General features: G+C 34.6%; 4 protein-coding genes across 13 annotated transcripts; 2 read left to right on the forward strand and 2 right to left on the reverse strand.

Moving 5' to 3' along the window:
* The first annotated feature begins 1,344 nt into the window (after nucleotides 1–1,344).
* Nucleotides 1,345–12,116, forward strand: LOC129802426 (voltage-dependent calcium channel subunit alpha-2/delta-3). 8 transcript variants are annotated; one of them, XM_055848217.1, is made up of 18 exons: nucleotides 1,355–1,703; nucleotides 1,774–1,855; nucleotides 1,932–2,036; nucleotides 2,106–2,403; nucleotides 2,469–3,442; nucleotides 5,842–5,925; nucleotides 6,125–6,181; nucleotides 6,937–7,017; nucleotides 7,077–7,256; nucleotides 7,323–7,394; nucleotides 7,456–7,804; nucleotides 9,426–9,476; nucleotides 9,591–9,671; nucleotides 9,752–9,839; nucleotides 9,992–10,030; nucleotides 10,229–10,339; nucleotides 10,398–10,914; nucleotides 10,978–12,116. In XM_055848217.1, the coding sequence occupies exons 1-18, from the start codon at nucleotides 1,603–1,605 to the stop codon at nucleotides 11,581–11,583; spliced, it is 3,876 nt and encodes a 1,291-aa protein (XP_055704192.1). In that variant the 5' UTR covers nucleotides 1,355–1,602; the 3' UTR covers nucleotides 11,584–12,116. The 8 variants fall into 8 exon arrangements, with proteins under 8 accessions (XP_055704199.1, XP_055704198.1, XP_055704192.1 ...); XM_055848218.1 differs by lacking the exon at nucleotides 9,591–9,671; XM_055848219.1 differs by lacking the exons at nucleotides 9,591–9,671; nucleotides 9,992–10,030.
* Nucleotides 11,849–16,873, reverse strand: LOC129802435 (zinc finger protein 600-like). The gene is made up of 4 exons (XM_055848239.1): nucleotides 16,546–16,873; nucleotides 16,369–16,478; nucleotides 14,410–16,301; nucleotides 11,849–12,229 (listed from the first exon to the last, which is right to left on the reverse strand). The coding sequence occupies exons 1-4, from the start codon at nucleotides 16,695–16,697 to the stop codon at nucleotides 12,131–12,133; spliced, it is 2,253 nt and encodes a 750-aa protein (XP_055704214.1). The 5' UTR covers nucleotides 16,698–16,873; the 3' UTR covers nucleotides 11,849–12,130.
* Nucleotides 16,874–17,258: 385 nt separating this feature from the next.
* Nucleotides 17,259–24,383, forward strand: LOC129802442 (uncharacterized). The gene is made up of 5 exons (XM_055848249.1): nucleotides 17,259–17,516; nucleotides 17,590–18,064; nucleotides 18,184–18,395; nucleotides 23,129–23,294; nucleotides 23,454–24,383. The coding sequence occupies exons 2-5, from the start codon at nucleotides 17,677–17,679 to the stop codon at nucleotides 24,125–24,127; spliced, it is 1,440 nt and encodes a 479-aa protein (XP_055704224.1). The 5' UTR covers nucleotides 17,259–17,516; nucleotides 17,590–17,676; the 3' UTR covers nucleotides 24,128–24,383.
* Nucleotides 24,384–42,762: 18,379 nt separating this feature from the next.
* Nucleotides 42,763–71,523, reverse strand: LOC129802445 (uncharacterized). Of its 3 annotated transcripts, none has more exons than XM_055848253.1 (4): nucleotides 70,951–71,523; nucleotides 55,810–55,909; nucleotides 55,548–55,721; nucleotides 42,763–44,167 (listed from the first exon to the last, which is right to left on the reverse strand). In XM_055848253.1, the coding sequence occupies exons 1-4, from the start codon at nucleotides 70,960–70,962 to the stop codon at nucleotides 43,188–43,190; spliced, it is 1,266 nt and encodes a 421-aa protein (XP_055704228.1). In that variant the 5' UTR covers nucleotides 70,963–71,523; the 3' UTR covers nucleotides 42,763–43,187. The 3 variants fall into 3 exon arrangements, with proteins under 3 accessions (XP_055704228.1, XP_055704227.1, XP_055704229.1); XM_055848252.1 differs by lacking the exon at nucleotides 70,951–71,523 and adding an exon at nucleotides 58,171–59,602; XM_055848254.1 differs by lacking the exon at nucleotides 70,951–71,523 and having other exon boundaries at nucleotides 55,810–55,921.
* Between the last annotated feature and the right edge of the window lie 566 nt (nucleotides 71,524–72,089).

Raw genomic sequence — 72,089 nt, forward strand, 5'->3', positions numbered from 1 at the left:
TTTCGGCCACCTTCATTCTCATAGTTCCTTGCCCTTCGGGAATTCTTCCAATATCTTTTTCATGTCATCTCGTTTGTCGAAGCTACATTTTTTGTTATTCTTTTGCATTGTATAATCTCCAGAGTATGTAAAAACTAAAAATTCATGGAAATTCGAGGAACAAAAAAGGTGGCCGGAATTGCAAGCTGGCCGGAATTTAGCACACTTACCCTAAATCAATTTATAATTTGTAGGTGGGTGCCTGCCTGAGACGCGGTGGAATATTATATCTTTTATTATTTAAATAATTTTGTCTATAAAAACTATAAAACAGTGAGTTATTTTAATAAATTCTGAAATAGTGAGTATATTAAGCACTATACAAAATTTTTAGATAATGTTCTGAATTTGGAAATATAATACCTTAAAGTTAAAACATAAAAAAGTTTCTCAAACACACCAACTATACCCTATTTCATAAGCCTGAACACAAGCAAAAATGTGAAAAGCGGAAAAATTCTGTCAGTAAAAAAATTAGAATTGGTCCGTAAGTCCTAAATCTTTACGGAAATGGTTCTAATTTTCAAAAATGACATAGTTGCAGGTAAAATTGGGTAAAATATATTTCTCTTTATTTCTCCTTACTGAAATCTGTATGACAATTTCGGATTTCGGAGCTTTTATAGTTTTAAACTGATTAGGGGAAAGTGCTCTCCCGTCGAAAGTTCATGCTTTCAAATAATGTGATTTTTTTTTGTTTTTCATGGAGATTTTCACTAAATTATCATGGAATTATCAACAATTGATGATAAGCCAACTATTTAATAGAAATGTGTAAGTCTCTTAGGAAATATAAAAAAAATCACATTATATGGCATGAACACTGATTTGAGAAATACGAAAAAGTTGAAATAACATTCCGAAAATGTTAATTTGACGTGTTAATTTTACGTAATTTTAGGTGTATTATGGGTTAAAGTTACCCTTTTTTCATATTGATTTTACCCTCAAAATGTGTAAAATTAACATTAAAAAATGTTGATATATTTTTAAACTCGAAAAGTGTTTAAGTTATGACGAAAAAAGTTAATCGTAGCCTCTTTTTTTCTCAGTGAACGTTCAATGGGAAAGCACTTTCCCCTAGTAGTCGGATTTGATTTTTTTTCTAGCCAAATGTGAGTTTTTAATGTTCATTTGTGTAATTCCATTAAGAAAATGAGGAAACAGTATAAAGGCAGTTGGGCCCCTTTGAATTCAAACACTACCGAGCATATTCTAAAAACATTCTAGCACTTGCGTGGAAAATCCAGCAACAGGGAAAATTCTTGGGGATGGGGTTGAATGTTGGAAATGTCAGAATTTTCCAGAAGTGACAATCTACTGGGGAGAAAATTTATAGTGCAGTGTTGTTGAAGGAAAAACCCAAAAAAAAGTGATTCATACATTGCACACAGCAAAGTAACTCCAACACGAAACTCTTCACCATTGTACCTTTTATCGAATTGTGTGTGAAAATATTGAGGAAAATGGTGATAAACGTTGGAAAAACCGTGTGCAAATATAAGTGATGACCTGACCAAAGGGTGGAACTTTTGAGAGATAGTAGTGGAAAAAATCTTCATTATGAGCGTATTCAAAGTGCTTCTCTGTTGCCTCATTCTGATTCCCAGTACAGTCATTCCATCGAGAGAACCACGAGCTGATGAAAATATCAAATATGGATTGTAAGGAAAATTCTTGCCATTTTTTTTTCACCCAATTGTCAACCATTGACTTTCCCATAAATCTTATCAGGGTTCACGCATGGGCTGAGAAGTTGGGTATTGAACTCTGGCATGTTGGTGATTTTATAACACGGAGAAAACTAGTACAAGATGTGAGTTTTCAATCAATCTCTATAAGTTTTAGTTAATGTGCTAGTTTATAAAAATATTCACATAACTTTTCTGCAGAGTTTCAAACAAGCTCAAGTTATTCCACGGTCTGGACAAAAAATTGCTGAGGAAATGTCCAAGGAGATACTTTATTTGATGGAATCAAGGATTAGTGCAGTAAAGGTATAAAAACTTGTTGTAAATTATTTTAGATCTTTCTACTTAATAAAATGTGGAAAATTTGTTATATAGCGTATTATGGATGCTGCGGAAAACATGGCTGTATCTTACGAGCACAAAGAAGCTGATCCTGAATTTCGATATTACAATGCAAAGGAGATGATTGAACCAGTTGTGAAAGTTAATAAAACGGACGACTCTACAGAAGATGATGAAAACGAGGAACCGAAATTATTTGATGAAAATGGTGAACCGATAAAAATTATTAAACCGAAGGAGATTGTTTTAACGCCTGATCCTCATTTCTTCAACATCCGTATTAATACGACACATAGTTCTGTTCACGTACCCACAAACGTCTATGACCGATGTAAGAATTAAGATTAACAAATAAGTTTTTTTTAAGTAACTTTTAACATATTGCAATATTTGCAGCTGTTGAAGTGATCTCGGCCATTGAATGGTCAGAGAAGTTGGATAATATCTTCAGGGACAACTACGACAAAGATCCAACGCTTTCATGGCAATTTTTTGGTAGTTCAACAGGATTTATGAGACAATTTCCAGCATCAAAATGGCAAGAAGATCCTGTGGATTTGTATGACTGTCGTTTGAGATCTTGGTATATTGAAGCAGCCAATAGTCCTAAGGATATTGTAATCCTTGTGGATATATCTGGCTCAATGACGGGACAACGGAATGATATAGCAAAGCATGTGGTCAACAATATTCTCGATACACTTGGTACAAATGACTTTGTTAATATCTTCAAATTTGCCATCAGTGTCGAAGAGATCGTACCATGTTTCCGGGATATGCTGGTCCAGGCCAATATGGAAAACATTCGTCAACTGAAAATGGCAATGGAGGATTTTCAGACAGAAGAGATCGCCAATGTAACAGCTGCCCTAATAAGGGCCTTTGAGCTGCTAGAAGAATACAGAAATGATAAAGTCGGTGCCCGTTGCAATCAAGCCATTATGCTAATTTCTGATGGAGTCCCGTATAAGTATCAGGACATTTTCGAGTACTACAATTGGCCTTACATACCAGTCCGAATCTTCACATACCTCATTGGACGAGAGGTTGCAGATGTCAAGGAAATCAAATGGATGGCATGTGAAAATCGTGGATACTATGTGCATCTAAGTACTATGGCTGAAGTGAGGGAACAAGTTCTTAACTATATACCCGTTATGGCCAGACCTCTTGTGCTCAACAAGACCTATCATCCGATCATCTGGACGCAAGTTTATGCCGATGAAGTGGATCCAAAGATGACAGATTGGCAGTGGGAGATAAAGGAACGTGAAGAACAAAAGGAACGCTTTATGAGCCAACGGAAGAACTACAAAAATTTTCATTTACCCGAAGAACAGGAACGTCGATATCAACTAAAATTGAAAAAGGTAAGTTTTAAATCAAACTCTTTGACGATCATCGTCAAGGAGTAGATAACTGTGCCGCTCACGATTCACTGGATCTCTTCCAAAAACCGTGCCGATCTGCCAATTTCATGTCAATCTGTCGATATCATACCGATCTGCTAATCTCATACCGATCTGACAATTTCTATCCAAATTGTGCCAATCTGTCGGTTTCTTAGCAAAATATTGTCGATTTGCGAGTTTTTAGTTCCAGATTGGCATTATTTTACCGATCGCCGCTCACGGTTCACTATGTGAGAAGCATTATTTCACCCCTTGATCATCGTAAATGCCTGTTACTGTAACTTTGTATTCGTAATATTCGATACTACACTGAGAAAAATCCGAAAAAATTAAAATAACATTCCGGAAATGTTTATTTTACCCTGCAGTATTGATACGAAATCTGTGTAAATATTATGCTTTTTAGGTGTATTATGGGTTAAAGTTATCCTTTTTCATGTTAATTTAACCCTTAAAAAGGTGTAAAATTAACATTAAAAAATGTTGATATATGTTTACACCTAAAAAGTGTTAAATTTATGAGAAAAAAAAGTTAATCACACCCCCGTTTTTCTCAGTGTAGAAATCGTTTTCTAAAAATTTACTATGGTGCGATAGGGTAATTTGGAACTGGGCGAATCGGACTTAAAGAATTTTGAGATTTTTTAACAGTTTCAGATAGTCGGCAAAAAATAAAACAGTACCATGAAAAAGTTACGTAGATGTAAGTGACTTTGTCCCTTCTGTTCGAAAGCTCTTCTTTAATTCTAGAAAATGAGGATGATCCTCATCGATCGATTATGATAGATTTGATCAGGAAAGACCATCCTTGGAGTTCTAGAATTAATGAAAAGCTTACGAACAGTCGAGGGCAAAGTCACCTCTGAAAGGCAAAGTCACTCCCATCTACGGTGTAAGCCCTACATTCAAGTATACTTCTTCATCGTATTCTTATTTTACCCATCTAAAGCAGCTAGGAAATCTTAAAATTACAATTTATGTCAGATTCCAAATTATTCCCTTACCCTACTTTAAAATTCAAACAACTACTTTAAAATAAATAAAATCGAAACCCAATACCGTACGTATTTTTTTCTTTCTTAAACATCTCATACAGTGAAAATTGTACGTACGTATCAGACACAAATCTACAAGACCAAGACTTTCATTTTAATTGCTACTGCAAAAATTTTAAATCTTCTTTGTATTTAAATCGTAAATGAAAATGCAATCCAATGGCAAAACTCTTTGAAAGATCCTAAAATGGATAACGGACTATTGCATGCAAACCTAAGTTTTCAAAAATAAGTTAGACAAAATTGATATTTTCTGCAACAAGAATATTTTGGAAAAAAATTATTTAAAACTTAAATATTGTTTTTTTTTATATTTTAGAATACTTTAAAATTTCTTAGAACTTTGTACTTTTATGAAGGTTCATAAAATCCAACTATTATAAAAACTTGAACCGTCGTTCTCTGTTATTCTTGGAAGATATCGATTTTTAAAAACTTATGGCTTGTCACATATTACCCCGGATTTTTCAAGATTCTTTCCCTTTCGAAAAGAATCGTTTAATAAAAATTCTGATCTCAATTGTAAGAGCACAAAAAGACTCAGACACTGTTCCTCGAAAATACTAATACTGTTAAATGTAATTGTAAAGATTTATCCCAAAGTGTTATACACTTAGGGCAAAAATAGACTCAGACTGACCCTCGATTTAGCCTGTAAATTTGTCAGTAAAGGTTTATCGTAAACTGTCATACACTTAGGACTTAGGAACATCCAGATAGAGTTCCTTTTTATAAATTTCCATTACCTAATCCTTTAATGCCAAATTTTACAAACTGAATATTCTCGAGGATCAGCCTGAGTCTATTTGGGTCCTTGGGGTTTAGGATCATCGACTAGAGATCTTTTGAATAAATTTTCCTTTACGTAATCCTCTACTACAAAATTTTACAGGTTATTTTTGAGAAGCAGTCTTAGTCTGTTTAGGTCATAAGGAACGAATCTATCGTGGTCTTCAGACTAAAGGGTTAGCCTAGTTCCTGAAGGTCTTGAAATCATAAATACCAATTAATTTTCTTCGCTTTTTAGAACCTAATAGGCCATTTAAATTTAATAATCCAATCAAGTCAAAATTTTCAAAAAAAAATCTTGACTGATGAGAAATTAGACAAGTTAAGCCAAATGGCTAGGCCTTAGATCTGAAGCCCGTATAAGATTACAAAGTATTTTTATGTCCTTAATACGATTCAGTCTTTGTAGTTAAATACTCAATCTAAAGCAGTTACAAAGCTGTACTTTACAACTTGTTAATTCCATAGTTTCTATCGGATTCTTTCATATTAATTGATATTTTTCTCTTTCAGAATCAAGATCAAACAACAGATACAGAAAAATATCACTTCATGACAACGGTTTCAATGCCAGTATTCGATAGACGAGAAAATGCCGTGAGTATAAATGAAAAATTAACCTAAGAAGATGGTCAATTTTCATTTTCAGCCAAAATCCCATGGAATTTCTCAAATATTGAGAAATTAATTCGGTATTCAATAACTAATCTGTAATTTTTTTTGTGGGGCGGGTAAACTTTTGCGCTAATCTGTGAAAGTCCATAAGTTTTATTAAAATCACAATTTCACACTACAGAATATTACGGAAGACATTCTAGTTAACGAGGCATATTGGGTCACGATAACACGTGAGGTATTTTATTAAATTTCTACCAGAAGAAAAACAATACTTTTTCCTTTTTGTTAATTAAGAATTTAATAATTTTTGAGAGTCAGAGGCGGTTTTAGTATTTTTGTTTATTATATTTTGATTTTTGTTCAATAAATAAAATAAAATTTTTGTTTTTAATTTTGTTCTGTATTACAACTTTTTACATTATGCAGACATTTGATTACAATCAAACTAATTAGATATATATATATTTTTTAAATTAGTGAAACCGCCATATTGCCATCCTTGTTAAAAATTGGAGGTGTACAAAGTCGAATTACCTTAGATAGTCTCATAGCGACTAGCCATTTATGCGACTTTAAATTTAATCCAACTAGAAGTGATTTTTATGGTAAAAACATTTTTTACAAAGTAGTGATTTATTTTTAGTGTAATTACACTAGATCTTTAGTATCTATTTTTACATACTAAACAAACGCTTTCTTCCAGGTAGTAGCTAAAAATAAACATTTACTAAAACATAGTTTTCGTACCTTTATCGTTACTTTTTAACCTTGACATATTTTTGGGAAATTAAATTATAATTGGATTTATTTTTTATTGACATAGAATAAACTAAAATAGATACGAAAGTGTCCAAATTTTAATTTACTAGAGATTATAGGTAGCGTAAAGTTACGTAAATTGAAAACTTTTCAAATTTATTAAAAATACGCTAAAGATAGAGTAAAATTGGTAAAATATATTTTAATAAAAAATGCTAAACATATTTCCAGACAAAAATCGCCAATCTGCTAGGAGTCGCTGGCACAGATGTACCAATAAAGGATATAAAACGATTAATGATGCCTTTTATGGTGAGACATTAAACTTTAACTGAGTTATAAAATCGATAACTAATTGATTACAATTCAAGCTTGGTGTCAACGGTTATGCTTTCATTGTGACCAATAATGGATATGTGCTCATCCATCCTGATTTGAGACCAGTATTTCAGGACATCCTCAAACCAGCCTACAACGCAGTGGATATGATTGAGGTAGAACTCATGGATGATGATAGAGATCCAAGAGATTTCAATGAAAATCTTATAGAGGTACAGGCTTTTAAAAAACTAAAATCTAAAATTTCACATTTTTAATCTAAAACTTTTGTTTTTCAGATGAGAGATTCTATTATAAATCAGTCAAATGGATCCAAATGGATGCTTGTGAAATACCATTTGGATACCATGGTAAATATTTATTTCCTTAAATCAATATTATTATTTATTAATTTTTTATATCTATATACAGAAACGAGTCTCTCGACTTAAGCGCTTGTACTTCTGGACACCCTTGAAAGAAACTCCCTTTACACTTGTGGTGACGTATCCAGAAAGTTACGGTGTCAACCGAATTCAACCTCGAACAGAGGATGAAATTCACCGGTTATTGGCGCAAGGGCACAATTTGACTGATTTCTTCAATGGCAATCATTGGAGCATTCATCCGGACTGGATTTATTGCAAAAGCAAGCACCATACCTACGGCAGTCCGGAGAATGAGTTGAAGGATGTGCTGAAGAATATGAGTAAGCCAGGGTGGAAATGGCCTACAAATAGAACGCCTCCGCCCCCTGAGCATGCTGTTAGCTTCAAATCCTGTAAGTTTCCAAGGGTCATCAAACTATCTCTAATTTTATTTAGAAAATGAAAAATTCCAAAGTTTGTCAAGAGTTTGCAAAAACGGTTTACGATCTCATTTAAATTAATATCCCTGAAAATTTGTATAAACGTTTTAATGAGTAATTATACGGAGAGCCGATAGTGTACTCCATTGTCACTGTCTTCTTAAATATTTTAAATTGGGAGTACACAAATTAATCTGTAAAAGAGGTGTGGCCAAAATTATTCCGATTTTAAACTTGATAAAATAATCAATAGTTTGAGATACCTTACAGTCCCGGTCGAAATTCTGAAAGCCAAAATCTAGAAATCCATGACCTGGACGCCCATATCCCAAAAGGGAAAATCCAGAATTGGCCGAAATCCGAAATTGACCGAAATCCCGAATTGGCTTAAATACTGAATAGTCAAATCCCCAAAAATCCCAAAGGGACTAAAATACCAAAAACCAAAATTTCGAAACCCGAATTCTGAATTGGTCGAAATACCGAATAGTTAAAATTCCGAATGAGTCAAAATCCCGAAAGGGATAAAATACTATAAGCCAAAATCCCGAAAGCCGAAATTCCGAACGCCAAAATCCCGAAAGGGTCAAAATCCCAAAAGAGCACGGAAAATCATAGGGTCAAAATCCCGAATTTTTCGAAATTCCGAATGGGACTAAATACCGAAAGAACTTAAATACAAAAAGCCAAAACCTCTGAAATCCCGAACACTAAAATCCCGAAAGGGCCAAAATCCCGAAAGCCAAAACACCTAACGCCAAAATTCCGAATTGGTCGAATTACAGAAATGGGCCGTAATCCAGAATGCCATAATTTTGAATTATTCGAAATCCCGAAAAGGATAAAACACTAAAAGCCAAAATCCCGAAAGGGCAAAAATCGCAAAAGAACCAAAATCCCAAATTGTCCGAAATCCCGAATGCACCTAAATACCGAATTGTCAAAATTCCGAATGAACTTAAATATAAAAAGCCGAAATTCCGAAGGGGCCAAAATCCCAAAAGAGCCAAAATCCCGAAACGTCCGAAATTCCGAATGGACCTAAATACCGAAAGAACTTAAATACAAAAAGCCGAAACCCCTGAAATCCCGAAAGCTAAAATCCCGAAAGGGCCAAAACCCCAAAAGTCATAATCCTAAATTGGCCGAAATCTGGAATGGGCCGAAATACCGGAAATCCATAATCCCGAAAGAGTTAAAATACCGAAAGCCGAAATTCCGAAAACCGAAATACCGAATTGGTAAGAGTATCATAGCTACTCCCGCGATTGCCCAGATACTTGTTGAAGGTAAAAGGAGCTTTTCTATTCCTTGAGAAATTAATCCGCAGATTTAGGATTGTGACCATTAGGGATTTTGACTTTTGAAATTGGGGCTGCCATCAATTTCAAACCAAATTCTCGGGATCGCTTAATATCGATTGGTGCCCCTGTAAATACGAATAAGCGATATTTTAAATAAAGCACTTTAGTACTTTAAATGTCATACGACATTTGACAAACTTTTAATATTGATTTATCAATAATGCAATCATTGCATTTCTCTCAATAAAATATTGTACGTTGTGATGAAGTTCTCACTTGCAACTCCACAGCTAACAGTTCAGGACGTTCAGCGTCAAAATCAGAAAAGGATCAATACTACTGTGAGTAATTGAATCGCAGCAGTTCTCTATTAAGAGTCTCTTAATGCACTCTATATAAATATTTCTCACCTTATTTTACATGCACTTAACAAAATATTTGCATCACAATTCAAGATATTCTTGCACAATTCTATGCACAGTTAGCTGAGGAATTGCACATGACACAACAGGTGTCCGTTCATGACATTAATTATTGTAATTTACTAAAATTATCAATTATAAATCCTTTTTTATTTTTTATTTCTAAGAAAGTAACAATGAATTTTTATTTGCAGGTGACCGAAATTTGATGCAATCACTCGTTTATGATGCTAAAGTCACAAGTTGGTGGAATGCAACTCATAATCTCAAGGATGATAAGGGGTGAGTTGGACATTTTTAAGAATTCAAAGATGATATAGGACCGTTGTCAAATGCACTAAAAAAATTGTAGTTTTTCCACTAAATGCACAATTCTATGCACATTTTCATTTAATACGTCTGAAATTAAATAAATTGCACTCATTGTGGAATAGTCCAAGTCCCATTGCTGTACTAATGGGACTTTTGCCAAGGTAATTGATAATGAGTCTTTACGGTTTTACAATCATAGCGATGGAAAGGTAAAATAATAACATGTTGCAAGTAACTCTGAGTTGGAGAGTTTATGTGGGACCGCTGCTCTCTACAACATATACTAAAATTAAGATATACACTACCCGTTTTCCAGCAGCATTTTAAATAAATGTCCCTGTTTTTTTTGTATCGTTCAGGAATGAGTTTAAACAACGTTTCGGCATAACCGTAGCTTTTATGGCTACTCACAGTGGTTTGACGCGATGGCAAGAGTTCTACAGTAATTCCGTTGAGGAAATACGATCAGAGTAAGGGCGAGAAAATCTATTCAGCTTGATACATTGATTAAATCTTTATGTCTTTCAGTCAAAGCTTTAGTGAGAATAACAAGAAAGCTGTTGATGAAATTTGGTACAAACGAGCTGTTGAACAACATTTTGTTGAACCAACAAGCTTTACATATTCTGTACCGTTTGATGCTGCAGAAACAATTGAAAACACAAAAGATGTATTAGTAACCGCAAGTCATGCAATTTTCCATACGGACGGTGGAAAATCAGCACCAGCAGCGGTTGTCGGTTTCCAATTTCAACATTCGGCTCTCAAGACGCTCTTTCGCAACATCACAGCAAATTGTGGTGATGCCAGTTGCTCAAAAACTTGCGCTTCCGATGGTATCAATTGCTACATCCTCGACAACAATGGCTACATCATTGTGAGTCCTGACATTGCGGATACTGGAAGATTTTTTGGAGAGGTCAAGGGATCAATTATGCAACGTCTGGTTGATGAGAATATTTACAAGCAAGCAATGATTTATGATTACCAATCCGTATGCTTTGCTCTGAAAGAATCAACCAATGTTGCGGGAATACTACAAACAGTAAGTCGTATTTTTTACAAAGAATCGAAGATTTTTTTTAACGGAATTTTCTATTTATTTTAGCCACTTAGGTTTATCTTGAAGTTTCTTCAAGTTTTCGGACGCATTATCATATTCTTCATGGCCGAGATTTTATTTCTTCCCGTTGATGCTAACTATGTCGGGTATACATATGCCATGGATGACATGTTTTATCCCGAACCCACGGAACCATACTACAATGTGCCCACTACCAAACGACCAGAATTTGATCGTCGTGTACTGATCAACAAGACCCGACCACAACCTTGTGATCAGATCATTACGCTGTATCAACTCAACATGGAGAAGGAGAAGACGGTGTTTAAGAAACCGGCCAGCGGATGTGAGCGTCCTTTTGTCGTCACACCCATTTCCTATAGTAACCTCATTCTCCTCGTTGTGGACACATTATGCCCAATAAGTGATCCCGAAATCATCCTAACGAATCTTCCGATGGAGTTCAACTACAATTCCTCTCTAGCCTGCCACAAGATTCGCTTCAATGATCTCCCGCGCAAGAGACCATCAAGCTGTATCAATACCCATGACAAAGAGAGCACCATTGAACTCTGTGGCCAATCAACACGCATTAGTGTCTCACTAAGTCTCCTGTTTCTCGTCGTTGCAAAAATCCTGTCACTCCACTAACCGTTGAACTAGTGGCTTGTAGTAGAAAGAAAACTCGAAGAATTTTGTCCAACACACAAGGCGCCTTCTAGTTTAAACTTAAATTCATTCAGCAACACGTAAAAGTAAATCCGAAAATTCTTGTACAACTGTGATAAATGATTCGTATTTGAGAGGAGAGAAAAAAAAATTCATAAATAGGGACGAATGACATTCTCGTAAATTTGGGCTACAACATCTCCAGCAAAGATCCTTTGCAAATAGAAAAAAAAGAAACAGAAATCCATTTTATGCATAAACATTTAGAGCTTTCTTATATATTATATAAATTCAAACATCTTTGTCATTTTCATGAGAAAACCCAAAAAAAAATGTCTGTGTAAAATAAATATTGTATAAATACAGTTCAATAAAAATTCACAGTATATAATTAAAAATTAATTAAAATTTACCAAAAATGAAACAAAGAATTGTACGATCTTTTTTTGTTCTTTTTTTCAAAACTCACTAAACTGAAAGATCACATGAATAAAAGATTATGTCATGTTACAGAATTTTTCTACATTATCTATTCTAATGAATCATCTGTATCGTCGTCCTCTACAGGTTCTTCCTTAACAATTGCGCTATTACTTCTGGTTACAGTGTGACTCTTCTCTGGACCATTCTGAATAAAACAGATTGGAATTAAAATTTAAAAAAAATCTAAGATTCTACCTTGTGAGCATAACAATAGTGATTTCATATATTTTTATGAACTATCTACACTCCCAAGAAACAATTTTTTCTAAATATAGTCTTGTAGAATTCCCTAAGTAAGGCATTATAGAACCAAAAATCTTTTTATTTGCTTATAACGCTCTTGGTCCCATAACTGAAGTAAAGCGGTGCACTATTAAGGATCTCAAGAGCTTCTATAGGAATTTCAATATAAAATTCTCACTTTAAGTCTTTTAAAAGTGCAATAAAAGACGTGTCTAATACTTGGTTCTATAAGACAGCTATTTTGCTTCTTGGGCTTGCTGTTATACAGGGAGTTTCGCTTTGAAAGAATTTTCCGGGACCGAAAAAAAGCTCACGAATTAACTCCAATGATATAGTAAATTGAGGAGCTCAGAGCAAAAAACGCTATTTTAATAGGGAAATGCATACGACTTAGAGTTTTTTTGCTCTGAGCGCCTGAATTGCATATTTGCAGGAGATATCTTTGGGATAAGTTATGAAAACTCCGTGGTGTATGCAAGACATTAGTATTGCAATAGTATTGCAATAGTAGGCATCTTATATCAATTTCTTTCAATCCGTTTTTTCTCAAGCCGGAACTCCCAGTCAATGGAGGCTCAGAATTATGCACATTTTTGGGACCGGAAAAAACGTGCATAAACGAATTATGCATCGAGAAAATTTGCATACAAACACTACTTTTTGTCTAGAGTTCTTCAATAAATCGTAAAAATATTCAAAAATTTTATCTTAATAAAAGAAATTAAAGTTTTATTCTGAAAAATAAGCATACTGTTTTCAAGTTTCCCGCGTTACAAAATAGTATACTTTAAGGCGTATTTTAAATATGATTTAACACTAAACCTACCAAGGCCCGGTCAAATTGACCGGTTTAAAATTAACACATTAAGCGGTACAATGCCACTGTCAAACTTTATGAATTTCTTAAAATATGTATATACAGCAGAACCCTGTTATAGGCCATCACTGTATAGTCCACAATTTATCGACAGTTGATTTCGAAAGACCAATTTTAAGTTAGGTTATGTTTATAGTAGTAGATAATAGTAGAGTAGTTGTGATAATTGTGATCCATAATGAAGAGAGCGAGGACAAGTACCACAATCGCAAAGAAAGTGGAAGCCGTCGAGCAATTTCAATACTAAAAGTCGTTGATAATTTTAAAAAATGACGTGTGATCCAAGTGTCAAATCTGGAACCAAATATGGGCTATAGCGAGGCTCTACTGTAATATATTTTTCAGTGTTTAAAATTTCATATTTTGCTCTTTTTCAAGACAAATTTGTTGAGTATCCTACTCTACCGCGGTTTGTTATTTAATCGAAAAACGACCAAAAACGGTCGGTAGGTTTAGTTTTAAATAATTGACTTACAATTGGAAAACAATAAAAAAAAAACAGTAAATTGAGAAATGCTGATATGACAAGTGTCGTTTCAAACGACATACACTTACTCCCAGCATTATGCACCTGACGGGATTATGCACATACAAATATGCGTGTTTCCCTAACATTAATGTAAGTATATTAAGTAAGTGTATGTCGTTTGAAACGACACTTGTCGTATCAGCATTTCTCAATTTACTGTTTTTTTTTACATTAATGTAATTAATTAATTTACATTAATTAAAAAACATTAATGTTAGGGAAACACGCATATTTGTATGTGCATAATCCCGACAGGTGCATAATGCTGGGAGTAAGTGTATGTCGTTTGAAACGACACTTGTCATATCAGCATTTCTCAATTTACTGTTTTTTTTTTACTATTTTCTATCTAATCCAATTATGATTTATCATTTCAATTGAAAACCAGAAAATAACAAAAATACAGACAAAAAAAGAAGCCATGCAAACTTCGAAATATTCATTTTTTTACGGTTTTAAAACTAGAAACATTATTACCGTAATTATATAAGTTTTGGAAAAATATCAGTTAGACTGTTAGACAAAATCGTTTCGATTTCGACGCGATCTTTTGATACCCTACAACTATCTTCAATTTCGTTTCGCATCACTTTCTTTTTATGTAAAATTAATGCAAGAAAAATCAAGGTACGGCTCCCAAGGTAGATTTTCGTATTTTGAAAATTTCGTAATTTACCTTTTTCTCGAGTTTTTTGTGACACGACTTCTTCAGATGTTTCTTGAGGTATCTCTGTTTCTGGAAATTTTTCCCACATCCTGAACAAGCAAACAAATCCGGTGTATGGCGTAGTCTCTTATGCTGCAGCATATCCTTCCGTTTCACAAAAGTCTCATCACAGTGGTCACACTTTGTAAAGTTTATATGCTCAACCATATGCTCCTGTAGTTCATCCTGGCTCCCAAGTATTTTATCGCATTTCCGACACTTTATATTTCTCATCCGTTCATGGTATCGCTGATGGAGAACGTATTTGTCTTTTCGACCAAATGACATATTGCATCCTTCTTCTGAACAGGTGTAGGGCTTGTCCGTTGAATGGATTGTCTGGATATGACGTCTGAGATTTTTCATTGATTGAAAGCCAACTTCGCAAATTGTACACTTGAAGTCCTTCTGGTTCGTATGGACTTTTGTATGGTTCTCCAAACGTACAGCATCATCGAAACTTCTACCACACAATTGACAGGGAAAAGCTTTCTGAGATTGATGAACTTTCGAATGACTGACCAACTGGAAGTATCGATCAAAGCTCATAGCACAGATTGTGCAATTGAATGTTTTCTGCTTAGTATGGGTCTTCATGTGGTGACTGAATGTTTGCTGATTGCTAAATTCATTTTTGCATAGTGAGCAGGTGAAGCGAAATTGTTCCAACAGATCCTTGGCACTCATCTCTATATCGTGGGCTTCTTCCATATGATCCCGCAGTAGATCGAGTAACAGGAAGCTTTTGTAGCAATAGACGCAGTCATAGATGGAATCTTCATTTGGTTCTTCCGCCTCAGACTCCTCAATCATCTGAATATCTTCTGGTTCATCATCCTCTGACATGTAAGGTGAATCTGGGGGCATTATGGAGGAGACCCCTTTAACTACTTCCCTGGGTGGTTCATTGGAATCCAATTTCTTAGTTTCGGTGCTTGAGCTCTGATGGAATGTATCTGGAAGTACTGCCTTTTGGGTCTTTTTTGGAGTATCTTTGTCCAAAACGATCTCTCCACGACCAGCATGGGCTTTCAGATGCGCTGTCAATTTGTCCCTACGCGGAAAGGTTGATCCGCAGTGATCGCACTGATATGGCTTCTCACCTGTATGCAAGATCATGTGACGCTTCAGATTCTTAGCTGCCTGGAAGTGCTTATTGCAAATAAGACAGACATGATCAGTCGTCCCAAAGTGAACACGCATATGATGGTCCAGTTTGAACTGATCGTCATAACTCTTCCCACACTTTGTACAAGCAAAAGGCTTAGCATCTTTATGCATTTTCATGTGTTTAGCAAGTTTATCTCTACGATTGAAGCATTTTTCGCAAAAACTGCAGGGAAAATCCTTCCTATGGGTTCCTTCGTGCTGCCGCAGGGAAGACACTTGACTAAATGTCTTCCCACACAAATTGCATTTATGCAAAATCTCATCAACAGCAAGAGGCATAACACCATGACTCTGCAGATGTTCTCGCAGTAATTCAGGACTGAGAAAACTCTTGTAGCAGTGTTGACAGTCGAATACCTTTGCTCTCTTCGTCTCCTCCTGCTCCTCCTGAACATCTGCAGTATGAGTAAAATAGTGATCTCTCAATTCATCAGTCGTTTCGCAGACTTTCTTGCATATTGTACAAGTGTTGATTTCATGCGATTTAGCATGTATGGTTCTGTGGAAACGAAGCTGTTCCTTATCCTTGAATATCTCTCCACATGAAGGACATTCAAATTCATGCAATTGTCTCTGCTGTACACCTGACTCCACTTTAATCTTTTGTCCATCATGCGACCTTTTGTGATTCATCAAGGTGTCTTTCCTATTGAAAGTTTTGCTGCATATATCACAAGCAAAAGGTCTTTCCCCTATCAATAAAACATTTTAGAAAAACATAAAAAATTAAGAAGGAACTTAATATTACAATCCTTTTACCTGTGTGTATTAATTCATGACGCTTCAGGTGTTTCTGCTGAGTAAAAATCATCCCACAAGTTGAGCAAGGAAATGATTTTGGTGCTGATACCTTCTTGGACTTTGCCTTCCTACAAAAAATCAACAATATTTGCAATTATTAAGCAATAAAATTATAAATTGATTTTAAAATTATACTTTGGAGGCTTTTGTGATGCGTTTTTCTTATTTTTCGCTTTTTCTGTGCTGTTATCATCACAATCTTCATATTCCACATTGCACAAGATAAACTCTGGTGGGATATCCACATGTATAATCTCAGGTTTATCCTTAGGATTCTTAGTACTCATTCTTATTTTTGTATTGCAAAGTTCTTGGGAGAGAGAGCACCATCAAAACACTTATTTTGACTTTTTGAGTGTCAATTTCTCGTCCCCTGAGCTCTTTAAGCTCAGTACATACTGCCTGAATGTCTTCAAAATACAACAGAACATCTGTTTTAAGTATCATGCTCTACAATTCCCTAAAATTATAAAAGAATAATAAAATTAAATAAATGTATCCTTTCGTAGTGGAATAACTATTTGAACATCCAATATCCAATATGGACACCCCACAGCTCCTTTTGATTCTATTTTACGGCTCGAATGACCAAAAATGATCTTTTTTTACAACTATACACTATAAACACTGGTATTACTTTCAATTTTCACTGATAATGTTGAGAGATTTTGAAAAAGGACTAAAATTCTCGACAGAGAAGGTATTCTTTGCAAAAACTTGCAAGAACCAAGTGCAAATGCATCTCTCTTCCTTCAAACAAATTGCTTGAATGCGACTTGTTTGTATTTTGTTTTAACTCGACTCGTGTGTATCGTACTTTATGTTATAAGCGCCTCTATCGGAATATATACAAAGCAAAACTGACATATTTTGTGTTTTTCTTGTTCACCTTCGCCTGCATGATTTTTTCTCTTGTTTGTACACCAATTTTTCCTGCCAATTTTAATTTCAATTTAAGTTCGTGACTCTCAAATTTTATCCATTGACAATTAATCTTTTTGTGATATACCCACATGCTTGGCCGTACGTGCATTAACCAAAAATCACGGGTATAATGTTTGTGAAACCTGTTGCGCACTGAAGTTTTTGTGGCTGTGACCTATTAGGTAAATTCTAGATAATTCACTGATAAGGGCTGTGTTTTGGCTTTGTTGCGTGATACACCTTCATATCTTTCAGCTGTATGATAACGGTCAAGTTGTGCTGATTATTTTTGCAAAACCGTCAGTCGATTAGTATTGAGTGAGTGCTTGGCGAAGTTGCACGATGGTGAATACATCGCTGGTGCCCGTGAGCGATGGTCGGATTGTCCGGGAGAATTTTGTGAGCAACGCACATACCCGGATAAATTTATTCGATGTGCCAGTCACAGCCCTTCGTACTAGAACGCGAGATCACTTGGCACTCCTGCTGGACCCAATAAAGTATTTACCCTCCGAGGAGGGTCACCAACGTGATTGGCGCGGTCTAGCCGATTTTTTAGGTTTCCGCAATCAACACACGGCCTTTCTGGCCACACAGCGAAGTGCCACAGTGAAACTTCTGGAGATGCTGGGCAAACAAGTGGGCGAAGTGATCAGCCTGGCAGAATTACAGCGAATTCTGGGCATCATTGATCGATGGGACGTTATAGACGACACCAATCAGTCATTCCGTAAGTGTAGAAAGCGCCCCTCTTATCACTCGTTCAGCCAAATACCGCCTAATACCCACCCAGCTATCGCAATTCTCGTGACAATAAACCAATAATCCTCTCTCCTCTTACTACTTCAGTGGAGGATGCGGAAATATTTTTGAGTGCCAAACCAATGTTTGTGGAATTGCCAGAAAAGAATGACACCGATTTGGATGATGACATTAATATTCTCACCAATGATGATGCACCAGGACTTCCGCAGAAATATGATGCATTTGTCCTCTTTGCTGACGAGGATATTGAATATGCCACAGAATTAATTGAACGACTTGAGGACAGTGGTTTTAAGGTGAGTACAAAGTTTCTCTTTATCACTCTCTCCCCGAAATACTTTGTTGGTGGTCTACGCCAAAAATATCCTTATCTCGAGGGTTTAACTGAGGATTCAATTTAGATTTTGCTGGTATCAGTCAGTCTTAGTATTTCACAATTACGAAAAAGAAAATATTCTTCCTGAAATAATGATAGAGGACTGATAAATTCTTGTTTGATATAATTATTTTATTAACCCTAAACTGAACTTTGATTTTGAAATAAAAGTTTTAATAATATCCAAATAATCTTACGTACGTTGCTACTTTTTACGATAAGGAATCCAAAGTGATAAATCTAATCCTTAGTTTTATGAGTCAAAAAAAAAAGAATCGCGAATAATTGAATTTTATTGCTAATAGTCCAAGAGAGAGGAAGAGAAATCTTGAAAGTTTGTACATCTACAAGAATAAAACAGTAAAGAAAAAATTAAAACATGAAAAGCGATTAAAATATTATATGTGACGGCAAATATTTTCTAGCAAAAAAGATTTTATAAAAAAAAACTTTAATTAATTAAAACAAAAACCTAAAAATACAAAGATAAGAAAAACAGTGATAAAGTATTTATTTATTTATTCTATATATTTAATTTAATAAGTTTAATTGTTTTGAAAAAATCCAAAAATCGAATATATACAGATACGACAACAGTTGATTCAAACGACGATATGCTTAATATCTAATTTTTATTAATTAAAATTTAACAATTAAAATTCGAAAATCGATAAAATACAGATACACCAACTGCAGACGCAACCGTCGAAAAAAATCAAAACGCATTTGTAAATTTATTATTGTGATATTTCGCAAATGGATAACTCCTAAGTGAGAAGCAAAACCGAGTGTTTGTTATTCTAAAAATCTTACTTATTTTTATAGTTTATTCAACCTTATTTTCATTATTCGAATTCATATTCTTAATGCTTAAGGGGTTATATCTAGCTGACCGTTTACAATCAATGATTTTTTGTGACTCGGCTAATGAACCAATCAATATAAATTTTTCAGATGTGATTACATATAACTTGAGGACCACAGCAATACTCTTTATTTCAATTTTGAATACAAATTACAATTTGACTGTGCAGAACTGCACGGTCTGAGAGTAGATTTTCATTTAAGGCTCTCCGCGGCTAGCGCTCGAATAATTTTATTTATCCGATTACCTTGAAAATTTGAAGGTAGTTACTTGAATATATTCTCCATAGAAGTACACACGATTATTAAAATATATATAATTGATTTTTTCAACTTTCGCAGCAACTTTAAAACGCATTTTGGTCTAAAATATAGACTTTTTGTTTATAAAACACGTAACTATCAATCTTAATAATCATTTGTACGTCTCTGGAGAATCTATCTAAGGAACTACCCAGAAAATTCCAAGTCAGTTTGATAAAATTTACTTGAGTTTTGCTGTGGTTACAAACAATTTTCTGTAAAAATTTGGCAATGTTGTCATTCAGCGTACTTTAAAAAATCGTCGTTTTGGGCACTTGAACGTTCTTTTCAAAAATATATCATGTCTTATATCAATCTTAACATATATCTATATCATTTAAGCACAAAACTATAAAAGTCAACGAAAAAAAATCAAATGGATGTAACCCCTTAAAGGGGTTCCCCTAATTACAAGGTCAGAAGAGGTCTATATTTTTATTCCTTATAGATAAACTATATAAGAATATTCCATAAAAATTTCAAAAAAAATTTAAAAAAGTAATCAAAAAAATCAACAGTAATGAATGCAAAGGAACGCCGTGCAAATTCGCAAATATTCGATTGAATATCCACAACTTTGAATCGAATTTTCTCCACTTCTAATTTTTACAATTTCTCCAAATTGGCGGGAAAGATTAAGAAAACAGTTTTTGACCAATTCGAATGAAGGCTTATTGTCTGCAATATTAGATGCTCTTCTATTTGAATTAAAAGAATTGTTGTAAACTAATTTTTCTAACTTTTAGCATGCTAAAATCAAAATGTTGTCTCAAAAATCCATGTTTTTAAATACCAAAAAAGTTTTATTTCACGATTTTATTCAGGTTTTCTTAATTTAAATGTGAAATACATTCATGAAGATTAAAAATTTTTCGAGTTAGCGATTTTAGGACAATCTGTCTTTCCGGTCTTTTTGATCAAATCCCATGTATCAAACACATAATTTCAACAGAGCTTCCAATACATATCGTATCTTCTTCAGTGGTTCTTGGTAGGTATTTCCTTTAGGATTTTTGCCACTTATTCCTCTACTTTTTATGCATCAGTTTTTGAATTTAGTTAGGAGCGAATTTTCTTCTTTCTTCTATTTCTTTACCAGTTCGTTCGCTGTGTAAAAAAGGAAGAAAAAATCGTTCCTAACTAAATTCAAAAGACTGATTTATAAGAAAGTAGAGGAATTAGTGACAATAATCCTAAATAAAAGACCAACTAAGAACCACTGAAGAAGATACGATAGGTGTCGAAACCTCTGGTAAAATTATGTGTTTGATTCATAGAATTTGATCAACAGATTTCGGCGCTAACCGAAGGACAGATTGTCCTAAAAAACCTAGCTCAGTTCCACCACCGTTGGGTGGCTAACCCTTAATACTACTTTTTAGTTACTTTTTTTCAGGAAAGAAATTGTCAGGTGGATCAACAATTGTCGTACTAGCAATCATACCAAAGTAAATGCGCATTTGTACAGAATTAATGTTAGTGTTACCCGACTCTGTGATTCTTGTGATTCTCTGTATATGAATGTAGATCATGTTATTTTCATTTATCCCCAAGTGTTATCAGATCGGTCGCGGTTGAGCCAGTGTTGTAATGGACTTACTAGTGTTATACGGGCTTCAGATCTAAGGCTTAGCTATCTGGCTTAACTCCTCTAATTCCTCATTACGCATGATTTCTTAGGAAATTGTTGTTTAGGATTGAATATTAAGGATAAATGATTCATTGGATTTTGAAAAATCAATAAAATTGCTTATTCTTAAGATTTTTGAGACCTTCGGGAACAAGGTTAAACCTCCAGTCTGAAGCCGGCCTTAGGGATGTTTTGACTATTGCCTTTGAATGTCACAATGGCAAAATTATAAGAGCGTTATCAAATTTTATTAGAGAAAATGACATTATGTTGTAGGATAGTTCCGAGGCTCAGTACCGGGTGTATACCGAGTTTCCATGTGCGGCGGGGCTTTCTTTATGTGAGCCGCGGGATACCTTGAGTTTCGACTAGGTCGTCCGGCTTGTAGACTTGTGTTGAGAGGGTTTCTCTCGGAGTAGCCGAGTTCTTTATCTCCAAAGTATGAAGCACGAGCTTCCAATGACTGGACGGGGTATCTGGTGGCCGGACTGTTCCCGAAGCATATGGTCCGGCGGGGTCGGTCGGTGCAGGGCCTTGGATTCTATCTGAGCTTTTGTAAATTGATTTCTATTCAGTCTAAGAACGCCGAAAGTATGCGAGGCATGCACTCTGTTGGTTTTGTCCTTATGTATGTATGTTAGAACCTATAACTTGGCAGTGTCACGGTTCGAAATCAGCTCATGGAGCTGAGAACCTGTGGGTGGAGAAGAGAATAAAAAAAACAATTGTCGTAACTTCTTCATTACCTCATCAGCAGTTCTTGTATAGTATGTTTATTTCCATATTGTTAATGAGGTGCTGAAGTTGTGATGAGGAAGTTACGACAATTGCTGATCCAACTGACGAAATACTAGCTGTAGATTTCCCGCCAATTAAAGTGTATTGCGACACTTAGCTCTAGTAAACTACTCATTGGTCTATCATTTTGTAATATTTTTTTTTGAAAAAAAATATATATATTTGAGTACTATAAATATTACATATAAAACTCTATATTAAAAATTTAAGCAAGCGTGGTTGTTTCCTTCTCCTTCTTAAGATGATAACTTGATAAGCTTTTACTTTTACACAGTACTTTTAGACAGACTTGTTCGTAGATAGCTTAAAAGAGATTTGGATAAAATTAGGTTTAGTTGAATCCGGACGAAAGATTAACTGTTAATCAACTAAAAAAGTGTCAAATTGCTTTATTTATTCCTTAAATACCTCAACTTGTTATAAAACTATCTTCCGGACAAAAATTGAAACTTTACATCCAGCAGGTGAGCTTGGCCCACTGCCTGGATTAACGACTGTCAAAAGAGCCGCACCCTCAACAAGTTCAATATTCTGGCATCATACATATCTCAAATATGTCTGCTCGTCCCTGATTATTTTTTTTTCATAATTTTCCTATCTGATAGCAAGATAAGTTCCTTTGCTCTCAAAGGCATTAATCCCAAAAGTGATTGATGATGGACTGTCGCGAAATACGAGACATTCTTAATTTAATTGGTTTGATAGTTTAATGGAATAAACTTTGAGGTCTATAGTTGAAGAATTTTATCATGAAAGATATTAAAAGCAAAGAATATCAGCTGATGATGACGGATCTTCCTATTTTGAGATATCGATACTGGAAGCAAATTAACATTTTCTTCCATGTACTTTATCTCTAATGATAACAATTTTGATAATGTTCCACTAAATTGCAAACAGAATATCTAGCCAGAAATACTACTGTCGTAATTGATTATCTTTCGTATATTTTTTTTACGGCTCGAATGGAATTTATTGTAAAATTGTTGTATTGTGTAAAGAAATTACTCATAAAGGGTAAAGTTTTTTAAAGCAAACTTTGTGCTGCTTCTTTTCAGCTTTGCGAAAAGAGCAGGGACTTGAAAGCTGGACACTTGGAGCACGAGGCCATTTGTCGGTTGATATCTGAAAGATGCAGTAAATTGATCTTAATTGTTACCCGTGCCTTTCTTCAAAGTGCTGCCAATACATTCTTCGTGAATATGGCTCAAGCCTTTGGTATTGGTAAGTTTGTGACGATATTATGCTTGGTATTTCTGTTGCTTCTCCCATTGGTGTTCAGTTTTATCTTAGAGCACAAAATGACGCTATATTGATAAGAGAGGTAGAATTATCATTTATGATTTTTTTTCTTTCTCGATCGTGCTGTTTTTTTTAATGCAGAAAAACGTCGTCGAATGATTATTCCGTGTTTGTATGAAAATTGTATTCTGCCACCGAATCTCAGTTTCTACTTTGTACTCAATTATCAGAGATCTGGAAAATTGTACAATTTCTGGGACAAACTAAAGCAATCAATTCAGAATACACCGGCAGAATCACTAGCTTCACTTCCCGCCAATCCACGTATCACAATTACCGAAGTTGACTCACCACAGACACCCAAGGTTCCGGCATTGACTAGTGCAAAGTGCAATGATAAGACTCTGGCAGATTCTGAAACACCCACACATCCTATTTACAATTCTACCAAGCCCATCATTGTGCTCAAGAAGTCCTACAGTCCAGAACCACAGAGGAAGATCATGCCACCACCACAGAAGCTGAGAACGGTATCAATGTGGGAATTGAGCACCCAAGCATCACCAGAATCTGGCAAAGATAGCAATTCGTCCCCTAGGTCTCTCAATGACACCCTAGTCAGTCCGTCCAGTGCAAGTGCCAGCAAGAAAGGCAAATGGTACAAGAAACTACTCACGCCAAGCAGCAAGAAGACTAGTGAGAGTGGAAGTAGCGTCGATGATGATGCCATTTCCACCGGATCCACAGCTTCCAATGGCAAGGAGAAGAGCAAGAAGAGATGGTTCACCAAGAAAAAAATTGCAATCGCCTTGTGATTTTTCTTCGTGCGCAGGATACCCTCCAGGAGGATGACAATTGTTGAACGAATCAATTTTATTATTTAAATTTATTACCACTTTTTATCATAATCTTCTTTGTTAAAAAAAAAACGGAAGAGATTTTGCAATAAATGGCCTAAACTGCGATAAAATGTCACAATGTACATTCCAATGAATTAGCTAATGGAAGTGATAATTTAAAAGGAATTTATAAAATTGTACACATTTCATTCAAATAAATACATTTTTAGAAGATGTTTTGCTTTCTGCAAAGAATCATCGAACATCACTATTGATTTGGCTGAACCACTTTTCATCCCTTTAATGGCAGGAATGATCCCTGTTAGATTTGTAGGGGAAAGTACTCTCCCTTCGAACGTTCATGCCTTCGAATAATGTGAATTTCTTTTACAGTTCCTAAGAGACTTCCACATGATTGTCACATAATTAATAGAAATATTTAAGTCTCTTAGGAAAACTTAAAGAAAATTCACATTTTTCGAAGGTATGAACGTTCGAAGGGAGAGTATTTTCCCCTACCCTTGATTCTTAAACACGTTTTTAGATCATTCTAGATTTTGAATCATTTAACCCTTTAAGGACGATTCGATCATCAACAAATTTTTACCTACGATCTTTTAAAATTAAGATTTGCTCCAAAAAGTCAGTAAAAATATTTGTTCTGCTCCCAATTTTTGACCCTCCCTTTCCTTAAAGAGTTAAGGGGTTACGTGAATCACAGACTCTAAAAATAAACACCATATTTTCTTCACATTTTTTTCAACATAATAAAAAAATTATTTAGTTCAAGCTCATAAGCATATAAAAGTATAACATTTCAATAAGATTTTATAAAATTTCCATTTTGAAGTTTCAAGAAATTCAGCTGTTTCGACTTGATTTTTGGAGATCTGTTTTTGAAAAAAACTTACTTTGCAGTAGTCAAGATTACTCTGTATTTATCAGAAGTCAAAAAAAATTAAATATTATAATGTTAGCTGATAAGGTAAGCTCATACTTGAGCAGTACCGCAAAGTAAGTCTCTTTTTTAAAAAATATATTCGAAATTCGAAATCAATTTTTAAAATTTTTAAACGAAAATTATTCATTTACGTGCTTAAGAGCTTGAATGGATTTTTTGTTATGTTGAAAAGAAATTGGAGAAAATATGCTGTTTCCCAGTCTCTTAGACCTACGTAACCCATTAACGAGGTAGCCTCAAATAAGCTATTTTTCTATTTTTACTAAAAGCAATATATCGAGAAATTTTAAACCGTTATAGATTTTTTTCTTAATCTCGTCTACTCAATTAACTCTGCATAATTAAACATAAAATATTCAAAATCGCAAAAAAAACATTTTTAAAATTAAATAAGAGAATAAATTGGAAATATCGTATTGGCATCCAAAATTTTGTCGTACTTTTTTTTATTTTCCATTCGAATTCAAAATTCGAAAAGTATGGTACCGTTTTATAAATATTTTTTTCTTAATTGAGGCGCTCGGAGCAAAAGAACTATGCATTTCCCTATCAAAATAGCGTTTTTTTGCTCTGAGCTCCTCAATTGGTCTTCTAAATTAGCTCCACAAAATAGACTTTAATTAACAAAATCGAATAGTTTTCGAGAACTCTTAGACTTAGAGAAAGCATTTTTTTAAATTCGATTTCTTTTTTTTATAAATCTACTTAAATAGTATTACAAAATGAACCTAAGATGATCGTAAAGATGATTGAGTCAAATTTAGAAAGATTCAAAACCATTTTAAAACGCATTTTTTGATCAACTGTTTATTTTCGGCACCGCGGATGCTTTAAAAACGGTGAACATCAAACCGATCAGAGAAATCGATCAACATGATAATTACAAAATCTAAAATAGATGTCTAAAATAGAGAAAAAATCATAAAATTTTAACTTTATCATGTTCTAAAATGAATGGGAATGGGTAAATATATTTAATATGCTCTCAGAAAAATAGGTTTTCAACAATTTCTCGTGCATAATGTGAGACAGCCACCAAGAAAAAGTAAGTCCAAGCTCAAGTTACGTCTTTTAATTCATAGAAGTTTCAGAGTTCCGGTATTTAACCATTTAAGGACGAGAAGGGCAAAAATGGCAAAAATTGAGGGTCAGAAAAAATCGTTTTTTCTGACTTTTTAGAGCAAAACACAATTTTGTGTGGCCGTAGGAAAAATTTCATTTTTGGGTCACCGGTGACCCAATTGTCCTTAAAGGGTTAAGGGTCTTGACAGATCTGCGGATTAGCCGAGAAACAGCTTAGTGTAATTATACTCGACATAATGGTTAAACTTCATTTCCATAATTTTCCACTAAGTCGTCTCTCGGCTTAAATCGTAAGTGTGTCTAGGACATAATCTTACCAAGTGGTTTATTTACGAGAGCGGTGCGCTTGAGACAAATCTCTTTTATTCAAATATCTCAACTGCTGATGAAGCACTAGCGCCCGCCGGTTGATTTACTCCATTGGTGTCAATCACCCAAATTCTGCTATTTAGTGATTAGTCTGCCACTCTGAGCTATTAATCCACCCTCCAAATTTTACCAGTGATCCTAAACCTTTAATACAAAAAAAATCAATAATAATTCATTTTATCACCTCCTACAATTAAAAAAAAAATATTTTAAAATCAATTCAAAAATCTATAAATCCTGTGAGCAGAGTTTAGAAAATTCAATATGGGCAGAGGGTGAACAAATTCAGCCAGCAAGTGAATCGTGAGCGACAGATCGCAGCGATCAGTCTCGAAGATCGCACTGATCGAGCGATCAGACTACAGGATCGCGCTGATCGGCACCCAGAGTGAACCATGAGGGACAGTGGTTTACCCCCTGAGTATGTGGGATTGTTGAGGATATAAAACAGGTATTTTTTGGTAAATCACATACTCCTTAAGCGATTAAATTTATTTATTTGTAAGTAATTTATACATAGTTTAACAGAAATATTCTATACAAAACGTTAGTTTTCTTTTCCTCTCATCATTTAATTAATTAATTTATGTAATTTGCATATTAATTAATTTTTTGAATTTTTTTTTTACCATTTTATGCGTGAATTTATATATTATATTAACCCGTTTAGTAATTCTTTATATATTTATTAAATATATGTACGTTTTATCTTATTAATTTGAATTTATATATTTCTGTTAATCTCTATTTTAGTATGACTCCAACTATGTGTTTTTTTTCATTTTTTTTCTTTCATTTCTTTCAAATTAATAGAAGTTTTCTTGTCGTCATTCAATTATTTCATATAAATTAATCGATTGCGTACGTCGATTCGATTCCTGTTGCTATATTTTCATAATTCACAAAAATATTGTATTGAATCCAGTTCTTATATATTTTTTTATTTATTTCCTTAGTTTTTTTTTCTCATTTTTCCTCGTGTATTAGGTGATGACTAATCTTTTTATTTATTTATCTTCTTTTTAATGTTTTACGAATACGTGACGTGAGTGTTTTCTTTTAGCTAATTAACCATAATTTTTTTTAGGGATTAGGGCAGTGTCAGGTTATCAATTTCTTTCAACATCATCTTATTATCGATTACAAATAATTTTCCTATTTATTCGGTTGCAATCTTTTATCTGGTGATATTATGTTGAAATTTTCACACATTAAATCGGGAGAACCGTTTGCCTATTGCATTCTTATCATTTTACGATTTTTTTTTCTTTATTAAATGAACTAAAACAATGAGTTGTATTTTTTTATGAATTTCCCTTTTCCATTCTTCTATAGAATCTCATTTTCGACTTAATTCTTCTTTTTCGTAAAAATACTTTTCTTCACATTTGAGCTTCAATATCACTCTTTAACCATCTTGATCCAATACCTTCCCACTTTTACTTCAAAAATTAGTTTTGAGCAAGAACAATTAAATGATATCACTTCGATTTATCTTGCAACACTTCTCAAACCATGTCTTTCGCATAGGTGTTGTTCTTCCTTCATTTTATATTTATAATTGTTAAATTTGTTTTGTGCATTATGACAAATATTACATGGTAATTATTAATATTTCCTCTCTAATCTCATTTTTTTCATGTGTGTTTTGTTTTCTTCATATTTCTCTAAAACGCTACAAATTCTCATTTTGTAGTATAATCTAGTTTATTATTTTCAATTTATACTCTATCATTTATTAGTGGTTGCGGGTGTGTTTTTCTTGACCTTATATATATATATTTCTCTTGTGTTGAGAGTACATTTCAAATGCACTTTTAGTTTAGTAAATTAATACTTTTTTTTTGTTATTGAGAGTAATTGTGACGAATGTGGTGTTTCCCCCTGTGTATTTTTTTCTATATAATCCATTTTCTCAAAAAATTTCTTTTTCACTTTCTAGACAACCAGAGGAAGAATTCTTTTTGTGTGTGTTGTTTTTTTTCTTTATAGTTATTTCACTAAACGACCACCTATATATTACTTTTATACAATAATAAATTTTACAATTTTATGTGTGACTTTCTATAACGATCGATTTTAAATAAAATTTGGCACACGATGTTTGTATTAAAACTGTTGTTATTTTTTGACTATAAACGAGGGATTTCTTTGGTTTGGAACTTTTTTGTCTCAATGAATGCAGTGTAACAGAAATTTATTTACTCAATTAAAAAGAAGAAAAAATAGAATTATGTACTGTAAAATACTTTAGGAGAAAGTGTCCATGTTTCGTACGAGTCCGAGCTTCGTAATGACTAAATTTTTCCTATTTTCTTCTTAAAATTTGGGTGCAATGAATCACATTTATTGAGACACCTGAAAATTTAATCCTGACAAAGCTTGGGATCACATGAAACATGGGCACATTCCCGGATATTCTATGTTACAGAGGTGAAACTCAATCCATAAGCGAACTTTTACCCTTTAAGGACGAGAGGGTCAAAAATTGAAGGTCAGAAAAAATCACTTTTCTGACTTCTTAAAGCAAAAAATAACTTTAAAAGACCGTAGGAAAAAATTTGTTTTTGGGACACCGGTGTCCCTATCGTCCTTAAAAGTTTAATTAAACAGCTGCTATTTTTTTCTATCTTTCTTTTATTTATCGTAAAGAAAGACAGTGATCAATTTGAAGCAGTTCTACCCAAAATAAATTTGTAAATGACTTGTATTCCAATAATATTTATTGAGCAATATGATAGCATTAAAGAAGAATGAAATAGTGAGCGTTAAGACGTCAAAAAATCACACTATAAGAGAAAGTGCCCATGCTTGATACCATTGGAAGCTTCGTAATGACTAAATTTTCCTATGTTTCTCAATAAACGTGACTCTGTAATATATTTTAAAAACTGGACACTTTCCCATAGTTTTTTAAAATATGGTTGCGATGAGTCACATATATATTTTGAAATATAGAAAATTTACGATTTTTACGAAAATTACGAAGCTTCCAATGGTATCATGCATGAGCACTTTCCCCTAATCTTTCGAAATAAAATAAAATAAAATGTAAAGAAACTTCTGTTACACCGTAATTCATTTATAAACCTGAAGATAAAGAGACAGCTTAATGCAAATATGTTGAGAGAATGACTTTGCATAGATTCACTGCTTTATGCCACTTTCCACCTATGATCCTTCTCTGGTATCACATTTGCACATTAAAATTTTAACGTGATTTACATTAATTGTCGCTAATATACGTTCAAGTGTGTGATTTCTGGCTTTGATTTACTTAGTATTTAAAGTTTAATCTATTTATTGACGGAGAGGCAAACTTGGCCCGCAAAATTGGATTAAATTCACTTAGGGTAAGTGTACGAAATTTCGGCATACAACCGCCAAAGTTAAACTTTAGTTTAACGTTTAACTTTGAAATGTATTATTTTTAATACAAATTTTTATTTGTTATTTCTCTTTAAGGATTGTTACTTTTAACCTTGTAGACAGTTTATTGTTTTATTTTCTCTAAAATCACTTAAAATACATTTTAAAATGAATTAAATTCTAGACATAGCTTTGGATAATATTTCAGCCACTTTGATTCTCATAGTTCCTTGCCTTCCGGAATTTTTCCTAAGTGATTTCATTTTAAATCGTTCGTCGAAGTGACATTTTTTGTTTTTTGCATTGTATAATCTTTAGCTAGAGTATGAAAAAAAACTAAAAATTCGTGGAAATTTGAGGAGCAAAAGAAGTGTCCGAAATTACAAGCTGGCCGAAATTATAAGCTGACCAAAATTCGGTACAGTTACCCTAAGTCATTAATATGTTTTGACTTTAAAAAGATCCTTGAGAATTGCATTAATGTTCTAGGTGAATTTAAACCAATTTTTGGGGGCCAAGTCTAACTTTTAATCATTAAATTGATTAAAGTCTAAATCAATCGCTCAGAATAAGAAACTAATAACTCGCATTAGGCAAATTTTACAGGAGAGCGATTTGAAGCTGAGATTTTATATGAAGAGTATAGGATTTTTGACTGAAACTTACCGAGGCCGAGGAGGAGGAGCTATTGCGCTCGGACAGTGAGGCCGGCGCAATTGGGGAGCCCTTATTCGGCTTCGGTGAGTCAGAAACAAGAGAAGATCTTCGTAAAGGACTGATAAGAAATACGGCTCCTATGGATGTGGACGTCCCTACACCTCAGGACGTGCCACTACCAACAAAAGAGAAGCCGACAAGAACCCAAAAGAGGCGATTGCTAAGAAAGAAGGCATTGGCTAAGCAAGAGGCTGAGAAAAGGGACCTCGCCAATGCCGGGGAAAAACAACCCGGCCAAAAGGCCGCAGATAAAGCGGCTAAAAAACATGGCCATGGGTGTGCTAGGGGGGCCGGGAAAGCCGCTGGAAAGCCAATTCCAAGTGGCTCTCAGGATCATCAGGCAACCCCAAGTAAGAGACCCAGACCCCAAGATGCTACACCGCCGGAACGCCCAGGGAAACGGGCTTGTCATAAGACAACCCCCATAAGGCGCTTCCGGGAGGTTGTTGCGGACAATCTCAGGATGGCGGTCATTAATCAAGGGGCGGTAGGAGGAATATCACGGGAAATGTCAGAGAGAACTCTCTCTTACCTGCAGGAGAGATTGCGTGCCGCTATTGCTGACGGCATGAGCCCAAGATTTGCAGGGGTCAGATGGAATGCCGGGGTGCTTCGCATAGTTTGTTATGACGAGCCATCGCGTGCATGGCTGGTCAGGGAAATGCGAGACATTCCGCAGACTTCGGACACCAACCTCAGGCTTATTAGCATGGGGGAGCTGAGACGGACGAAGGGAACTCTATTCGTCCCAGGCATTGTGGAAGATCCGAAGATTGTGATTTCCCAAATCGGCGGACAGAACCGCCATCTTGCTACATCAGGATGGCAGATATATCACGCCGAGAGACAGGAGAGTGGTCAGCTGCTGCACCTGGGCCTTGACAGGGCATCCGCTGACATCCTCCGTAAGGAAAATGGCCGAATCTTCTATGGATTCGGCACCTTGCGGATGAGACTCGGCGCGGGCTCGGGAGGGGATCAGGATGCGGTTGCAGAAGATTAGATGCATCCAAGCAAACCTGCATCACTGCCGCACAGCCATGCATTGCATGGATGAAAAGCTGGCGGTGATGCAGGGCTGCATTGGATTGATCCAGGAACCCTGGATAGTTCACAAAAAGATCAGAGGCATTAGCCTACTGCGCGGTAAGCTGTTCTACAGCCACCGTGAAAACGAAAAGACAAGAGCCTGCATCTATGTATCTAATGATATTAGTGCCATGTTCTTGCCACAATTTTCTACGGGGGATCTAGTAGCGGTGAGGGTGGAGGTTGACACCACACAAGGTAGGAGGGGAATGGTGTTTGCCTCAGCTTACATGCCGTATGACTCGACCGACCCGCCGCCATCTTCTGAGCTGGCGGGTCTGGTCGAGGCTTGTCAACGGAACTCCTGGGAGCTCATCATCGGTGCAGATGCCAATGCACATCACACGGCGTGGGGCAGCAGTGGAATCAACAGACGGGGTGAGTCACTTTTAGATTTTATATGTACTAACAATCTAGATATACTTAATGTCGGAAACAAGCCTACCTTCTTCAATAGAAGCAGGAAGGAAGTTATTGACATAACACTAGGTACTAGCTTGGCAGCCGAACTAACCAAAAGGTGGCACGTGTCGGATTGCCTCACCATGTCCGATCATGGTAGGATTTATTTCGACATTTCGGCTGAGACCGAAGGTTTAACACCTTACCGAAACCCACGTAAGACAGACTGGAATCTTTTCGAACGGTCATTTACACAGGGATGGGAGAACGATGTGGGTATGCCGAGGGATGCAAAAGGCATTGATGAGGCGGTCGGTAAACTGAACTCATCTTTGCTGGCATCCTATGAAGCGGCTTGCCCACTGACTTTTGGTTTAAAGAAATCGAAGCGGAATACACTTCCAAAGGAGCTTAGTGTTTTAAGACAAAGCACCAGGAAGTCTATTAACCGAGCCCGTAATACGATGCTGGATTGTGACTGGAATGAAGCAGCCGCACGTAAGAGGGCATACAAAAAACGTGTTAGAAAATGGAAAAGGGATAGTTGGAGGGATTTTTGTGGGGAAATCACGACCGTAAATGAAGCGGCCAGGATTAAGAAAATCCTATCAAAAAATCCCTCCGAGCAAGTGGGAATGTTGCGGCTCCCCAGCGGCGGTTACACGACTACCGCGACAGAAGCTGCACACCTGCTGCTCGAGATACACTTTCCGAATTGCTTAATCGGCGATCAACATTCGGAGACTGTCTGCTCTGATCCTTATAGGGGGAAGGGCAGTGATTGGAGAAAGGCTGAAGAAATTGTCTCACTTGAGGGTGTGGAGTGGGCAGTGAGCACTTTCTCACCGTACAAAACGGCGGGTATGGACGGAATTATTCCGGCTATGCTGCAACATGTAGCTAAGCCGATTACCGCGTACCTTGTAAATATATTTAGAGCATGTCTCGCCATCGGTTACATACCACACGCCTGGAGGCAGACACGTGTTGTTTTCATTCCGAAACCAGGGAAAAGCAATTATGATGACCCTAAGTCCTTCAGACCAATCAGTCTGACATCATTTTTGCTGAAAACCTTGGAAAAGTTATGTGATAGGTATATCAGAAGTCGGGTTCTTAGCAAGAACCGCCTGAGTCCTATGCAGCATGCCTATCAAAAGGGCAAGTCTACCGAATCGGCTCTCCATCAGTTGGTAAGCCGATTGGAGAAATCGATTAATGATAAGGAAATGGCACTCGTTGTCTTTTTGGATATAGAAGGAGCCTTTGACAAGGTTAATTCTAACGTTCTCTTAAGGGCAATGAGGGACTTCGGTTTTGGCCATACCTTAGAGAAATTGATTACGAATTTGGTAAGACAACGGACCGTGGAGGTAAAGGTTGGCGGTGCCTGTCTAAAAGCGGCCGTCCGAAACGGCTGCCCGCAGGGTGGGGTACTGTCTCCCTTACTTTGGTCCGTTGTCGTCAACAGTCTACTGGTAGAGTTGAACGCGGCTGGCCTTTACTCACAAGGCTATGCCGACGACATCTGTATCATAGTGCGAGGCAAATTCCTGCCTACTCTGTGTGAGTTAATGCAGAGAGCGTTAAGGATCGTGGAAAGATGGTGCATAGCTCGCGGACTAACCGTTAATCCCGGGAAGACCGCCCTAACTATCTTCACGAGAAGAAAGAAATTGGTTGGATTTAGAGCGCCCAAACTATTTGGGCAGGAAATCTCTCTCCACCAAGAAGTAAAATACCTTGGTGTTTTGCTTGATAAGAAACTTTCCTGGAAAAGTCATCTCGAAAGCCGTATTAGCGCGGCTATAAGATCCTTTTTCAGCTGTAGACGTCTTTTCGGCAGGACTTGGGGCCTTTCGCCGAAGGTCGTTCTATGGATTTACAAAACTGTCGTGAGGCCGGTAGTCTCATATGGAGCCGTGATTTGGTGGCCGAGAGTCGAGTTTAAAAACTCGGCGCGGGCACTGCAACGGCTCCAGAGACTTGCCTGTGTGGCAGTTACAGGAGTTATCAGAACAGCGCCAACGTCTGCTCTGGAGGTAATGCTGAGCCTGCCACCACTTCCGCTCTTTATTAAGATGGAAGCGAGTTTGGCTGCTTTGAGGTTACGCTCGGCAGGAACTTGGAGGATCGGATGTCATCCGGCGGGACACGCGAGAATACTCGACGGACCTGTCAGGAGGCACCCTGATCTTTTGATGAGGGATGACTTTCAGTGCGAAAGTTTTCCCAGAACACGGATTAACTCTACGATACACACTAGGTCTGAGTGGAGCGACCGCGAGGGGGAAATTATTGAACCTGGAGCGGTGGCATTATTCACAGACGGCTCTCGTGTGGAAGGCTCCTCAGGGGCCGGTTACCACTGTCCTGAGCTTCAGCTCAATGGATCGGTGCCTCTTGGCCGATACACAACTGTGTTTCAGGCCGAGGTTGCTGCCATAGTGTTTGGAGTGCGTAGGCTGATGGAGGCCGGCGTCGAAGGAAGGAAAATACAAATCTTCTCGGATAGCAAGGCCGCGATTCTTTCCATATCTGGTTGGAACACGCGGTCTGCTCTTGTCTCCGAATGCCAGGAGGTGTTGGAGGCGACCTCACAGATATGTGAGGTTGGACTACACTGGGTACCTGGACATAGTGGAATTGCAGGCAATGAGGAAGCAGACCGCCTCGCTGTTGCGGGAGCTAGGACAGCTTTCACTGGACCTGAACCAGTATTAGGGCTTTCCTCACAAGTGAGGAAGTCTATTATAAAAGAAGACATGTTAAAGGCCCATCAAACGGACTGGACCGCGACAACTAATTGTCGTGTGTCCAGACTGTTCATGGCCAATATCGATAAAAAACGGACGGATTATGTTGTGGGTGGCAGCCGCTGGAGAGCCCGGCGGGCTGCCAACACTTTAACCGGCCATTGTTTAAAGAAACATCTGAATAAGATTGGCATCCAATGCGATCCAATGTGCAGAGGATGTAATGAGACTGAAGAGACGGTCATACACCTTGTGTGTGACTGCCCCAGTTTGTGTAACTTGAGGCGGAAGCTGCTTGGTAAAGCGGTACTGCCTCAGAGTGAATTACCAGGGATAAAGCCGGCCTGTTTGATGGAGTTCATCCGGAGATCGGGCTGGCTTGACACCCCCTGCCCTTAATAGTGGAAATTTTTCTAGGGGATGCATAATGGGCCCAACACAGAGGCCTGGGTGCAGCGGTCACTTTTGACCGCCCCCTCTTCTAAATCTAAATCTAATAGGATTTTTGAGACTATAATTTGTGTCTATAATTACACTGAGAAAAAAACGGGGATGCGATTAACTTTTTTTCCTCATAAGTTTAACACTTTTTAGGTGTAAAAATATTTCAACATTTTTCAATGTTAATTTTACATCTTTTTAAGGGTAAAATTAACATGAAAAAGGGTAACTTTAACCCCTAATACGCCTAAAAAGCATAATATTTACACTGATTTCGGATAAATACTGCAGGGTAAAATTAACATTTCCGGAATGTTAGTTTAACTTTCTCGGATTTTGTCAGTGTATGAAAATAATTAACTTTAAAGTATAATATTCACAGAGAAGGTAGAGGATATAAAGAAGTATCAAAAAAGCGAATAAAACGATTTTTGAAAAAATCGAGTTGTTCGACTTATATTCTAAGTCATCTTAATATTAAATAATTCAAAGACACAGATCACACATTTAAACTCTTACCAGAATTAATCACATTATAATTTTATTATTCAAGTGTGATAACACCGTTAAAGAGTACAAAATCAAGGATATTTTTATTAATCCTGTCTTTAGGAGGAAGTGGTACACATTTAGATTGGGACAGCTTTGAAATTTGGTTTTTTTCTCCTATTTTCAAATTAAACTGAAACTTAATTTGATATAATTTAGCTGCACAAACGAATTGTAAAGCCTTAACATTATGATAAGCTTCACTTGAATTTAAAAATAGCAGAAAAAAGACTAATATCAAAGCTGCATCAATTCAAAGATGACCCACTTCTCCCTAAGGAAAGTATTAATGTTTTTTGAGTATTTTGAGTATTTGGGCAGTGGCCAGAAGTAGTTTTAAAGTGACAAAAAAATGGTGAATCTATCTTAATCAGTACAGCTTTAATAATTGTCTTAAGCTGTCTCTCAGTTAATCCTGAAGGAGCGTAACCTTCAGATAACTCATTTTTATTTAAATATAAAATTATCAGTAATATTTGCTGTAGTTTTGGGGAAGAAGGTGTAAAGAAAGGATGTTTCTTCAATAACACACCTATTTTTTTTATACCATTACCACATCACATTGACAAATTTAATATCAATACAATTCTTAATTTTCTTCTTCGCTATTACACTTATTTTTTTCCATGTCTTATCTTTCAATACTAAATCCACCCATTTTTGTGGTGTTTTCGTCTGTGTCAATTACCAAAAGTTGAAAAAATATAATTTTAAAAATTATTCACCAAAATTTGAGAGAAATCGACAACATTTTCTCTTCTTTTTCTTTGTGAATTTCATCTTCAAGATTTAAGAAATTTTCGAACAAATTCTCCAATCTTCACCAAATTCTCTTCAGTGGTCACTAATTCTTCGTTCAATAACTCTCATTGAGATTGTACCTAAAGATATACTTTCCTATTTTTTTTTAGTACAACTACAATATCTCTTTTTTTTATTTCATGTATTTCCGATAAACTTCTAAAAATGAAGTGATTTCCTCGATTAAAGTTTACAATATCATCACTATTTGCAAATATGCAAGGAGTTTTTTGTTTTCGTAGTTATCCTTTCTGAAATTGCAGAAAAGATTTCACAAATAGTTAGCTTACATGCAATAATGATGATATATTATTCAACAAAAATTAAATTTAATCATACTTGATGTATGTTTGTCTAACAACTTTAAATTATTTTTCCTTACATTTTCATCTTTTTATTTTTATTTCCATTTTTTTTTGTAAAACAATTAAAAGTCTAATTGTGCAAATTTACCATTTTATCCCCATTGCAACTACACTTCAGCTATTTTACTTTTCATCGTGCAAATTCTTTCTTCTGAAAATATCCCCTTTCCATCATTCATTTTTTGTTTTGTTTTTTTCTTTTAATAACTTTTCTCACTAAATACACTATGCTTAATAAATATTTTTCTTTTTTTTTGTCCTTTTTATCAATAAGTATAATATGTATAATTTATTAAACGTTTATTCCGATTATGAATCCTAAATTACCATATATAAAATAAATTTTTATGTTTATACGGAGAGATTTTAATATAATTTCTTTTTATCTCTATTCCATAATAGTGTTGAAATTTATTGGCGAAAAACTCAGTTCTTGTGTCGTTCCAGTGTTTTGTTTTTTATTTTTCTTTACAATTTCTTATTAGAATTTGGCAATTTTCTCCCGTTAATTTTTAAAATATGTTGTTTTTTATTTGGCATTTTTTTTAATACTTTCGTTTCGATGATGCACAATCTTATTGTGCAATTTTGAGCGCTAATGTGCGACAAAAGATTAGTAGTTTCTTTTCAAAATTTTTATTGCAGTTGAAACTCAACATGAACCCATTCACATTATTTATCGTTACTTAACCAAAGTCAAGCAGGTGCACAACTAAATTCTCAACAAAACAAGCAAAAGTTTGAACTTTTTCTTTTTAAACTATGACATGAAAGATTTATCAATTTAATAATTAGTGCATTCAATTCCTGGCAGTTTTATTTTACATTTTTTTTCCTATAACGATCTTTCAATTTAACTTTAAACTTATATGAACTTTACAGCTTTCGGTTACGAATTTATTTTGTGATTGTAAATTAAAAATACATTATTTATTAGAGAGAAATTATATTTGTGGGGACGGAGTTAAAAACCAATCAATGAAATATGGAAAAAAAACTCTTGTGCAGTAATTTATGCAATTTATTTGATAAGGTAAAATTTGGAAAGGCGGTCACTTAAGAAACAGCTTAAATTCAAATATGTATTTATGTGAGAGAGCCATCTTGCATAGTCCGACTTTAAGTGCGTCCGACTTTAAAAATGCCCAACTTTGAAAGTGTCCGACTTTAAAAGTGTCCGACTTTTACCAAATTACCCCGATTATAAAATAATAATAAAGGAAAGCGCGGTAAATTCGGACGACTAAAGCTTCGAACAACTAATTTTTTCAATATATATTTTTTTTAATTAATTTGACCCATTAAAAAATTGTATTTTAAAAGTAAGTTCAATGCCTCAAATTTCCTTCAAAAGGAGCATGTATCAAATCCATTAAGAACATTGAAAAATTGAGCTGTCAGAAGCTTATGACATAACATCCCTTAAAGGAAAGTAGCTTGCCTTCTGGCAAGCAAGATCATGCATTAAGGTGGAGTAACCACTTATCGCCATGTTTAGGAAAAACGGGAATTAATTTTATTATAACTTTTGAGTCCTATTTCAAGATAACTCAAATTTAATTTAATTTATTTTAATTTAATTTAAAAGTTACTTAAATTTATTAGCTGTAGATTCGTGACCACAATAGTCCTCCAATTTAACCCTCTACTTAAAAAACTGATTTTTATTAACAATGCAAAAATAACCACTTCTCGCCACCTACTTGAAAAGGTTCAAACTCAATTATTTTGGGCAATATGATGCAAAGAATACATTCAGTATTTCTCTTTCCTCATGATCACCCTATTATTACTCACTTTAAATGATTTTTCTTCGCCTTTATTTGAGAAATCAAACTATTGGACTATTGCATAAAGTAAATAATCCGGATTTTACAACTGAGAATCTACGAAGTGAAATTAGCGTCGCCTATTGAAAAGAGATGGCGACAGGTGGTATAATCATTCAAAAATATTACCACTTTTCGCCATGCCTAATTTTTATATAAATATAATATAAAATGAAATATTAATTAACTAAATAAATTTTATCTATTCCACAAGTGTAATTAAATATTCAACAGACAAATTATTTATCCAAAAAGATGCATTTTGATTGGATTCGATGGACTTACTTAAACTTTTGCTCTAAAAAATGCTCAAAATCGTAAATCCATAACGAATAATTATTATTTTTCGACTATACGTAGCAGCAGTAAAAATACAAGTATCATTGCGGCTCATTTATATGATAAATCGCGAAAACATTGATTTTATTATAAGTGACGATAAGGGGGGCAATGGCGAAAAGTGGTGTTTCCATCCTATTATTTTTTATCTGCTCGAACTCCAAGAGAGAGCAGTTTTCTTTCTTCTGGTAATTCGAACCTAAGTTGCTTGGATAGTAGAGCCTGCGCTCTAACACTTAATCTAACATTAAAACTATTCACTATAAAACAAATATCACGAATAACAAAATTCCAATTTCTGAAATTTTTTCCAATAAATTTTAATATTAGAAAACTGCAACAGAATATTATAAAACTTTATATTGCATTTTCCCACAATTTTATTTTCTTGTTTTTCTATTAATATCTTATTATTTGCATTAAGTGCAGTAAATGCGGGTGATTTTGCACCCCTGCTTTACATAAGCTTTTCTTCAATTCTATGCACTTCCAGTACCTTATGATCCCTGAGCCATCTTTAAGTCTTAGAATTAAAGCAAAGCTTGCGAAAAGCAGGGGGAAAAGTCACTCTAGAAGTGCAAAGTCCCCACATCTACGGAACTTTTAAACATTTTTGTGATCAAATTGATGATGTGAAGAAAATAATATTTTTACTAAAAAAAATATTTTTTCGTATTAGTTCTTACTCACCATCCTGCTATATTTTAAGAGAGTAAGATCTCTGAATTATGATAAATTCGCTATTTACTGCTCAAAAGTTTTTTTCCTATTTGCAGAGTCACATGTCGTTCTTCACTAGGATGTTTCTAGTTACATAGCCTCGATGCAAAAATAAAAACTTTATAAAATTACTGCACCTGAAACTTTTGATATATTATTCTTAACCCTTAAGAATTTTAGGTTCTAAACAGAAATATTTAAACAAAATTTTTTTCCCTCGCGGTGAAAAAAAGAGGGCACGAGGGATACGATTAATTTTTTTCGTCATAACGTTAACATATTTTAAGTGAAAAAATATTTTAACATTTTTCAGGATAATTTTACACCTTCTTAGAGGTAAAATTAACTTGGACATGGGTAAATTTAACCCCAAATACGCATAAAAAATGTAATAATGTAGCACAAATGCTACAAGTCCCACATCAGAGCATACTGGAGCACCCTTCATAACCAGCCTCCCGGAATTGAGACCCATTGCCCATTCCTAAACAACCACGAATCTGCCGTCCTCCTCGTTTTGCTGATGAAGATCGATCAAGGAGCCCAGTTGTAATCAAAAGCTGTCAGTTTTTGATTATTTTGAAAAATACTCATATTTATGTTTAATTTTCAAATTCATTTTAAAAATTATTTGTGATTAGATATTTATTAGAATACGTAGCCTACCCTCTGAAAATGTCTTGCCCTATTTGGGAGATTACCGGTTAAAGCAATTTTTTATAAGTTTGAACACTGAGAGAAATCCGAAAATGTTAAAATAACATTCCGGAAATGTTAATTTTACCGTGCATTATTGATCCGAAATCGGTGTAAATATTACCCTTCTTAGGTGTATTAGGGGTTAAAGTTACCCTTTTTCATGTTAATTTTACCCTTAAAAAGGTGTAAAATTAACATTAAAAAATGTTGATATATTTTTACACCCAAAAATGTTAAAGTTAATCGCACCCTCTTTTTTTCTCAGTGAAGGCAATTCAAGAGTGATTTTGAGTGGTTGTAGGTTTCTAAGTTCGAAATGCCTTTTTTTTTCAAGATAGAATATCTAGGAAACCAGAAGTTTAATTTATTTTTAGGAAAAAAAATCCCAGCTCATACTGAAGGTGACACACAAAAGAATATCCAACAAATCCACGACCCGTTTTAAAGGATTAACACTGACCTACCGACCGTTTTTGGTCGTTTTTCAGTCAAATGACAAACTGCGATAGGGTAGGATACTCAACAAATTTGTCTTGAAAAGGAGCAAAAAAATTAAAATTTGAACACTGGAAAATATATTACATGCATATTTAAGGAAATTGTATTTGTATTTTTTTGTATTGTATTTATTTTCATCTTGCATTTCACATTTCCCACCTCCCATGCGTCCATCGTAAATTCGTAAAGTTTGATAGTGACATTACACCGTTTAAATATGTGTTAATTTTAAACCGGTCAATTTGACCGGGTCTTGGTAGGTTTAGTGTTAATATAAAACAGATATTGTAGTATTTAGGCAATCATTCTCCGCTTTGTCTTGGTCAGCCAGTGGAGCAGCGCTTTGGTCAGCCAGTGGAGTCCTGTGTGATAGAAAGGTGCCACAGTCTCTCAAAGGCCTTGTCTATAAAACTGTGGTGCGCCCGGCTTTACTCTATGGTGCTGAATGTCGGGGATCCCAAAAGATTCACGACAACCGCCTACATGTAGCAGAAATGCGTATGTTAAGGCGGTCCCTGGGACTGACTCTTAAGGATAAGGTCAAGAATGACCACATCAGGGAAAATCTTGGGGTTCAGCACATTACGGAAAAATCAAGAGAAAGGCGGCTGAGGTGGTATGGCCACATCATGCGTCGGGATGAGGATCACATTGTCCGGCGCACCATGGAAATTGAGGAGATGAAGAGGGGTCCGGGAAGACCACCAACATCGTGGAAATCCACGATCAACACAGACATGAGGCGAAGTCACCTCGTGAATGCTGAGACGCAGGAGCGCGCCACTTGGCGCCTTCGAAGTAGGAGGGCCGACCCCCGATAAGGGGACATAACGGCGGATAAGTAAGTAAGTAAGTAAGTAAGTATTCTCCGCTTTGTCTTTACAGGGTTAAAAAATATATCTTTTCGTTTGCATTTTTTATCAAATTGAAATCTACGAAATATAAGTATTTTTTTATAGTTGCAAAGAGGCTGTAACGACAGTTGTCTCATGTTCCTTACAAATAATTAAAAAAAAAAAAGATAAATATAGCTCATTAATGACATATTTTTCAAAACGAATTGAATAATTTATAAAATGACGAATTTAAATGTATTTTATTTATTTTTAAGAAGATTAATATTGATGTTTTTAGAGTCTTTCAAACAATATTAATTAATTCTTCCGAAATACTTCGTAATAGATAAAAGAAAAATCGTTTTGGTTATATTTTTCTACCTCTGGCAATTGTGCGCTTTTAACATTATATTAATGGTTAGTTATGAGCTGTTTCGATTATGGCACATTGTCCCTTCATAAATAATTTTTTGCAAACAAATAAATATTAGTAAAAATTATACTTTCGTTCTGGGTACGTTTCACTGGTCTGTTATCCCTTTCCACGATTTTCCCAACACGCTTAAATATCGCAATTTTATCTTCTCATTTCCATCTATTTTAGAATAAAAAGTATAATAATGATCTTTTGACAAATTTGAAAGAATTCAATGAAGTTTTCTTGTTCGATTTTACATTTAATGCCTAGGGTGGGCGTTTTTCATTTTTTTTTTCTTTTAATATCTGGAGCTAACACGCATGTCCTTATGATTGTTTTTACATTATTAAATTGTTTTACTTGTCTCTTGTTTTTCTTTTTTCTAAAATATCTATAAACAGCAGGAAAAAGTGTTCACGTCACCTTTAACACATTTTCACCGCTAAAACGTGACTTTTTACGTTTCATTTTTTTTATTTTGTTTCTATTTTATCGTTTTCATTCACTAATCACAACTTTTAGTAATATATGTATGTACTTAGAAATTTTTTTTTCTTTTATTCTCCTTTGTTCAATTTATTTATACCCATTTCTGTGTTGTCTTGATTTAAATCTATGTGTTTATCTTGTTTTTTTTTTACTTTTAGAAAATAAATCTTTTGGAAAAAAAACTGAAAAACTATGAAGACGAGAGTTGGTACACTTTGAGCGGTAATTCTTTCTTTTTTTTCACTCATGTAACTTTCACACGCGAAGCACTTGTGAATTTTCACTCTCGTCTTCGTAATCGTCCTCCTATAATCTGTCCTCGTCTTCTTCCTCCCCATTTTCGTTCTCATTTTCTTCCTTATATCCCGGATGTTCGGAGATTGCATAGTAATTCCCATTGTAGATAACACCTAATTCACGTAAAGCATCACCCCTAATTGTGGCCTTAATGGTCCAATTGTAGCAATCATCTGACTCACTCTCTCGATCCAGTCGTTCAACGTCCAGTATCTTTGAGCTGAGACGCTCGAGAATGATGCCAATATCCTTAATACTGAGATGTCGCTTCTGATCCACGGACAATTGATCGATCAGGAGAAGGAACTTTTCCGATGTCACCGCCTCATCCTCCATCACCGTATTCTCCGTTTCACTCTCTGAACTATCGCGCTCGGGACCGATGTCGAGGAAGCGAACATGTCCCTTGCTGGCCGATGTACGTCGGCCACTAGGGTCCGTCATGGAGCTAGGTGGTGGCTGTGGACTCCCACTACCGTCCTGGATAGGCGATGTGGCAACACTCTTGTGCACGGCAATTTTGCGACCCTCCTCGTGCAGGGCGCAACAGTGAAAATCACACTCTGCCGCACTAGGACTACCCGCCCGGCTGGGAGTGTGCGCGTGATGTGCACACTCGGGTGTGTGAACGTGCACGACCCCGTCGAAGGAGCTCCCCTGCTTGGACAATCGCCGGCCGCCGGGGTGATAGATGCCCGTCTGAGGATCGTCGTGATTTATTACAGTAATCTGTGGACTCGGATAGCGCTGCTGTGGGCCCGGTGACGACTTATCGAGTGAATTCTGTGCTGATAGACCCTTCTTCGATGGTGAGAATTTATCACTGGACAATCCATTGCTACTGGCACCTCCGCCACCGTGCCTCTGATCCCAGTGCAACACAACCGTAACACGACCCTTGTTGTCCATAATCTTCCAAGACGGTGTCTCATCGTGCAGCTCAAGTGCATGAATCGTCTCACAGACGATTTTTGGAATAGCAGATATCGCTTCACGAATGCCCCCCAGAATCCACATGGAAAGATATAGTACAACAATATCGATATTAGTTAACACACAAACTCAAGTCTATTAAACAATGTAAACATCCGGAATAGAAATCTTATCATTTATCACATAATAAACAATCGTTGAGACTACTCTTGAGCCATAAATTATGATTCACTGTTTTTGATTAAATTCCTGTTATACATTCTTATGTAAATATTAAATTTAAATATATATCAAACCATTTTACTGCTCGAACTGCACGGAGTTCGAGCAGTAAAATTTCCACCTTCCCCCGCCGGGGACCATTTTTCTCAACAAATCTTCACGTTTCAAACGATTTCTGAGAAATGTCGTCACGCTGTTTGTCCGTCTGTCCGTCCGGCTGTCGCCAGCTCTAGCGGCCAAACGGTAAGAGATAGCGACTTAGGACATTCAGGGGACCCCCCATAAGTCGACACATTTTTCTTATTTTAGATGAAAATCTCAGCTAAAATTATTCACATATGAATAAAATCTTTAAGAAAATTAAATGAATAATTTCGAAAAATATTTACTAGAACTTGAAAATTAAAAAGGTTTAAACGTTTCCTATGTTTCCCATACGTTTCTAGCGTGCCGAAAAAACTTTTGAGTTTATTAGCTCATTTCTGTTATTGTAGAATGAATTAGGAAATAATACAAATACAAAATAAAAGCCATTTTAATATAGAATAGGCAACCGAAAACCCCAAATTGGCAACCTACGTAGTTTTGGAAATATTTCGTCAAATGTATACGAAAACAGGAAAAAATTTACACTAAAACTGGTCGCATTCTTCAGAGCTAATGTTACCCCCCTGGCCCCAACTATGTCTTAAAATACGTAATACAGTGGGACCTCGATAGAGTCAACTAATTATTTCCAGGCCTGTTGACTCCATCGGATTCGGTGACTCAATCGGAGTCCGAAAAAAATCCATTAAAATGTGAAATTTTGATATAAAGGAGCATTATTTTATGTTGAACACGATAGTAGAATATTTTATTTAATTAACCCTAAATTCTGCACCCTCTGGTCTAAAAAAGTCTTATGCTTGGGCAAAAGTTGGGGATTAAGAAATGAGTTTACAGAATGTTTTTATTAGTAGTAAGTATCTTAAGTGAAAATTACTATCCATGTGATAATATTGAGGTCCATCCACGATGACAAGATGAGGAAATGGTGTCTTAAACATTTCATTTTTCACTTTTTTTTTAGAAGAGCCCCGGTAGATATTTAATTGTTGAAAATTCTGATGAATTAACGCTATTAATTAGAATTTATTTTAAACTTTTATACTATGAAAGAAGAGATTGATAGTTGTTCTTTTCGTTATGACATAACTATGGTTCTAAACTTCACAAATAGAGCAATAAAACCAATTTTTCTCATTTTCCTCATTTTTTTTTCTCTCAATGGTTAGAGATATCTACTTGGTGTCTTTAGATGACCTCCTTATAAGTTAACGTTGGGATTATTATTATGACCCTCAATTCCTCCCTACCCCTCCTTTTCATCACCAAAATCGTTCTTTTTTTTTTGAGATTAGAAGAAAACACTTCACACGGGATCATAGGGCTTATTAAAAAAAATCCTAATGCAAAAGAGAAAAGGCAAGAGAACTTTCAATCGGTCAAAACCCTTAAAATCACGAAAAGAAAATTCTTTTGTCGAAAATTGATTACACGGTTAATATACGAATTTTATCATAATGTGGTTTTTCATGTGCTAAAAACGTTACATTGATACACCAAAACACTGATTTTACATGTTTGAGAAATGGAAAAAATAATAAAGAAACCAAAAGCTTTAACGGTTATGGTAAGTACAGTCTTCAGACCTAAGGTTTATTCATATGGTTTAATATTCTTTAATTCTTTATCAAATACAGGCCAATTGAATCAACAATTTTTACTGCCCGAACTCAAAGTCCAACTTGTCATTTGTCACCGCTCGGGTTAGGAGTTTAAACGGGGCTGCGACTTTTTGGTCAGTAAAAAATAAAATTTGGTCAGTAAAACATTAAATTTGGTCAGTAAAAAATTACATTTGGTCAGTAATAAATCAAATGTGGTCAGTTAAAAATAAAATATGGTCGGTAAAAAATTAAATATGGTCAGTAAAAGACTTTAAAAAATCGGTAAAAAAATGAATTTGGTCGGTAAAAAGTCAAATTTGGTCAGTAAAAAAATAAAATACGGTTAGTAAAAAATAAAATATCCTTTGTTTACTTTTCCCAAAACTATGTTTTTTGGTTTTTTTCAAAATTGGCCTAAGCTTTTTCAATGATTTTCGGATATGTTTTAGAGGTAGCCAAGTCGAACATTTCGTCCAAATGTTGCTATGACCGAAAAATTCACCACAGTCTATGATCAATCACTTTAGAGGTTTCACTTTTAACCGATTTAGTTAAATTAGGATTTTCTGGAAAGGTACACTAGTAAAAATAAAACGATGATCGGTCATCTTTTGAGAAAGCTGATCGAAATTCGCCTATTTTTTATTGATTTGAAAAGCTGATTTTCAGTGTTTCCCAATTGATGATATGTCATTTATTCAAAAAGCTGAAAAATGTTTTCAGATTTAACAATAAATTCTATCAGATGTCTGTGGAAAACTTTTTGCTCAGATCTAAAGAGTATTCTGAGAGCAAAATCTTGCAAATTTTCACGATTTTCCACAAGAAAATCGAATAAAAAATCTTAGTCATTTCATCTATTAAAAACACTGATAAAAAACGTCGCTTGTTTTACATGCATTCAAACCATCTTTTAAATCACTGAAAATTACCAATATTTTCAGACGGGTTTTTCTTGGGGAAAAATTGGTGGGACTGAGCAGGTTTCACATTTTTTGCCTTTGCTCTGTCCCAAAAAGTAGGTTAAGTATGAATTATTTATTCAATTTGCTCTATTTTGTTTGGAAAATGGGTAATATTTTTCGTGCAACTTCATTTATTGAAACACTGAAAAACATCGCTTTCAAATATCAGTGGTTGACACATCACAAACATGTCAGTTGTCAAAGAAAATGGCGTCAGTGCGGTGGCGTCTTTCTTTTGTCTGTGCAATTTGTCGCAGAAAAATAAAGAAATGGGCAGGATTTCTTCACCTAAACTTATTTGAAGATGCCCTACGTTTGTGAAGTGCGTTGGAAGTGATAGTGATGCTGTGAAAGGGTGTTGGTGTTCATCAGTGCAAAGTGAAAGACATCCCTTGACTCTTGTGGCTGTCAAATACATCAAAAGACTCCAATCTGAGGCTGGATGAGTTTCCGGATCCTGCGTCATCTCGATCTCCAGGACAAATTGTGTCATCTTGTAACTGGTGCCAAGACACATCAGAAACTGCAAGTGTGCAGGTGAAACTTCTTCTCCAGGGAGGAATTTTGTCAGTAAGGTACTCTGTCTTCATCTCTGCCCTCTCTGTCTGGTTCTCTAGGGAATTTCTTGACCCTCCTTTAGAATCATGTGACAAGCATATCACATGTACCCTCAGAGCCCAGGTTTTTGGGCTGAGGCTGGGAAGAATAGTTCCCGGAAAGCTCAAAGTGGGGTTATGTTAACTAGAGTGTATTTTAATGAATCTAGTTCGGATGCCGGACCTTAAAATCCACTACAAGGAAGACACCCTGGTGCTAGAAGTAAGCTGCTGAGAGCTCAAAGTGGTGTGATCTCATCTAGATGCGACAAGATGCCACACGATAGAGGATGATTGCAGATCTGCATTCCCGTCAGGGATCGTCAACGAGATTTCAATAATCAAATTTCAGCGTGAGGCAGTTAATCGAGGCAACCATTGTTGGAGTGGCAGTCGAAGATGCTTTCCTGACCACTTCCGGAAGGAGATAAATAAAGTCACGGATGGTTGGGATGATGGTCTGGATTCAGATGATTCAGGTGGTTCAGGTGAGTTTAATGTAAAATTTTATTTAATTTTTTCATGACAGGCTTCTGATTTTTTTTAAAATCAAAATCCTCATTTTCAAAAATTTTGGTTTTTACTATTGATCAGTAACATTGAGTACTATATTCCCTAAAAAGAAGAGCTTTCCCTTTTGTGTTTAACTTTTCTTAAATAATTAAAATTTTACCACATTTTTAAAATCAAATAACATCAGTTGAACTCGAAATTTAAGTTCAATTTTTTCGGGAATATAGTACTCCCTAAAACTTGTGAACAGTTAAATAAAATCATTTTTTTTAATTCGCATTTTTGATTTTCTTATTTTTACATAAAAATGTATTCTATTGACAAAAAAACTTCTAATCATATTTAACTCAAGTAGGGGAAAGTACTCTCCCTTCGAACGTTCATGCCTTCGAATAATATGAATTTTCTTTTAATTTTTCTAAGACATATACACAATTCTATTAAATATTAGTTGGCTTATTATTAATTATTCGTAATTACGTGATAATTATGTGTTAATCTCTAAGGAAACATAAAATTAACTCACATTATTCTAAGGCATGAACGTTTGAAAGGAGAGTACTTTTCCCTACTATAAGTGTGTTTTGTTTTGTCTTTCCAGTTTTAGAAAAAATCAATTAAAAAAATTTAAAAAAAAAATTAAAAAATGAAATCCAAGTTTAAAAGATCAACACGTTAACACATGTGTCAAATGATTCTTTAAGTTGTATTTTTGTCAATAAGACACATTTTTATTTAAAAATAAAAAAAAAAAATATCTAAAATGCAAGTTCAAGATATTTTGATTTTTTAACTGTTCATAAGTTTTAAAGAGTACTCTATTCTCTGAAAAACTGAACTTCCAATTTTGTGTTAAACTGGTGTTATTTAATTTTTGAAAATATCGTAAAATTTTAATTATTTAAAAAAAGTTAGACGCAAAAATGGAAGTTCTCCTTTTTAGGGCATATAGAACTCAATGTTACTGATCAACAGTAAAAATTAAAATTTTTAAGAATGGGAATTTTCGGAAAAAAAATTCTTTAAAAAATCAGAACCCTGTCATGAAAAAATTAAACCCCTTTTCCGGGGTAGAGTGCTTTAAAGTTTTCGTCGACGCCATTTTTGACACCCTGTATCTGAGGCCAAGAATATTTTTTGGCAAAGAGAAAAAAATATATAAATTTTAATATATGTAAATAAAAAAAGCATTTAAAACCATGATGGAGCGATTTTCATTTTTCCCTTCTGAATTGAGATTAGATCTGTCTGAATTGAGATTTTATTTTCAAAACGTGTAAATTTTGTACACAATTCTAACCTTTTTTGAAGTCGTGCGAATTTTATACACCGTCTTTGGATTTTTTCTAGCCATTTTTTTACTAAGGCTGCGTTAGTTTTATAACTAACCTAAACTGTATTCGATTTTTTTGGAAAAAAAACAAATGGTCGATAAAAAGTCAAAAGTGGTCAGCAGAAAATTAAATTTGATCAGCAAATAATTCGAAATAATCAGTAAAAATTTTCAATTTTGTTAATTAAATTTGGTCAGTAAAAACTTTGAATTGATCAATAGATATATTCGAGTTGATCAGTAAAAAATTAAAAATTAATCAGCAAAAAATTAAAAATGGTCAGTAGAAAAATGTGGTCAGTAAAAAATTAATAATGAACAGTAAAAATATTCGAGTTGAACAGCAAAAAATTAAAAATGATCAGTAGAAATATTCGAATTGATCAGTGAAATATTAAAAAGTGGTCAGCAAAACATTAAAAAGGAGCAGTAAAAAATAAAAGTCGGTCAGTAAAAAATTGAAAGTGGTCAGTAAAAAATTAAGTGGTCAGTAGAAAATAGAAATTGGTCAGTAAAAAATTAAAAGTACTCAGTAAAAAATAAAAATTGGTCAGTAAAAAATTAAAAGTAGTCAGTAAAAAATTATGTGGTCAGAAGAAAATAGAAATTGGTCAGTAAAAAATTAAAAACGAGCAGTAGAAAATAAAAAGTGGTCAGCAAAAATTAAAAGTGGTCAGTAAAATAATAAAAATTGATCAGTAAAAATTAAAAGTGAACAGTAAAAAATTAAATGTGTTCAGTAAAAATTAAGTGTTCAGTAAAAAATTAAATGTGGTCAGCAAAAAATAAAATGCGGTCAGTAAAAAGTAAAAAATGGTCAGTAAAAAATAAAAATTGCTCAGTAGAAAATTAAAAACTAACAGTTAAAAATATAAATTGGTCAGCAGAAAATTAAAAGTGGTCAGAAAAAAATAAAAATTGGTCAGTAAAAAATTAAAAGTGAACAGTAAAAAATTAAATGTGTTTAGTAAAAAATTAAATGTGGTCAACAAAAAATTAAAAACGAGCAGTAGAAATATTCGAGATGATCAGTAAAAAGTGAAAAGGTGATCAGCAAAGACTTAAATATGAGCAGTAAAAAATAAAAAAATCGTCAGTGAAAAACAAAAAGTGGTCAATAAAAAATTAAAAAGTGTTCAGTGAAAAATTAAATATGGTCAGTAAAAAATTAAAAGCGGTTAGTAAAAAATTCAAAAGTACTCAGTAAAAAATAAAAATTGGTCAGTAAAAAATTACGTGGTCTGTAGAAAATAGAAATTGGTCAGTAAAAAATAAAAAACGAGCAGAAGAATATAAAAAGTGGCCAGCAAAAAATTATAAGTGGTCAGTAAAAAAAAATAAAAATTGGTCAGTAAAAATTAAAAGTGAACAGTAAAAAATTAAATGTGTTCAGTAAAAATTAAAAGTGTTCAGTAAAAAATTAAATGTGGTCAGAAAAAAATAAAATGTGGTCAGTAAAAAATAAAAAGTGGTCAGTAAAAAATAAAAATTGGTCAGTAGAAAATTAAAAACGAGCAGTAAAAAATAAAAACTGGTCAGTAAAAAATATAAAAATGGTCAGTAAAAAACAAAAAGTGGTCAATAACATATTAAAAAGTTATCAGTGAAAAATAAAATATGGTCAGTGAAAAATTAAAAATGAGCAGTAAAAAATAAAATTTGATCAGTAGAAAATCAAAAGTGGTCAGAGGAAAATAAAAAGTGGTCAGTAAAAAATAAAAAATAGCACTAAATAATCGTACACAATGCTAGTCATTTTTTATTAAAGCTGAGCAATTTCTACACTGCCAGATTGTTTTTTTGAAGACCTGTGAATTTTATATACAACCGTAGCTTTCTTTTTTAATGAAACTGAAAGTTTCAGATTCTGACATTAATTTTATATTTATAGATTAAAAACGTAAAACTGAAAGATCTCCTTTTCAAGGAATGTGGTACTCAAAGTTATTGATCATCATTAAAATAAATCTAAAATTTGTGCCTGACGTCTAATAATTTTCAAACGTTTTTTTTAATAGAAGGATAGTCCAAAAAAATAAAATAAATATCGTTGCATCTATCAACAATTGTCGTATCTTCTGATAGGTTAAATAACAATCCTTATACTCTATGTATTACGATATTACTTCACGCCCTTTATGTCGATCCGAAATTTTTTGAGCAAAGCGAAAATAATTTTTTTGTAAGTGTAATTTGGAACAGGTTGCTTGTAAGTCCCAATGTCCCAAGTTTGAAGTTTGAATACAAAAAAGAAAACGAAAAAACATAGCATCAAAAAGGTTTTTTTTTTTAAATTAAACCGTTGTTACACAGATATTAAAAATTAAATACATTGTATCGAAAGGCGTGAAATCAGAGTGTCATGTAATCTAATACATTTCCGACACTCTAAAAAACCGTATTCCAGTGAATGAAGTGCAATATTTTCATCGTGAAACACTAAAAATCATTGTTCTGAAACACTGAAAAACAGTGTTTCGAACAATGAAGTGCAAAATTTTCATGGTATAAAACACCGAAAAACATTGTTCTGAAACACTGAAAAACAGTGTTTCGAACAATCAAGTTCAATATTTTCATCATGTAAAACACTAAAAATCATTGATCAGAAACGCTGAAAAACAGTGTTTCGATCAATGAAATGCAAGATTTTGATCCTATGAAACACCGAAAAGCATTGTTCTCAAACGCTGAAAATCAGTGTTTCAAAAGATGCTATATATTCCATTGTTTCCAAAAGATGATTTTCAGTGTTTGAAAAAAGATGGTTGGTCATCTATTGACAAAAGATGAAAATCATTGTTTCAAAATGATGGAGTATATATCATCTTTTGAAACACTGAAATTTTTGTCATTTCATCGTTTTATTTTTACTAGTGTATTGAATTTTCAAACCGAACTGCATCGGTCAAGTTTATCTCGAGTTAGAGGTCAAACGGTAAGAGACTTTCGGTCTTCGATGACGCCTACCCTCTCTCCCCCCATATAAGTCGACATTCTTCTTCCTCATACCCCCTCCAACCCCACAAAACCCATATTTTTTTGTTTTTCTCAAAATTTTGTATAATAATTTTTGCAATTGCTTTTTGTTTGTTAAAACTTTTACGATACTTTTCTAAATCTCTACTCTGAAAATTGCATAAAACGTTGACAATCACTGTGATTATTCCCTTACGGAAGTTGATTTTCCTGGGACAATTCTGGAAATTGTCACAACTAGTTTAAAGCCTGGAAACTGTGATTTTTTGGTGGGAAACACTTATATTAAGTATTCTTTTAAACTTCGCTCATTATAACATTTCGTCGGTCAGCCTCTGGGCTATCTGGATTTTCCTTTTATGTGCATTTGTTGCAAACGACACATCTCTTCGTAGTCATTTTTAAAAAATGCTGATACTAAGAAAATGTAGATAACCCATTTTACTGGTACAACCAACGACTTTATAATTCTATCTTCCCCTAAGAGATATCAAAATAATTTAGAAAATTAAATCTAATACTTATTTCAAAACATATTAGATTTCATGACATGTATAACGATTTCAAATGTCTTTAAACTTGTTATAAGATTAAAAACTTCTACGAAAAGAAATACAATGTATAGTTTAAAACTTGGAACACGTCTCAATCAAACGAAAAAATTATTTTTATAACTTTCTCTGCGATAATTCCCTAAATTAAATCGGGATTTTCTTCTAAACTGCTCAAAGCACTGATAAATATGAGATTATTATTTTTGAAAGAAAATTCACAAGTGATTAAACTGATTTTAAATAATCTTTCAGCGCTACTCAAACAAGAAAGCCGTTGCTTTCACTTTTTTTCAGTTCAAAGTCTACAGTTATTTCCGTTATTTCTTATTCTTGTAAAACAGGGTTTATTTTACTTTTAAAATTTCTTAATTTTTTATACTAATTTTATTATAACTTTACGTACAATTGACGAATTCGTAAAAAAACAATTTTTTGTGTGTTTACGAACATTTACGAACATTTGCTCGTTAAGTGATAATATTACGAACAAGGTTTGTAAACAAAAAAACACAATGTACAAACATTTACGAACTTTATAATGGGTTGTTTTACGAGCATTCCGTATGTCCCCAGGAGGAATTCACAAAGAGTTACGAATAATTTTACGAATTGGTTTTTTTTCTGTATAGGGGGAGGTGGGGCTACTTTGAGTTATGGGGCTACATTGTTATACGATTTTTTCGTATATTTCTAAAGGAAAGTGGGTTTTAACATGATGTATGCAATTTAGATAGACAAAATGATTGTGGAATAAAATAATCGTAAGGACCAGCTTTAGAAATATCCCGGCAGGACCAAACTACGTATAAATTGTACGTTGTACGAATACTCAGTATTATCATGTACGCCCATACTCAGTACTATTTGGACCATATGAGACCCGAAGTGTGCTTTTGTGTGAGTGTGTCCGTATGAAGTATTCACTCTTACAGAGTTATGTACGTAGTACTACATACATTATAAATATTAGTAAGTGCCCTGTATGACAGAAAATCCTGTTGCCAGGCGTGTTGTCAGCAGCTTTGACAACGGAAAATATATATCATTGTAATATTCTGTTTACAAATTATGTGTTACAATTATTAGTAATTTCAGTGATTATAATAATATAATAATTATGCGACGCTGTGTTATCTGTAGAAAATAGTGAAGTGATAATATTAAAGAAGTTGCAAACCTAAAATACGCGTGTTTGTATTCCATTCTGTGAGTGTTTTTTGGGAAATATTTTTTTTAAACGATACTTTGTGATTATATAATTTGTTCAATCTAAACAAAATATATTTAAATCCTTGTGACTTCTATAATTTCGTCAATATTGGGAAATAAAAACGGCAGGTGCATGTGACAAGTTTGTTTGGCAGCTATTTATTCTCGTGGGCGCGCATATGTGTGCGTGTGTATGTGTGTGTGTGTTGAGAGTTATTTTCCAGATACCAGTACGTAGTTTATACAGTACTCATCAAATACATTATACATGTGTAAACTGTGTATCTTTCCTCAACGAATAAGTCGAAAATACATTGTATGACATGTGAACTGTGTATTTTGGTCCCACCGGGATGCAAAAAGACCATACAGTGCCCGCTTTGTAATCCGGATGATTGGGAGACAATATGACAGATGTCCGCCTCGTAATCCGGATGGATTTTTTGAATTTGTTCAACGTCTCGCAAATATAATACAAGTTTTCTTTGTAGAATTAGAATAAAAGTTTTAAAGAAGATTAAAAAGACATACAGTAGACTCTCACTCAATCGGCTCTTTCTCAATCGGGCGACAAATTTTGTTGACGATTTTCACGTTTAATTATGAAGCTAATTCGCTCAAATTCGCTGTAGTTCTTCCTATTTTATCGTGTTTCTTTATAAATGAGAGCTTTTTGTGAAATTTACAAAGGCTTTGACGCTCAATTCTATCGCTAAACCGGATAACATTTTGCCCCATATTCCCGATTGAGAGAGAGTCTACTGTAAGTAGAGAATTCTATGCTATTATACTTCATTTATTAAACAAAAACATCACAGGATAATACATTTTCATTGCTGAACATACATGCATACATGGCCTAAAAATTATTTTAAATGTAACCGTCGACAACTCGTCCGGATTACGGCGATCCGGATTAGAGAGCGGGCACTGTATATCAATGTAGGATAGTCAATAGATGGCGCAATCCCCGTGAAAAATTAAGGAGCGACGAGAGAGGAAATTTAGTTTAAGACGAACCACGACGTGATCAAGACATATTAAAAATTAGTGAGTGAAATAAAAAAAAAACTATTCCCTCCTACCAAAAAAGCCCTACCTCCCCCTAATAGAATCACAGTCATTCTTTATGATCAAAATTCAAATCACAGTTATAAACAGTTATAAACTTATTGTCTAAAAGGAATCCCAGTTTATTATAAACTTATTCAATCTTTTCGGTGGTAACTATATCCCGTTGTTGTTTAAAAACAATATGATATAACCACGATTTTTTAATAGTTATTCTAGTTATCAATTACCGCAATGGAATTGAATTTGCTAAATTTTAGTAATAAATAAAGTTGCAATTACCAGCTTTTATAACATCCACACCAGTTGGATACCAACGTTCTCCTTCTCTCAAGAGCAGTAGCACGGTGTTATTGGCCAAAGTCCGGAAGTACTCACCATCCTCAACTTGTGTACCGTCACACTCAAGAACCACCCGAACAGGTTCCGAGGCGGGAACGCCCAATTTGTCTTTTCCTGTGCAAAAAAAAAATAGATAAATCAAAATTAGGATGTTGAAATTCAATAATTACACTTTATTTGAATATCTAGTAAAAATTCATACCTCTTACGAGTAGTTCTTCGAAACTGCCAACAACTAAACCTTTTCGGATATTTCGCCAGCTATCCCAAATCTTAAGGGGTCTTTTCCCGCCACGAGCCTCCTGAAGATACATTGTGGTGCATTGATGGATGAATTAGGAGCGACAAAAGAAAAGAAAAACAGACAATTATTGCTGATATAATCAAGATGATTTGGTAGAAGATGATGATAGATTGACTGTTAGTGTCACATTGACCGTATGGATGGACTGGGCAAAATGTGTGAAAGTCTTTCACTATATATGAGCTCTTGCAGAACGAACACACCCTGTATTCGCTCCACTTTCTGCACTCTATTTTCCAAGCTCCCAAAGCTCCCCAATGTACAAGAGTGGAAGTGCACAGAGAGAAATAAGGTCAATGCACATTGTTCCAAATCTCTTTCTGGATCGATTTACTACCCCAGCAGCGAAAAGATGCCTTACATGATAGTGCATGTAAGCCTTACTAATCACTATCACTTTATGGAGGTTTAACATGGTATAACCACACTTTTGTCACCTACGTAAGCCTTACTTGTAAAGCATAAGAAAGCTATTGGATGCATTTTTATGGATTTTAAGGATACCTTACATAAATACACAAGTAGAGCCTTTTTAAGCAAATTCTGTAAAACTATAGTAATAAATACATGTAAATCATAAGATTTGTATTCATGTAAAGCATTTCAGAAGACAAAAAATGCTCAAGGTAAGCCTTAAACAGGACCAACCTGTAAGCCATACGTTAAACTATCTCTTATGTTTTCATGAAAAACATTCGTATCAAAACTTGAAGTGACTCTCATTAGAGAAGTTACTCCGGAACATGATCACATGAATCATATTCATAATCATTCATCTTAATAGTAGGTTTCAGTTAAAAACTAAACCCTACTGATGAATAGAAATAAAATATTTCAGCTAAGTCTTTGAAGCAGGACTCCGATGTAGCTCGCATGAATTATATCTTTAAAGTGAAAATTACCAGTAAGCCATTCGTAAGGCATACTTATGTCTTACATGATAACGTATCCTTCATAAAACTTACATGATGATTAATATGCAAACAATACATAGTAAAACTTTCATAATGAATTATTATTATGAAAGTTTACACCATGTACACCATGTTGTATTTATGCCTTACATGACAGTATAAACTTTCATATACTTTTTTTTAAGGTTTTATGAAAGCAAAATATGGTAAAGCTTTAAGATAGTTTAAGTGTTGATTAAAAGAAAGCTTTACACCTTACTTTACCTAAGCCTTACATGATGATGTACCCTTCCAAATACCTTATTTGTATGTATTACGAAAGCAATACATAGTAGAGTATTTGTATCGTTTGCATGTTCATTAAAAGAAAGCCTTACACTGAGACTTACTTTTTATTTACATGACAGTGCATATTTTCATATACCATACATGTTAGTTATTTTGAAAGCAATACATTTGTAAAGCTTGCGTATGACTTAAATGTCATTGAAAAGTAAGGCTTACACGGAACCTTATACGGGTTTCAGACCTAAGGCTTAGCCAAATGGCTTAACTGCTCTAATTTCTTGTCAAATACGATTTTTTGGAAAAATTTAATGACCTATTAGGCTCTCAAAAAGCAAGAAAATTGCACGCTATTTAGGATTTTGAGACCTTCGGGAACTAGGCTAAACCTCTAGTTTGAAGACCGCTTTAGGGCCTTAGCAGACTTGAGGATTAGCCGAGAAACGGCTTAGTGTAATTATATTCGAACTAATGGTTAAACCACATTAATGTCATTTTCCATTAAGCCATCTCTCGGCTTAAGTCGTAAGTGTATCAGGGGCCTTATGCCCTAGACACACTTACGACTTAAGCCGAGAGACGACTTAGTGGAAAATTATGGAAATGCAGTTTAATCATTATTTCGAATATAATTATATTAAGCCGTCTCTCGGCTAATCTTCAGATCTGTCGAGGCTTTTACAAATCACTATCACTTACATGTAAGCTTTACTTTCGCTGCTGGGTACGTTTTTGCTTGTCACACTCTGTCTTTTTGCTTCCATCTCTTTCTCACAAACACACTCCATTGCCCCACATGCAGCCACTCCATAAGAATGGACCCCGAAAAAAAAAGTATATGTACCGAGAAAATTTCCCCTGATTTTCACTCTCTAGCTCTTTTCTCATGCTCTCTGACATTTTCATCCCTCTGTCTCCATAAGTGGCTCTGTGCCAAGAGTGAAAATGTTCCACGAGCCCACTTCCTTACCTCAGCAAATATTTCTATATGGTCCCATAAATATGTACTTTAGTTGGGTCATATCTATTAATATGATACGAATTGCTTATAGTCAATTACCGCAGGTAATCCTTGACGAAAATTTAAGCAAGTGCATCCCCATATTGGTTTGGCCACCCCCAATGTGCACAGAGCTGCTGACCACATTTTATCCATCAAATCTGACCACTTTTGTGCCTTTCACGTCTGCACCAGAAACACCCGAAAAAAAAAGACGCTCAATATTTCACAAAATTTCCTACAATCTGTCCATATAGAAAACGTTCATTGTCTCAATTTATGCTTTTTACACAAAATTCACTACAAATTTCACCATCAAATAGTCCTTATCTAGTGATTATATCTCAAAAGACTAATAGTAAAGATAGTAGAAAAATATATGGCAGCTTTGGAGTAAAGCGATTTTGTTGTCTTTTTCACAAAATTTTCAACACTCTCTCAGTTATCACAAAATGAGTAATAAATTATTTTTCCTTTTTTTCCAAAAAGTAGAAACTTTCTTTTTATCAATAAATTCTTCAACAGTCCCTAACAATTTTCCTAATTATTGAACACTGTCACTTGTGTCTATTATTATTATTTTCTATCAAATGGAAAAGCTCTAGAGTAAAAACCACTGATTTTTATCCAACTGAAACCATGAAAAATAGTTTCTTGTCACGAGTCCAACAAAGAAGATTGTTCAAGTTGTTTTTCAGATTATTTTTCTATTTTGATTTTTATTTATTGCAATTTGATTTATTTTCAAAAAGAAATTTCAATAAGTAGATTAAAAAGTTCTTGTCCTCTTTTCCTTTTAGTTGAAAAAAAAAACACTGCCCTACATTCAAAGAAAACGACAAATTCCGTCCAGCACTTGTTACATTTTCCCACCTACTTTTAACAATTATATCCACCATTTACAAATGCACATATATACTATAAATATATAAACATCGATTACTCTACTTATTTATATAGTAACATGTGTATAACAATTTCTTTAAAAAAAAATTAGATACACTATATAACCAATTTTATAAATAGCTATATCGTTTATTTTTCCAAAAAAGGTTGAAAATAATATTCATCCAAATGGTGTGAAACACGTTGTTTTAGAATAGTTCCATTATGTCAGAAAGTCCATAATCAAGATCAAAAGCTAATTGAGCCCCTTTTGGAACAGTACAAATTGAAAGAAAAATCTAGGGCGTAGAGTTCTAACCAGCAAATATGCACAAGACGCACAAAAGCACATAAAAGTTTCAAATGAAAAAGCACAAGGTTTTCCTCAAGGTAAAGATGAATTTTCACTATATAGCGAACTGGTGAAATGATGGTTGGACGCTATTTTTCTTTCACTCTTACTACACAAAAAACTTCTTGCAAAAACACGAATTTGCGACTAATGAGATGTTGAGCTCAATGGGGATGCTGGGATACAGAAGTTGCAGTGCTGCAACTTCCAGATGAAACACTTCTGCAGGATGAACGAATATTGTGATCCTCTCGATTCAAATGAAAATCACAAAGTGCAGTGCCCTCCTGACCAAATGGCATCGTTGTTATGTCGAGACAATCTCGTGTGACCTCGTTTTCCAACGCTGTATCCTTCCAATTCTCTAACCAGTCACGGTTCTTTGCAGAATTCTCTCCATTCTCCCCCACACATCCAGTCTCTCACTCTCACAGGATGGGTCTTGTACAATTCGATAAGGAAACCCCTTGCTCTCTCTTTCTCATTTTGGAAAGTAGGTATCAAGGAGATTTTCCTCTCCAACCTACATATACATAAACAATCCAAAGCACTATTATACATATTTTCTTCCAAACTAAATATATAGAACCAATTCGTTAAATGTAATTCCTTATATTCTTTTTTTTTAAATTGCTGTATATGTTCTATTTGGGATACCACTTTATAAAAGGATATGCTTCATTTTTTCCAAAACTCAGCAAGTTGATAATCATTATCCAAATTCACTTCTTTATCAAAGCTGTCTTATCAGATTCTTAATTAATAAATTTGCTATTATTTAATAATGCTTACAACTTCTTAAACATTGCTAAATTTTAAATTTATAAAATATCTTAGAGTTGGTAATAGCTTTAACCACCCGTTGGTATTTAAATTGATATCATAGATATCCTTAGGAACGACGCCGATTTTTCCCAAGAGAAGTCCTATGTTGGATCGTCGTAGGGAATAAATCATTAGGAGAATGGCTCAATAGTGGCCAAGGCGCTCAGCCACGCGATTGCCTTAAAAGCTTCCATCATGACAGATTTCCTGAACGTATCTAACCGTGGTATCACACTAGAGAATTTCACATTAAAATTTTAATGTGATTCACAGGATTCACATTAATTGTTGCTGATATGTATCCTAATGTACAATTTTCGTCAAGAGCTTTTAGAAATCGATTCATTTAGTGATAAAAAAGTGGACTCGAATCACAAAAATTGGTTTAAATAGATTAAAATAGAATAAATACGATTGATAAGTTAATGAGCAAATTAATGAGTGAGCAAATTTTTGAGCAAAATTTGCTCATTAAATTTTCATCAGGTACTACTTTATTGCAGTCATTCGGGTAGTTTCCTCGCCACAATTTTCTCACCAATTTATTCGTTACGTGACGTTATTGTAATGCGTACCCTGCGCACTTAATGTGTTGCTCCTGGCTTACACAACCTGTAACAGAGCTTTTCCACCGTTTTGCTCTGGAGGTTGGTCACCAACGCTAAGACGGCGGTGGACGCTTGTTACTCTCATTTTCTTATACTACCACACTATGATTTAAAGAGATTTGTGTCTCAAAAGTCAAATGTTATAATAAATAAAAATAAATAAATTAATTAATTAATTAAATTGTGATAAAAGGTAGTGCTAATACCTACTATTTATCGCGCACGAGATGGAGAAAGAACAAAAGACCTTGAAAAAGATCGGTGTAGAGGATGAGTAAGAAAAAGGCTAAACAAAAATGTGTTCGATCTACATTTTATATTCCTTCATAAACTTCTAGGATTTCGTGGTCAAATGAGATGGTGGCCGAATTAATTGAGGCTGTACATCAAGAATCCGTCATTTGGGACTACAAATGTCGAGAATACAAAAATACAGGCAGCCGATCTGATGGTTTTCAGGTCGTTTGCGACAAATTTAGTCATCAATCGCCGGAACTCACACCTCAGTTGGGATTTGGGTGATATTGGTTCCCTCATTTTCGTAGTCTTCTTTTGAAAATAAAGCCCTACGATTTGAAGCAGCTCTTTAAATTCCTCCGAAGTCATCCGGAGAAAATTATTATGTCCAAAAAAGTCGCCTCAATGAATTTCAACGACACCTTCTTCTCGCTTAGCGGGTCCTTTTGCACGACATAAAAGTAGCGTACAGAAGGAAAACTTCCTCTTCTTCACTAAAGTCGCACATTTTCGCTCAAACGACTAAAGTGCTTCAAAAACAAAAACATTCATCTGACAACCCGTGTGCCATCGTAACATTAAAAAATTCTAGCAATGTGTCCTGACTAAATCAGCGATTTTGAGTGGTTCTAGAAGTTTTAATGAGCAATTTTTCACTTTAACTTTAATGTGAAATTTTCTAGTGTGTTAACTCTGTACACTAATTCAATCCCCAATCCTGCAACAGTATTCTTTCATGACATGTAATCAAGGAAGTTTTGTAAGTAACGATTTCTCTTAGAGGTTAGAATCAATGTTAAGCCGGTAATTAATGCGGTGAGAGAAAGAAAAAGAAATACATATGAGAAGGCATAGGGTAGAGTAATTCAGAACAATTTCCAGGGAATCCTTTGACACAAGATTCAAGACATAATACCTTCTATAGAGCATACATAAATTCACTCCTTTACGCCGGCCGCTAGACTTTTACTCCGTAGTGCAAATTCTTTAAATAAAATTTAAAAAGATTTTAAATAAAACAGGAGTAGAGAAGTTGAGGCTACTTTGAGCTGTGAGGCTACATTGATATACGATTTTTCGTATATTTCTAAAGAAAACTAAGATCTTAGTTTGATTTAGATCCACATTTGTCATGTCTATCTAAATTGCATAATGTTAAAGCCTATTTTCCTATAGGGTAACGTGTAGTATTTCGGGACACTTTTTAGTACTTTCAAGTTTTAAACAGTTTAACGACTTCTCAAATTATTTTTTTTCTTTGATGGTACAAATATTTATGTTCCTTATGATATCCAGAATAAGATTCTTATCGAAAAATGTTGAAAAATGTATCGTTTTTTATACAAAATAGCAAAAAAAATTAAAGAAGTAAGAGTGGTATATTTCGGGACAGTTGGGTATTTCGAGACAGACAAAAGTCGCTATTATGCAAGTAAATTTCACCGAGTCTGATTATTTACCTTTAAGTAAAAGGTCTAAACTTGACTCTTTTATAAAAATTTTGTTTAAAATTCTCTAGTAAAGTAACTTAAATCGAAAAAAAACTAAGCACTGTTTTTCTGCAAAATTGATCACACTGAAGGTTTTGTAAAATGTGGAATGTGACACTCAAAATTCACGCGTATTTCACGCTTTAAATTAAATAAAATTTCATAAGTTTTATGTTTATCTGATACGCAAAGAGCTTAATATTTCATATAGAACTTAAAAATAATTAGAAAACAAATATTTATGATTTTTTATGTGTCCCAAAATACCCATATTTTGTCCCGAAAAGCACCTTGTCCATACCACACGTTATCCTATATAGAAATATGGAAAAAAAATCGTATATTAATGTAGGTTCACAGCTCAAAGCAGGCCAATTTCCGAAAAGTCTTTTGGAGCATTCGGAATTTGGCTTTCGGAATTTTGGATTTTCGGAATTTTGACCAATTCAAGTTTTTAGCTTTCGGAATTTTGATCCATTCGGGATTTAGGCTTTCAGGATTTTAAACGGGATCCGTTCGAACTAGTGACTTTGATAATATGTCGTAAACCTGGACTGATTGTCTTTTAATTCTTTCGATAAAGAGTCTTGTTAAGCTTAAATAAATTAAAAAAAAGTATTCAAGAACTTGTTCATCTTGTAATCTTGTAAACTTGTTGAACTTGATTTATGTAAAGTTTTTCTTCATTTTTTGGTTCCTTATTTATCAATTTTCAACCGATTTAAACTTATCATCACTTTACATCAAAACTTGACCAAAAATTCGTAGAAATATTAGAAAAGAATTGTTATTACTTATTACTAAATCGAATCGAAATACAATTGTATTGCGCCGAAGTTGCATTACAATATTTCCGTATCCTAATGAGTCGGAAAATACCAAAAATACCACACTCTGAACTGTTTATAAACGATATTAAAAAGAAGCGTACCATGAAGATTGATAATGCGAATATTGCCTTATGAGGGGTTCCCCTAAAGTTCTAAAATCGCTATCTTTAACCATTTGTCCTCTAGCTCTGCAGAACGCACAGCGTAACGTGATTTTTTTTTGAACAGTGAGACTTACAGCAACAACAAAAATTCTGAAATATAATCCTCTAGATTTTATAAAATCAAAAGACATATATGTAGTGCTCTCTCTGGGGAATTCAAGCAATTAAAGAGAGAAAAAACTCTCTGAAAACTTACAAGTTCTAAGCTTAAAATCTGTATTGCTGATGAAAAGAGACAAGTAAATAAGATCCCTGATTCCTGGTCTGTTCCTTATATACTGTGTCACAAATACATAGGAAGTCTTCACTATCATTTCCCATTATATCGCATTCGAAAATGGCATTCAAAGTGACGATGACCCATATTTTTCACATAGAAAATTCCGTCCGAACTCACTCATACAACAGGACTTTACATAACAACACATGTAAAAGCTTCATTTGTACATAATATGTGCACATATATCATAAGGAAATCAGCCCTCAAAGCTTCCAAAATCAGTTGCATGAACAGAGAACAAACTTGGATTTTTGACATATTTCTCTCCAAAAGTGTTTCGTATTTTCTCTCATATGCTCTCCCTTCTGTTTATTCTACTTCCTCTTCGTTTTTCCTCTCAACTGGAAAGTTATGTAATAACTGGGTATATGGGATATGCTCTATAGCACGAGGAGATGGTTATATAGTGCCCACGAATATATACCATCGCGTACTCACCACTTGAGATTTTGTATTGGGGTACGGACCTATGTTACTCTATTAGATATAACTGCATTCCATAGGGTACCCTTAGTAAGAGGCGCAATACCAAAATTCTTTATTTCTTTTCTATCCTTTTCACAAATATAAAGATTTTTTTTATTAAAAATCCTGGTGAAAACCATGAAGATATATGTGGTTCCCTGACAAAATGTAGATCATGTGTCTCTGAATTGGTTCCTATTTCCCAGAAATTCAATTCACATGCTACTTCATTTCCATTCTATGAACTCAGATAAAGTGTCAACAGAATTCTCATTCTTCACTGTTCCTTAAGCAAATATCTACCCATAGGAGCAGAAAGAGCAGAAACGTTTGATGAACTTCCTCCGTTTTACCGTCTGCCAATATTGATCCTCCGAATCCTATGCACAGAACTTTAGTCCTCCTATGAAATCTCAAATAAATTTATACAGTTGGAATAGATTTATACCCGTATACGAGGAAAGAATTTATAGGCGTTACCTCATTGCAAAGCGGAAGTTTGTTCTTATTCTGTTGCATTTTCTTTTCAAACTCCCATACCGCTTCCTTAATCACTTAATATAGATGGAAAAGTTGGAACTGGAAGAATAAATACTATCCTGCAACTTCAGAATCAATATCGAAATAGGGACACTGCAAACTTATTGACAGAATGCCAGGAAATTAAATGTTTCGACACATGTACGTTGACGATTTTTCTAAACTTCTTAAGCCAAATTTAGGTTTTTTTTCCTAGCTAAAACTTTACCTATACTGGATTGTTATTTTATCACCAAAGTACATTAGATAATGCATTTAAAGAATCGAAAAAATCTATTCGCAAATTCTCAAGGTAAAATTTATACCTAATAGGTAATCATCTTTTCCTTGAAATACTACTAAAGTAAAAATACTTATGACACGATAAGAAAGGATAGGCCACATTATAGCTGAGCTTAGTTAACTTAATTAAGTTGACAAACATTTAACAAATACAGTAGACTCTCGCTAATTCGGCTCTTTTAAGATCGGGCTACTTTTTAATTCGGGCGGCAGTTAAATTTGAAAAAAGTTTATTGACGTTTTTCAAGTTTGACTATCATTATCGAATTAAGCAAATATGCCAAAATTTTCCACGGTTTGTCTTAGTTTTGATCTGATTTTGCATTATTAAGAATATTTAATGCAATTCACAATAAGTACGAGTAACTAAACTTAATATGAGTGCGCAAATGAACAGGAAATCGTTGCATTTCAAATAGTTTGATGTTCGAATTTCTCTCTATTTCGGTTGACATTTCAGTCCCAAATGCCCAAATTTGAGTCTACTGTAATTCTTTAAAATAAATAGTTGCCTAAAGTGCCCTACTGTCTTCTATCTTTTAGTTTACAATAATTTATTTAATCATAATTACGCTGCTCATTTCTAGTGAAAATTGTAATTATTTAAAAAAAAAATAAGTTTTTGATTCTATTACATTCTATAGTTATTAACTCTTTTTTGGAGGTAGTCTAAGTCCAAACATTACCACATCTCATGACCAAAAAATCGCATTTGAAGATTTGAAGGTCAAGGTTTAACTACTTTGGAAGGGGTCCCGGTCTAAATCTCAAAAGCTAAAATCCCGAAAGCCAAAATCCCGAACGCCAAAATTCCGAAAGCCAAAATCCCGAAAGCCAAAATCCAGAAAGCCAAAATATCGAACGCCAAAATCCCGAAAGCCAAAATCCCGAATTGTTAAAAGTGTCATAGTTACTCCCACGATTGCACCTGCGCTTTGCGGAGGCAAAGGGAAATTTTCTGAGTCTTGGGAAATTATTCTACACATTATCCTCTAAAATTTCATCCCTTTTAGGATTTTCAACATTCGCTATTTTGGCTTTCGGGATTTTCGCTTTCGAGATCTTGGCCCTTTCGGGATTTTGGCTTTCAGGATTATAGCTGCCTCCTTTGGAAGGCCTATTTTTCAACCGATTTTGATTTTTCGGAAAGGCCTTGAAATTTCCAACCCGGCTGCATTATGGTCACAGTCGGTAATGAATCAGTTTCTGTGTTAGCCTTTTGGATGGTGAACATCTCCGTGAAAAATTGTGAAAAAGCTCAAGTGAAGTGCAGCAGTAAATTTTCCCACCTGTACGTTATTTTTCCTCCAATTCGAAACCTGATGAAGAGGACATTCATCCTTGAAACGTCGTGAAGAATTAAAGAGTAAAAATCAAGAGAGGTCTAATTTGCCGTCCACTATCTGCTGAATCAGTTAAGTACTCATAAATGACCTAACTTTTTTAAATAGTCTTTTGTTTTATCCGCCAACTTTTTACCCATCTAGAGGCCAAAAGGTAAAAGATACGAATTTCCAATTTTCGGTGAACACCCTCCCCCCACATAAGCCAACCCAATGATCATTACTATAATTTTATTTTCCCCGCACCCCCCTCTAACCCCACCAAAACCATAATTCGGTTTATTTCGAAAACACCTTCTACAATTTCTTTTAGTCTTGGATATATCTTGAAGGCAATCCAGGTGAATATTTTAACCAATGTGTCCTATGACCAAAAAAAGCGCCATCTTGAATTTCTGAAGGAAAAAGTTTAATTAATTTGGAAGGCCTATTTCAACAGATGTGGTTAAGTTTGATTCTTTTAGAAAGGTCTTGAAATCAGTTAAATATTCGTAAATGACTTCTCGTTTTTACATTTTTTGTTTGTCCATATGCTTGTAGCTCATGAATATAGAATGATATTTTATTTACTAATTTTTGATTTTGAAATGCTTTTGTGATTTATGAATCAATTTATTCGCAAATAGACCATTAAGCACCAAAAGATCATGTGAAAAACTAATTTACGGAGAGCTTTACCTCGCGAATTCGAGCATTCCGCAGAGCTGGCATATTTTGTCATCTCTTTTTTTCAGTTTTTTAAAGCAAATAAGGTAAAGTGCCCTCAAATCGACCGGTTCCTCAATTCGACCGGTAGAATTATTTATATTTGCACTAATATTTGGCGTATGATCTAACATTAATCGGTCAATTATTCCGAAATTATTATTATTAGAAATTCACCATCAAACATTCTAATATTGCCCACCGGTCGACTCGAGGAACCGGTCGGCTTGAGGGCACTTTACCTTACCTCTTGATCAGAAAGTATGCATAATATTATTTTTTATAATAATAAAGATAATATTAAAAATAACAATGTTTCTTTATATCTTTGTAAATTAGGCTCAGGCCTCGATATAACCATGGAGTAATGACCAGCGCACAATAACTTTTGTTTGTAAATATGTTTTCAAAATTTCCCATGAGAATGAGCGAGATGACTAGATCTAGATCTCACTCACTCTCATTGAAATGTCAAAAACATGTTTATTAAACAAAAGTTATTGTGCGTTGGGCATAATACAAATGCAAGAGCGTTTAGTTACAAGTATTTTTGAAAGACGTTGCAAGACATGTCGGTCAATTGGTTTTGTTGGGAACCAAGTTCCCTGGGTCAAACAAACTCAAGAGATAGTGGACTGTATTTATTTTTATCAACTGGACTGCAAGGACTTGATTAATTATGGCGACGACTGATTGGTGATTGTCTGAATATTTCAATAAATAATTATGTTTGTTGATGATCCCTAAAATATAACCTACATTTTAATTTATTTCCTTAAAAAAAGATAATTCAATTCTTACTTTAACTCAAACGGCCTCCGTTTGCTTCCATCAACCTCAAGCTATTTCACGAGTTTACAACCTGTAATTTAATAATTTTCATACTATCGCCATATTGAATTTCTCTAATTTTCTCTTTCAACCTACCAAATTATAAAACTCTTTATCCTGACTCAGGACCTAGCTTGATCGTCTCCCAAGGAGTTCAACCAAACCTATACAATAAATTCTACTAAGTTACATAGGTTTTTAACATGAGAAAATATCCTATAACTTACGCAAATTTCTTTCCCGAAGGAATTACACAACTGCACGTCACGCAACGCTTTTCACAAAAAAACTGACAAATGTACCGGAAGGGCTTACATAATAAATTTTCAAATATTTCCGCCAGTTGGCGCTCGCGTTTCCAACAGGTTTATTGGAGTAAATATTATCATACATCAATAGGGGGATGTGGGGCTATTTTGAGCAGTGAGGCCACATTGATAATAATAATAATAATAACTCAAAATAGTCTCGCTCAACTCAAAATAGTCCCGCCTCTTCCCTTTTTTTAGGAAAATTTTTCAAATTTTATATTTTTTATCATACCAGAAGCTATAGGGTAAAACCGTCAAATAATTTTGTCAGATATCTTTAAAACATCTGCAGAAAATATCTACACCTCTGCCGAAAATCTGCCGAGAAATCTGTAGATATTCCTACGAATTTTATTTGGGCTTGGGACAAAATTCGTCAGAAATTTTTGCAGATTTTCTGAAGAATCCTGGTGCATACTCTGACGAATTCTTGTAGATATTTTGCCGATTTTCTGTAGATTTTTCTACATTACAGACTTTCCGGACAGATGTGTCAGAAAAGATGGAATATTCTTCACTGAAATTTGCAAAATTAAATAGAGTTATTCTTGGTGATATCACAGTGCTTATATAAAATAAAGAAATCTGCAACACCGTGTTATAAGTAGAGAATAGTGAAGTGAAAACTTTAAGCAGAGTGTCGACCTAAATTTCGCGTTTTTGTATCATTCAATTGGCGATTTTTAAGAAATTTGTATTTTTGCTTAAATCTTTTTACTCATCTAAAATGTTTAATCGGAAATGCTTGTTAAGCAGAGCATACCATTTTCTTTGTAACTTCTACAGTTTCTTGAGAAATCAACAATGTTTTTGTTGGGGCAATGGAGACTATGCAGATTTCTTATGCACAAATTCTGCCGAAAATCTACAGAATTTCTCTAAATGTACTAGAATATACCGTTACAATTCAAAAAACCTCTGAATAAAATCGGCATGTAGAGCAATGATTTGACGGTAAGTGTGCCAAATTTCGGCATAGTTGCATGCAAGCGTCAAAGTCTTAAGTTGGAAATGTAATATTTTAAATTCAAATTGATTTTTTTTATTCTTTCTTCTGAAAGAGTGTTGCATGGAACCTTGTAAAGAGTTTACCGTCTTTATTTACTCTAAAATCATTCTTATTACAATTTAAAATGAATAAAAATATAAATATAGCTTTGGTGACCTATTTCGGCCACCTTCATTCTCATAGTTTCTTGCCCTTCGGGAATTCTTCCAATATCTTTTTCACGTCATTTCGTTTATCGAATTTTTTTTGTTATTCTTTTGCATTGTATAATCTCTAGAGTATACGTAAAATTTAAAAGTTCATGAAAATTCGAAGAACAAAAAAGGTGGCCGAAATTACAAGCTGGCCGGAATTTGGCACACTTAAATTAACCTTGTGATGGATTTTCTAAGCTTTGAACTTTTCGTTGTTTTTTGTTTATCGGTTTTATTATTGCATTTTGGTCAGTCAGAGGTTGCTCGTCTTCAAAGGATTATACAGCTAAATAATTTTCAACAGCAAATTTAGTTCGCAAAATGCTTTTTTTGGTTATCTGAAATTTATTGTATTGAAGACGTCTTACGTATATTGCCCTTTAATAGTAAATTCCGTTAATGAGGCCAAAATATGTGGTATATGGGTTTCTATGAAAATCTAGGAAGGAGAAACGCCTTCGGATTTTTTCTATTGAATCAACATGTAATATAGGGTAAAAGTTAGGTTTATTGCAGATGTGGGTGTCTCATCGTGGGAGGGTGACATTTAACGATATTTCATTGTACCCACCACAAATTGTAATTTAGTCTCATTCATCAATTTTATGTAAAATGGCATATATACATACAAGGATGTTTATAATTTTCAATTAGCAATTATCATCTAAATTTTTAATGAACCGTTTTGATAGGTTTTCCTGGAATGGCTCGAAGGGTGCGCGAGAGTGAGAGGGAGTGAAAGTGCAGTTTTCTGAAGATGGTTGTCCTTTAATAAGGACAATTTATGTGGGCTCATTCGGTCTCGCATTTTCCTTTCAGAACATCATGTAGTTCGCGACATCTGTATGGAAGAAGATGATACATTTTAATGTTGACAGTGGAGACGCCCGGTATGTTGCCATAGATTCTTCTCTGCGTTTTCTCCACGTTTACCCCAAAAGGGCTTTTTTTCTGCAAGTCCTGCCAGATTTTTTTCACACTTTTATGCAATTGCAGTGATTAAAATTTCAGCAGAAAGATGCAAAAAATGCTTGAAGGACTCCAGGAAGAGATAAAATTGATCAATTTTCGGAGAATACAGAGAAGAGAAAAAAAGGGTAGCTCGGGTAGCTCCCTGTCTGAAGAGTTATTGAAGGCAAAGAGGAAAATGCGTGGGAAAAGTGTGATTACTTCCACATTAAAAACCCATTTTGTGGTTCATTCTCCTTTTCAGTCACTGGATTTATCCCCTTACACCTTTCTCCCACTTCCACGGGGGGATTTCCTCAATGCACATCATTTCAAAGTAAATCCGTAAACAAGCATGAAACGAGAACGCCATTTGAGACACAACATTTTTCTACCTCATCCACACCACACACAGAATCACCCACATGAATTTTGGGGCGTGTTCTAGAATGTGCGAATTTGCCACGGGCCTCCCCCTGCAGAGGGAGTGTGACCAAAGAGTTGCAACTGAATGGGGTGGTTGGGTGGATTGAAAACTCACCTCTCTTGCCATTACGACATCCTCTCAACAGAACACAGTCGGGGGCGCTCGAAGCCCCCCAGCTGCATCAAAGATGTCCATGCAAAAAAAAAAGGTGTCGCGCCCCCGCGTTGCAACCCACCCACTGTGGTGGTGTGATCCTTTCTTGGACGACCTGCTTCGTATATAGCCTTGTCTCGCGAAAAACAGCACTTTTATGCAGTGTAGTGTCCTTTTTTGCCAATAAATCCCACACACATACACAACCCCATACACATTCGCGCACAGACACACACACACAGGCACACGCGCGACAAGAGAGGAGCCCTCGAGAAAAAAAAGCCCTCTCCCAAACCTCCCTCGAAAAGTGTGTGAAAACCACAAGACGGCTCCACACACAATCCACCAAGATCCTTTCCTCAAGTTTCTTCAGCACTATTCACCACACTGCCCTTTCACCTTGTCGTGCACATTTTGTCACCACAATGCTCACCCTCCATGTCGCGATTTTCACTGATTTTTGTGAAATTTTCACACCTACGTACTCCAGCACGGTATTCCTGGCACACAAGTGACATCTGCCGCGCCTTCTGCACACCACCCACTGGCATGTCCTTTTCGTTAAGGACGAACAATACCGGAGGCGGTTCAACCCCTTATCCTGCATTAGTCCCATGCCAAATAACAAAATCCTACCCCTGTCTACTAAAATCATTCCAAAAATGTTTAATATTCATCCTTTTAATCCTTCTACAAGGACAAAAATTAATATAATTCCTTTTATATATCAATGTCCTTTCGTTGAATTTTATAGTAAAATTTCTATAGAAATTTTATGCGTGCGCAATGGCGGGAATACGAAAACTAGGATAGACAGAGATATCTATTCAAAGTCATTTTTAGTATTTCAATTGGAAATTATTTTCTGAACTTTTTGATTCTCTTTTCACCACAAAATAAAAACTAAAATAAATTTGTTGTTACATTAATAATGGACGAAAGTAGTAACATCATGCTATAATTAAATTTTCAATAGAAGTTTTAAAGAGATAACAGATGTAATGAATTGAATAAATATGATTTAGCATAAATTAAGTTTTTATACTTTTCCAAAAAAAAAGTAGAAAGATACTAAAATAACCCAAATATACAGTGGGACC

Source organism: Phlebotomus papatasi, chromosome 2 (assembly GCF_024763615.1).
Source record: "Phlebotomus papatasi isolate M1 chromosome 2, Ppap_2.1, whole genome shotgun sequence".
Lineage (NCBI taxonomy): Eukaryota > Metazoa > Arthropoda > Insecta > Diptera > Psychodidae > Phlebotomus > Phlebotomus papatasi.

Coding starts and splice junctions, on each gene's coding strand:
- LOC129802426 (XM_055848217.1), top strand. CDS start 1,603: ATGAGCGTATTCAAAGTGCTTCTCTGTTGCCTCATTCTGATTCCCAGT. Junction 3,443..5,841: donor ATCAACTAAAATTGAAAAAG/GTAAGTTTTAAA, acceptor TTTCTCTTTCAG/AATCAAGATCAAACAACAGA. Junction 7,018..7,076: donor GATTAATGATGCCTTTTATG/GTGAGACATTAA, acceptor TTACAATTCAAG/CTTGGTGTCAACGGTTATGC.
- LOC129802435 (XM_055848239.1), bottom strand. CDS start 16,697: ATGAGTACTAAGAATCCTAAGGATAAACCTGAGATTATACATGTGGAT. Junction 16,479..16,545: donor GCATCACAAAAGCCTCCAAA/GTATAATTTTAA, acceptor GATTTTTTGTAG/GAAGGCAAAGTCCAAGAAGG. Junction 12,230..14,409: donor ACAAAAAACTCGAGAAAAAG/GTAAATTACGAA, acceptor TGTTTTATTCAG/AATGGTCCAGAGAAGAGTCA.
- LOC129802442 (XM_055848249.1), top strand. CDS start 17,677: ATGGTGAATACATCGCTGGTGCCCGTGAGCGATGGTCGGATTGTCCGG. Junction 18,065..18,183: donor CGACACCAATCAGTCATTCC/GTAAGTGTAGAA, acceptor TTACTACTTCAG/TGGAGGATGCGGAAATATTT. Junction 23,295..23,453: donor GGCTCAAGCCTTTGGTATTG/GTAAGTTTGTGA, acceptor TTTTTAATGCAG/AAAAACGTCGTCGAATGATT.
- LOC129802445 (XM_055848252.1), bottom strand. CDS start 58,266: ATGGATAAAATGTGGTCAGCAGCTCTGTGCACATTGGGGGTGGCCAAA. Junction 55,910..58,170: donor TTCGTCAAGGATTACCTGCG/GTAATTGACTAT, acceptor ATGTATCTTCAG/GAGGCTCGTGGCGGGAAAAG. Junction 55,722..55,809: donor CGAAGAACTACTCGTAAGAG/GTATGAATTTTT, acceptor TTTTTTGCACAG/GAAAAGACAAATTGGGCGTT.